Source organism: Poecile atricapillus, chromosome 18 (assembly GCF_030490865.1).
Source record: "Poecile atricapillus isolate bPoeAtr1 chromosome 18, bPoeAtr1.hap1, whole genome shotgun sequence".
In the NCBI taxonomy this organism is placed as follows: Eukaryota; Metazoa; Chordata; class Aves; order Passeriformes; family Paridae; genus Poecile; species Poecile atricapillus.
This window is the reverse complement of record NC_081266.1, coordinates 10,230,753-10,302,841: the sequence shown is the minus strand read 5'-3', so window position 1 is coordinate 10,302,841 and position 72,089 is coordinate 10,230,753. Positions and strand designations below refer to the sequence as shown.

Genomic DNA, 72,089 nt, shown 5'->3' with positions numbered 1-72,089 from the left:
CAAATTGCTTCGAAGAAAATTAAAAATAAAATCCCAATCGCAGTAATTCAATAATAATTACAAAAGAAGATAACCCACTCTGTCACTACGGTACACCCTGCACTGTCTGCTATCGGCAAGACAAAACTGGAAGGCAACTGGCCAAAAGTGATTGCAGAAATATGGCATTTTTCTTCCCCCAAACAACTGCCTTTTTTACCTAAAATTTGAAAATATTTAACTGCTTCTCTTCAGCAGCAGTTTCTTTTTTTGTTACATTTCCTGATCCAATTTTTTTTGGGTTATCTGGGTATGTGCATGAAGACAGAAGACACACTGACAGAGATCACTGCCATGGAGGTCAGTGGCAAGGCAACCAAAGAAGAAATTGCATTTATCTCAACTTAATGCAGGACAATAGAAATATTTTGCTGTCAGGGAAATTCTGGAGAGCATTTTTTTGAGCAGGCATTTTCTACCTTTCAGAAATCTGACAGCGTCTGTGGAGCGAGCCTCCAGATGGCTTTGTCATTTACCATGCTAAAAATGTAAAGATGCTCTATGCACGTTATTGATGTGAATATCCAAATATAGCTTATGTCCAATACCTTCAGCATCCTCATCAACCTGCCCTCAGCAGAGTGGCCAGGACTGGAGCAGCCTGGCTGGAACAGCTGCTTATGCAGCATTCCTGAGGGGGAACAATTGTGCTGGCAAAAATAGGGTTAGAGCTGTCCTGAGACACAAAATTTCTAAAAAGTCAACCAACAATTTCCAAGGGGTCCTGGCTGTCAAATGGGGAAAAAGTAGCCCTGTCAAGGGGGAAACCAGCAAGAGGTTCACTCTGTCATATTGGGGACATCTCCTGGCTTGGCTTGGTTGAATTGCCCCCACATTGGTGCCTGGCCCCAGCTGGTTTGCGCTGATCCTGCTGCTTTGTATCATCACCAGTGACAAAATGTGTGTATGGAACCAGAAACTGGAGGGAAAATGGTCCATTCTGGGGTGACCACTGGAGGTTAGGCAAGATAATTCATGGTGTTCAAAACAGCCGTGGTCAGGCAGGTGATCCATCACAATGAGACGGAAATGTGATTCCAGCGCATCTCAGTTTCAAACTGAGCCCAAGGCACAGAGATACTGGGATTTTCAAAATGAGCAGGAATTATTTGTTAAATATTTTAAAAAAACAAATTTTTGGTTTTGTTTTTTTAATTTTTTTAAAGGAGATGGTTCTGGAAAATGGACTGGATCCCAAAAGACCCAGAGTTTTATAAGAATTATGCAAAATGCTTCTCATCTGCTTCAGTCATTTATAGAGGACAGCCCATCTACCTCTGCTTAAATGAATTATATAAAATGAAAGCTGGCCTAGGATACCCAGAAGCTCACATGGGTTTCTCTCCCTTTATTCAAGCCTTTATTTCTATGGTGCTCTGAAACCAGAAAGTTGAAGAAATGCACTGAAATGTATCTCTGATGACCCATTTAAAAAGAATAATTTATTGTCCTGATGATCCACAAAGAGATAAGGAGAGACACAACCCCAACTTGATATAATGTCAATAAAATATAAATATAAATATAAATATAAATATAAATATATAAATATAAATATATATATATTATATATATATATATATATAAAATAATAGAATGGAATGGAATGGGGAAGAGTCTGTACATCCACAGGATCTTCACTGATGCCTGGGACTCGATCACTGTGTGCTCCACGTGGCACCATGAGGGCATAAAAAAGTTACCAAGGCTGAAAAAAAGAATATAAAACAGAAGTGGGAATGTATGGAATAAACGTACAACTCCCAGTGAAAGAGCTGAGTGAGAATCACATAGATTTTTTTTTTCCTGAAAGAAAAGGCAATGTGTTTGCATTGCTATCTTTGAGACAATTAACTCCACTGGTTTGGGTTTTTTTCTAATAGGTGAGAGAAATCAAGAATCAAGGCTCAGTCATGCTCTATTATCCTGTGGATCAGCAATGTTGGTGCAGGGTGAAGAATGCAGAGAGTAGATTTCATAAAGAAGTCTTAGAAGCTTTTATTTCAGAATCACCACCAAGCCCATAAGGAAACTAAATTCCACTGCTTTCAGCCTTGTATTACTGCTGTGCTTGGAACATGTTACTTTCAGATGAACATTCAGTCACAAAGTCTATGACACTGGCTGAGATAAGAATGATCTTGTTTTGACCCTTAGAAACATAGATCCCAGAATTTCTTCTTTTGAATAAAACACAAAGGAGAACAAATACTTTAGACAAATCCCCGTTTCACTTTCTTTTTGAAATCACTCAGGATTAAGAGCACTGCTGCCTGTTAGAGGGCATGAAAATAAATTAGCCTTTGAGAAAAGAAACACAAGCAGAGGCTGTTGTTCTGTTTCTATCTCTCTGCCACATACAAATTCTTTTCTCTCCTTGCCTGGGCCCAGATAGTAAGTGAATATAAAAATGTGTAAAGAAACAGTGAGATTGTGATCTGTGTCTTCATTCTGCACTATTTTTCTTCTCAATTTCTTAATTAGTTACAAAAGTCTGTATGTGCCTATCTTTAATTTCTCCAACTGTACAATCTCTCTGCACTTTTCCTTCAATTATTCTACAGCATGCCATCTCCCTGTGTAAGAAAGCATTTCATTATATGAGGCTTGCAATTTCTGCTCCTTAATTAGCTCTCATTACTTCTACTTACGCTCTTGCTCAATGTTCTAAATAATTCCTCTTGAACCTTCCTGTCTTCTCCCTTAAATATTTGCACAATTGACTCGTGTCCTTGTTAGTCTGTCCTTAACTAAGTTTTAGTAACAATAAATCACTCCTGAAGAATCAATCACTCCCCAGCAACCCTACTGAGAACTGTTCTTTGAACTTGTATTCTAGTTAAGAAAACATCCTGAGAGAAATAGTTTATTATCAAAGCCTTATAAAGATGAACTACTTCATTTCTGCCCCATGACACCAGGATCTGGCCTTTCTCATTGGCATCTCTTGTAGCAACCTCATGTCTCACCATGGGCTTGTTTTATCTTCCCATTTCTCTGGGATATAGATCTCTCCCTCCCTGAGGAAATATTTTTCATTTGTCTAAGCCGGTCGTAGGGTTCTGGAAATTATTTTTATTCTCTTGATCTTGCTCTGTCTGCACTATTATTTTTAATGTTTTCTTCATTTGCAACCAGTGGCAAATCTAATTTTTGTTCACCTTCATCTCCCAGATCACTCCTATCATTAAACAGAACTCACTGTTTGTTGTCTTGTCTTTTTTTTTTTTTTTTCTTATTCAACACATATCAACTATGTAGGGAATTACTTATTTAAAAATGAGCAGTTAGAATTTAGAGCTGAGGCAGTACTGTGACTGTGACAGATTAAAGTGTTTAACAAGAAATAATAACAGAACTTTCTGTACAACATATTTGTCAAACACCTTTCAAAACAAATATGTTTGAATCCAACAGTAATCCCTGTGCCACAAGAACAGACCTCATCTCTTTCCAATTTAAACTACTGCTGAGTTGTAGTACCCTTTGTTTAGAGGTGTTCAGCTAATTTTGAGTCTCAAGGAGAACATAGCTTATCAGAGCTAATTTCCTTTCACTTCAAAAGAATTTTCTATGAATATAAAATTAAATACAAATGCTTTATAAGCTATAGTTAGTATGAGAGCTTTTTTCCTATGGCTTTTTGTTTTGTTTTCCTGTGCCAGACTAAGGAGAACTTCACCTGAATGTTACCTCCCCTCTGTCAGCCAAGCTGCTGATTTAATTCTGCTACTGATACTCTCTGGATAACTTTGCTCAGCTCAAAGTGATATTTTTCCCACTTGTTTTCCATCCCTGCCTTGCCTACCTGTGCACCTCCATTCCCATCCCTGTTGGCTGCAGTAAGGAAAGCAGTACACATTCATAATATTCTGAAAGGATAATGTGGCTTTTTATTTCACTGGCAGGCACTGCGTTGTTGGCAGGTATTCTATATTTTCCATTTAAATCTATATCAGGATAATCATAAAGTGTAAAAGTTAGGGAGCCCATGAGAGGAACGATGGGAACCAGCTAAGACTGAACAACGATCTCCAACCCTTTCCCAGCTCAAGCTGAAAGAAATCCCAGAAAAGGCAGCAGAGAATCCACCTGTACTGTAGGTGGGAACATCCCTATAGCCCTGTGCTGCAGGCTTAGACTTCATCCCTTTGGATTGGGGAAAGATTGGCTTCCACCTTTCGTCCCAGCACATTTAAACCATCGCATCTCACAAACATTTTTGAAAGCAATTTCTACTCTCACGGCATAGGACACGAAATGGAAAGAGGCTGGATGTCTGTGTAAGCCTAAAGCTGATTACTCATTTGTCACCCACATATCAGCTATCCCAGAATCATTAATCACCAGGAGTGGTACATGACAGCTTCAGAGCTTTTATAAAAGGAAAGCTGGAAGTACTTTTGCACAGAACTGTAGGAGTTTCTTTTTCTTGCAGCAAATTTTCCCCCTGTAAAATTGGTTCTGAATTCATCGCCCACGCACGCTTTCCTGAATTCTAGTAATATTTTACATTTACTGGCATGACGTTCAGGATAACTTGGCTTTGTTTCTCCTCCCCTCTACCCCTGAGGAGTTACTCTGTCCACAAGAAGTAATGGGCAAAAATGTTTATCAGTGAGGATTGAAAGTTTAGCTGCTTATCTAGGAAAACAGGGCATGCCTGAAGTCATGGCAATGAAGTCAGTGGCAAAAACAGGCTTCCTCCTGAGCCAATGCTGAGCCACTGTTCCCTTTTCTTCTCCGTGAAGCAGGCAAGGAAATATGCTAGAAACCTCTCTCTGGATGTCAGCAATGGCTGTTTCTCTTGTCTCTGGTATTTTTTGAGGAGTGAGCAAGCCCAGCAGTAGGAAGCCTGGCTGTTTCTGCCTGTGAGGAGCTAAACCAGCCCATAGCCAGCCCTGTGTGAGACCTGGTGGGCTCCGGATAGCTCCCACTCTCTGTGTTGGTTAATGAAGGTGAACAGAACTGGACTTGTTCAAGTTCAAAACCTATATGTATTTCAGTGTTCAGAAATTCATCTCCACATCTGCACAAGCCTACATTTTTACAGTAGAGCAGCATTCCCCCTGTGTTCTGTTCCTGCCTACTGCTGCTTTTCTGGGTATTGTGCTGCCACAGTCGGACTATTCTTGTTCTAAGCTAACAAATTCTTTCAGAGGCAAAAAAAAACCTCCTCTGGGGCTCCTTTATATTCCTCCTAAGACCATTCAGTGCACTTTGCCAGGTACTGTGCTATTGTCTTTAAAAAATAAACCTGCCCTGTCTCACCCCTCCACCTGCCACATCCTCCATGACTCCAGAGGCAAAATCTCCAGGCCTCCAGGGTTTTCACCCCTACACAAATGTTTCCTTCTAGCCCAGCCTCACTTTATTAAGGCAATATTGACTGTAAACCCTACGCATAAAGTGCCCAGTGTTGCACTGTTTGTATTTGAGAGGAGCGAGCAGTGCCCCAATAAGCTGACTTCAAGTTATGTAATACACGCTTGGAAAATTGCATTTTATTGGCATCATGGCTTTTCTATATTTGAAAATGGAATTTAAAGTTATTTTCCTCAGCAATCGTGGTGATGCCATTCAAATCATAAGCAGAAGCAGTGAGCCATCTGACTTACAGAATCTCAGGATTCAAATGAACCTATGAATTGCTGAGGGAAATCTTGAGACTGAAACATTTTTAGTATCTTCTAAATATCTGTTTAACAGAACTTGTCTTCATTGTGCACCCACAGCCTTAAACTGTAGGCAAACATTACCAACCAGTCTTAACATCTCTGTGTTCAAACAGTTTCCTTGGCTGCAAGTATTGCCTTAGTGAAAAAATACAGCTTTTACTTTGCAGAGGGTTAGATCAGATTAATGGTCCTTTCCAGTCACAAAATCCATAGGGCTGTTCTCCGTTGTTTGTCTTTGCAGAAATTTTGGTAGAGTTTCCCTCAGTCAGGACTGGCTTTTTTCACACATGACTGAAATGTTGCAGCAGTGAGGGAGAGGACACTCTGAAGCTGATCCAGGGGTGAGAGTTGTGCATCAGCAGCAAATCTGGCACGTGTGGATGTGACGGATCCAAAGGTTTTTTCTCTAGGACACCCCACGTGAATGGGCAAATTCCCTTCAGGGAATTCCCTCTACAAGGGACGTGGATCTCCCAACAGAGTCAGCAGAGGAGCCAAAGCCTTGGGTGTAAATACAAGGGCTTAGTTTACTGCGGTTGCAAGCCTGCGCTGTGGGCTCGTCACTTGACCGCTTGCTCTGACCGGTGTCTGGATCAGTGCCGCAAGTTGACTGACTCCAGGTTTCCAGGCTGCGGTGCCTTTTTGTTGGGCTTCGCCCTCTCCCTTTTCCAGGGACGGGTTTGTCCCCTCCCTTTCTCCGCCTTCCTTCCAGCGGGCTCTTTTCCTTACTAGGAGACACTCTAGAGCATGCTCTCCGGTTGGACCGTGAGCTCTCCTCCCCTTCACTCTCGGCGCTGTCCGCCCGCCTCCCCTTAGACTCCCGATCGCGTATGTCCGCGTGTGTTAGGCACCCTTCGCTCCGCCCCTTGCTCGTGTCCCCGGCGCCATTTCGCGGCGCATATGGCGGGGGCCTTTCCCCGACATCTCCAGGGCCCGCGGTGTCGGGTGCGCCCCGTGGCTCCGTGGCATCGGTACGCCCCGGCGGCAAAGTGTGTTCCGCGGCCAAACCTGCATTAGGACCGGGCAGGCGGGACGGCGACTTGGGTCGGCCGTCATCATTAGATGGCTCGTTAAAATCGGTGGGGTAATCAATACACGTGGTCTGAGTGGCAGCTCCTACCCCCACCCGTGGTGTAACCCTTAAACAGCTTTGAGCTGCCTTGCAAACTTTCTGCTCGTGAAGCGCTTTTCTCAGCGCTTGCGTAACTCTCACCCAGCTTTTAAGGCACTTGCTGGACTTAATGCGCAAGACGTCATTTGTGAGCGCCTCGGAACACCTATCCCAGCAATCTGGGAGAATAATATCTACGGGATCATCGGTAACACGATTCTAACAATCTGACAACCACGCATTCAAAATTCCTTGATTTTTTGCAATCTATACCGCTCTGCTTATGCAGCTGCGAATCTACCTTGCTGACCGACTGCATCTCGGCGGTACGGGAGCGTCCTCCCCGCTGGAGTCGGTCCTGCCGCTCCAGCCGTCACTCAGCGTCCGGCGAGACTCCTGAACTCCGGCCGCTCGAACCCGCGTGTATCGGGGAGCGGTCCCGGGTTTCGGCAGCACTTGTCGCCTCGGGGTGAGGCGTAGCGACCCGGTTCGTGGGTGACACGACGGCTGAACTTACAGGCCTGTCTGGCAAATCACGCGCTAACACCAATCTGGTGGACGGTGAAAAAGCCGTTATTTCCGGTGAGCTAGGTTTTTATATCACCGAGATATGATGACGTAATCACCGTAGTATTATGGGTTATAGAACATTGTAGAAGGAGGGGCCCTATCTTCGCGTACAACGCGAGATCTTCCGATCGGCTTTCCCTGTCTATCCACAGCACCCTTTCCATAATGAAGTGAACTGAACCCTGGATTTTATGTTTGCACTACACAGCTATCTATGCTGTAATTTACTTTCATTTAATTAAATGACCAGAACTTCCTAAGAACACAGTTAGGAACCTACACATTTACAAAGATGGAAACAAGGAGAAACAAAGACTAATTCCAACACCTGCAAATTGTGTGCATCTCCACACCACCTACTTGAAATCTCAATGATATCATCAGCATGGCAATCACTTTGATATGCCCCTCTCACCAATTAGAACTTTATCAGAAGTTTATCAAAGTCACTTAGATTTAGAAAGCTCAACACAAAAAATAAAGAGGGTCTTATGCTACATCCTGAAGGTAAAGTTTGTATAAATTGGGCCTGTCAGCAGAGGCTGATCTCACCTGTCAAAGTGACACACAGGACACAGAAAACAAGCCTCAGGACAGAGAAGTATTGAATGTTACAGACCAGAATGGAGATGCTTGAATTGCAAATGAGAAGCCAGAGTGGCCAGCAGAAAACAGTCAGAGCTATGTAAGCCTCATGTGCTTCATCCCACTAATTAAACCATCAGCCTCATTTTATTTCTGGCTGGTGCCCACATAAGCCCCTCAATCTGGCCCCATTTAGGAAAAGGATTGTAATCCAGTTTGGGATGGAGGTGGAATAGAGTATGCACTGAGAACCCACAATAGCTCATAACTGCTCTAATCCCCAGGCTAGACAAGTAAAGGCTCTCTTGCCACAGATATTGCTGGAGACGTGAGCCATGGGAATTCGAGAGCACATCTAGGCAGGGAATTCATTATGGAGCAGCTGACACGCTCCTGCACCGAGAGATCACACTTCACACACAGCCCCAGCTCCATCTCTGAAGTCACCCTCAGCAGCCAATTCCACCTGCAGGAATTCTGTGCTGCAGGAGCACTGCCAGCTTCCCCTCCCGTAGCCTGGCTCCAGGAGCACTCAACATTTACCTCTCAGCCTCCTGACAGTGTTACAAAGCTGAGCATCACACCTCCAAATGACATTGCTCCTTAAAATTCACCACTGCTCCCTCTGCTGAGCTCTTCCCTCTTCATAGACAGGCTGGACTAGAAAGCAATGTCTGGATAATCAACCCAGAGCTCCAGGCTGAGGTGCTGCAAAAAGTCATGCTGCTGCACCATGCCTTATGTCTGACTGCTATCAAAATGTGTCTGCTGAGAGGGCCAAAACAGTATCAAAATTGGTTTTCTTGGAAAAGGCCATTACCAGCCATTAAGGAAACCCAGTTTCTGTATCTGTCTCACACCTGTAACCATACTGAGTGATCTCAAAGGGAAAAACCAATTGTTAAATCATGACAGAGCAGCACTATCACTACTTTGAGTTGAAATTAGTTCTCCCAGAAAGGCTGTTTGAAGATTAATGTTTTCACAGTACTCTGCAAATGCAAGGACTTACAGGTTACACATTCTGATAAAAATACTCACAAGGTTCCTCATGTGTTTCAGCATTATTGTCAGACGGCTGTTCTCGTAGGATATGACCAATTGTACTCCAGGATTGTGACCAGCTGACTGAGGACCTAAAAAAGGCCAGACAGCTTGATTATTTTTAGTTAACAACTTAGAGGAAGCAGATCTGTAAAATATTGAAATACATGTTAGCTAACATATTAAAACCTGCTCCATGCTTAAATCAGGGATGAAATTAAAAAACACAGATAAGGAGTGTGATGGAAGAAAGTGGTCTGACATGCAGTGCTCATTTTCCTTCCTGTTTGTTAACTGCCAGTGAGATTTTCTGTTTACTAATTGCCATCAGTCTGACATTTAGTGGCAAATTAATGCTTGAGTGACAAATAATTGGGGTGTTTTTTTTTTGGCAGTCACTGATGACACTATTCACTATTGTTGCAGTTCTGTCTGGTCAAAAACACTGGATTTTATTTTTTTTTTCCTCCAGTTTCCAAGAGAAAGGGAAAAATAACAAAGGGAAAAAAGAGCAAGTTTCCTGACCAGCTCCAAAACAAGTTAGAGAAACAACATCACATATAAATTCCCTCTTCCTCTTTCTCTACTTTATGTATTCCAAGTTGGTTTTCATGCAACCCATTGCTTTCATAGATTTTTCTACTAAGATGCACTTTAGGAGTCTGATACAATTCCCACTGAAAAAAGCTATTTTTCATTTTCCAAGCAAGAAGAATCAGTCTCATAACGTGGAAGAAATGACTAAGCAAATCCTGCTCCATCTTTCTGCTGGAGGCACTGAGGCAGCTGTCTTCAGTGCCAGAAAGGTGTGTCCTTGAAGCTGGTAATGTGGTTTACCTGCCCTGCAGAGACAGCAGGGAATCACAGCAGGGAAAAGATGCCTTTTACCACTGTAAATCAGGTAATGGTGAGCAAAACCTCTCCTCAATATCCATCTGACCTCCTTATTTTGTGGTGTTTCACCTGAGCAGGGGATGAGGAGCTGGGCTTGAGCCATTTTGCACCACCTGGTCAGCGAGGACAGCCCAGACACTGCCCGTGTGAAGTTGCCTGGTTTTATTCAGGCAAATAGGGCTACATTTAACTAGACCAAAGCTGTATTACAACCACAATTTACCCAAAAAAGTAAGAACTCAATCCTGCAAGGCTTACAACACAACAAGGATGTCTCATGAGCTGGGCTCTGCTCTCCCTGCTCCCTGTTAAAACAGAGACCTGAGACAGAGAAGTGCTGCTCTCCATCCTGCACCTTGGGATCTGTCACTGACACAGCAGCCCTGAACCTGCTGCAGGGTGACATAACAACACAAGACAAGACAATAGAGTGGTAATTAATTCTTTAAATAGAAACACATCTTCTGAGAAGCAGAGGCAGTGGGAAAGGATGATGAGAACGTAAGAAGAGCCACCACGCGCCAGGGTCATGCACTGCCACAGGAGGCTTTTCAGGGAGTACCAGGACTGTTCCCCTGGGTAGCAGGAGGGTTCCCACCTGTCCCTTTCATCCTCAGCTGGCACCTGGGCACTCCCTGTCCTGCTCTTGTCCTCTCCTCCCCACATGTGCCCCAGAGCTCTTACAGCCAGGGCGGTGGCAGCAAGAAATGCAACTCCCTCTGCTCAGCCTTTGCTCTGTGGCTCAGCACAGGAGGCAGCATGAGGCTGTTCTAATGAATAAGCCACACTGGGTGTATTTTTCTGAAGAAACCAAATGTGTAACCTCTGGAGCGAACAGAGACTAAAATAACTGCTCAGCAGACACAATGACAGTGGTGTCATGTACTACTGACAGCCAGAGAGCCGCTGTAATTGCCATTTATCCTAAGGAAGGGAACTCGAATGAATTAGAAATAACACAGTGTGTACATGCAGCTGCCATAATATAATTTTTCCAGGCAGCCTGGATACCAGCACTGCTGAGTTTATGATGCTTGGAATGGAATCTCAGAATATGAATCCATCTCCAATGCCTCCCCTGTAGAGACTACAAAAATACATTTTTAATCACATCCTAACTAGAGAAGGGCCCGAGACATTCTTGAAGAATTGAAATTTGTGTTCTGAAAAAAAGGTGTTCTGAACTCCTTACTGCAGTGGAAAACTTGAATTTTTGTTTTTGTTGTGTATATAAATATGCATATATTATACATGTCAATCCTTCATTAAATTTTAAAATACAGGGAACTGAAAAAAAAAATAAAAGAGAGGGGTTCACAAGCAGCTATAAGAATGTGAATGGTTTTCAAAGCATTAGAGAGAACAGGAGGCAATTTCAGGAATAAAAATAATGAAAGTTGGCATATTCCCTAAGCAACAAAAAATCACTTACAGACAAAAAAGGGAGCAGTTGCAACTAAGTCTCAAAGACATTCAGAGCCATAAAAATGTATAAATAAAAGTTCAGTGAAGTTTTCCATGGAGTTGTACACCTTTAGTTTCTTCTCATAATCTTTATTCTTTCTCAAATTTCCACTTTCCAAAAATAAAAAAAAAAAAATAAATAAAATAAAATAAAATAAAATAAAATAAAATAAAATAAAATAAAATAAAATAAAATAAAATAAAATAAAATAAAATAAAATAAAATAAAATAAATCAAAGCCCATCCTGGAGAATGTAGAGGGAAAATTGGCAAAGCCTGTTTTGTAATTACCTTCTTCAAATTAATTTCATAGCATTGCTAAAAATGAGTAGGCATTTTCAGTGACATCAGAACATTTATTCTGCTGAAATTTCATCCTTCTGAGCAGCTTTTGTTACAAATTCTGGTTTCATAGATCCCCTCTTTTCTAGAGAAAGGAAATTGAAAGAAAATGAGAAGTTCATAAAGGTAGGCTGATAGACTGATACTACAATATTAAATGCTTTTTATTATTGCACTCTTTGCTACAGTTTTTCTATATAGAAACAGCATTTTAAAGTTGACAGAATTTAATTCTACAGAACAAAACAATGTATTGCAAAATCATGTCTCATAAGGGATTGATCTGGTGGAATAAATCTTGAAACTGAAAGTCATTTAACTGTTCCATCTTTTTCATCATTCTTTGTTGTTCCTTATTATTTGTTCATGCTCAATATTTGTGAAAAAGTGATTTTTTTCCAATCCAGAATTTCTAGTGTTATATCTGTTTCTGTGAGCACTTACATCTATGGCCAAAATTTCTTCTATTTTCTGGTACTGCAGATATAAAGACATAAACTACACGCCCAATAAGCCATCTTCACTATAGCAGCCCTGGATTGTATAACATTTTTAATAAAATTACTCCTACTTTCAATAAAGAAATAATCACTTTTTCAACCAAATTTCATGTAAAGACAGCTACTTGTTCATTGAATGGTCTCCAGCAGGAAATAGGCACTAAAGGGTTGGATTGGTGTTGGATGGATCTCAGTAGCAGCTGTGGGGTGAAAAGAGAATGACCCAAAGGTAATGCAGCTCTCTTTGAAGAACGGAGGGAGCACAGAAAATGCTCTCTGTGCTCCATCTTTCTCTCTATTCAACTGCATTGGTTTCTCTGGGATATTTATTATCATATCCAGATACATAGAGAAAGGAACCTCCCAAATCAGAGGGCAGTAAGTATGCAAAATCTTCATTTGTCATCACAAGAGTAATCTGAAGATGCCCATTTTTGCACAGTTTTTTCTCCTTGAAACCATATCAATGCATAGTTCTTTATGACATTTTAAAACCAAGACAATGAGAGCAATCATGGTCAGTCAGCAGTGAATCTATAAAGCCACAAATGAGTATTTACAAAAGGGTGTGTTTGACCCATGTGGCACTGCAATTCCCACCAGCTATGATAAACAACAGCAAAATCTTATGCTTACAATGAAAACATCTAATATGTGCAAGAATAATGCTTGAATGTTTACACCTTTTGTTTTTAAAGTGTAGTATTTACAGTAGTTCTTGCAATTAAACTTTGTTTCTGTTGAAACTCTAATTAAAAGTTATGTTTACAGAAAACAGCAAGGATGGTAGGCATTTGTAATAATCTGTGATAAATGTTAGGAAATAATCACTATCATAGTTTGAAAGTAAACCAAAATCACATGCATTCCTTTGACCTTTGTAATAAATACTGGGAGAGGGGAATGGCATTTCTTTATTCTATAATGCTGCAACACCCAGCCTACATCCCTGGTCAGTCCTGAAATATCTTCTGCACTAGCTATAAGAAATTTATTCCTCCAGTGTCCTGATCTTTTCTTTGTTCATGTATCTATATAAGGGATTCAGAGATATATGCACAAGCAAAGCCTGAAGGCTGAATTTACAAGGTTTCACTAGCAATAAAAAAAAAAAATCTAGATATAATGTCCCAATGTCTTTGCTGATCTTCCTTACTAGATTCCTTATAATCAATGCTTCATTTGGTGTGAAATTACAAAAATGAATATAATTTTGGTTAAAACTGCGAAGGAAAGTAAGAATTTGCTTGCTATCTCAGCTGGAGCACTCTGCTGCCTTTGACATTTTGACTATTCCTGGTAAAGTACTTAAAAAGTACATGAAGAAAGTGAAAAAAAAAAACCCAAACAAATTATTTCCAGTCACTGCAGACCTGAATTATTTTTAAAGTGGTGATTGACTGATGGAAGACTCTGTACTCTCCTGAGTGATCCAGAAATAAATCAATTAAATAACTCCATTTTGTCTTTTTTCCCCCATTTTTTATTTAGGCCATCGTATCAAAGCTGGTATTTCAGTAAGCATTGAGGCACTTCAGCATAAAATCTGTGGCAAACTGCCTTTGGTCTGTCACATTTCGAGTCTCACTCAGGCTTGCTGACAGCTACACGGAAGCTGGCAACTTCGAAGCAGTTTGCCTGGGGAAGAATTCCTGTAAAACGAGTGGGAAATGGAGTCAGGGTGTAAGTCCAGCCTGATTTCCAAGGGCTGTCCCAGTGATTTGAAGGCTGATACTGGTGTGCCTCAAAGCAGGACATGGACAGCTGCTCTTGCCCAGGCTGGTTTTGAGGACAGAGAAGTTCCCAGCAGGAAAGTGGGAGCTTGGGTGGCCTCCCAGCACTTTGGGGTGGCATCCCACAACTCTCAACATCCACCATCACCCTGTGCCGTGAAGCCAGCTGGTTCCCCAAGGCCCAAAGAAGGGATTTCCCCCCAGGTCTCTGCAGTGGGTTGGTAGCACAGTGCTCCTGGTTATCTGGGGGAAGATGTTGTGCTGGCAGCCTCTGCCTCACCAGCTTGTCACCTCGGACCGGGACAGAGAGACCTCGGCCAAGCTGGCCAAGCTCCCCTGGAGGACATTGGCACGGCTGGCTGCAAAAGGCCTGCTCTGCCCCACACAGCTCCTGCCAGCACACGTGCTGTGGGTGTGGGATATCCTAAGGGTGGGAGACGGGCAGGGCCTGGAGACGCTTTGTGCTGGAAGGAAAAGGCACAGGATGGTGGCAGGGTGGTGGAGCAATGGGTGGGAGACAGGGGCAGGGCCTGGGGACACTTTGTGCTGGAAGGAAAAGGCACAGGATGGTGGCAGGGTGGTGGAGCAATGGGTGGGAGACAGGGGCAGGGCCTGGGGACACTTTGTGCTGGAAGGAAAAGGCACAGGATGGTGGCAGGGTGGTGGAGCGGGGGCAGGAAGGGGCCTGTGCTGGGCGCCTGCAGTTTGTGACATCACCAGAGCAACACTGGAGCGACACTGGAAGGATGGGGGAGTGAACATTCCATGCCATTCTGTCAGGTCACAGTGGCATGAGGAGCCCACTGTGAGCCCAAGTGAGATCTCGGCTATGCCACTGCAGTGAGGGGCCTGGAGCAGGCGGTGCACAGCCACCATGGATGAGAACAGATATCCTTTTCTTCTTCTACCTTCTCCTCTTCCTCTGCTCTCCCTGCCCTGTGACAGCTGCCATTGGGATGCCCCTGACATGGCCCTTTCCCCTCAGGCCTGGGCACACAGGGGATGCCCTGGAGGGCCTGGGGCAGCCAGTCCTGTCAGCCAGGGCCGGTTGATAATGTTTGGGTGGGCACAATGCTGGGAGCACTCGTTCCCTGGTGTTTCTTGGCACTCCCCACCATTCCCTGAGCCTGCTGAATCCCCTCGGCTTCCCCACGTTTCCCTCCTCTCACTGCAGCCCTTTTTGCACCCTGACCACCCCTTGATCACACCCTCCCTTCGGCCCTTCTGTCACTGCTCTCTGGGACTTTGAGGACAGAGCAGAAATCTCTTCCTGCACACCTTGGGGCCTGCTGCATTCTCAGAGGGCAGAATGCAAGGATGTTCTAGAGTATGAAGAAAGGGAAGCACAATCTTCTTAGGTTTAATGAAATTAAACTTTTCCCCCTCATCCCCTCCATTAAAAGGCAATTTAATTGGCCAGAATCTTCCTTAACCTGACGTCTCATACGTGGTTTTGGAATACAATTCAGAATGATTTCATGAATGGGAATGTTGATTTAGAGGGCTGCAGGAGGCTGCTTGAAAAAATGCAAATAAAATTTGATGAAGACCATTTAAAACATATTTTCAAGGTAAGGTGTATGTACATTAAGCAATGAATGGTTTAGAAGTTCAGTTACACACATCATATGTTTGCTGATTTTTTTCAAGTTAATTTTTTGGGAAATGTATTTCAAGCTAGTGTGGTGTGCAAAATCAGCAAAGAATTTTCCTCCTCCAGGTCTTTCATGTCTGTGTAAAATAGATAACCCAGGGTTTGAATTTGAATCATGAGCCTTTAGATTGGAAGGTATCTCTAAGATCACTGAGTCCAACCATTAATACATTGAAAAGTCCACCTCTGCAACTTGTCCCTAAGCACCACATCTGCAAGCATTTAAGTACTTTCAAGGAATGGTGACGCAGACACTTCCCTGGACAGCCTGTTCCAATGCTTGACAACACTTTCAGTGAAGAAATTTTTCCTAATAGCCTGGCACAACTTGAGTCCACTCCTGCTTGTCCTACTGCTTGTTACTCGGAGAGACTGACACCCACATAACTCTGTCTTTTCTCCACAACAAATTAGTGTAAGATGGAAAATATGTTGGTTTGGATTCCCAGGGTTTTTTTTGTAACATGTCTGCGCTTGAGAAAAGTTAAAGCATTCTGGTTTCATCCTATTCAGCTTCTCTGGTCAAGCTAATGAGCCCAGACATGTCTGTCTGATTCTGGACAGAGCCATGAGAGCAATCTTCTCAAAATCCTCTTTCCAGGAGGACAATTGGGATTTCTCTGAGCTGTCCAGGCTTTAGATCCAGCACACATTCATTCCTTTCTCCACTATACCTCTCCTGTAATATTTAAGAGGTGTGCCTGAATGGGTGGGAATCGCTCTCTAACTCCCTGGGAATGGATTTGGCCTTGAGAGGTGGCAGTTTTTAAGATATTTCTGTGAAGATGACATGATGCAGCTAGAAGCTGGACTTAAGTTCATTTAGTGTAGGCAAGCAAACTACTGCCAAGCAGATCTTGTCTCAGTGAGCAAATACTAACAAATGAGTACTGGATACATATTTTCTTCATGTAATGACTCAAAATATCTAAGATTTTCCCTTTACATCATTTCCCCCCCAAAAAACCCCATCTGTCTGGTAATGCTTTTTCCCTAAGGGAATGAAAACAAGTGTGTATATATATATAAATATATATATATATTTATATAAATACATGTATATTTACTTACTTTCACCTTTATAGATATGATTCTTTTGAGAATGTTGCAACCAGCTGGCAAATTTTGTCCTGATTTGGCAGAGACAATTAACTATGGCAAGTCAGAAAGGTCATAAGAAGGAAGGCACTAAGCTTTCCTCACCCTGTCTTCCTCTCTCATTGTTTGCCTTCTCAAACCAAGGTAGAACCAGCAGCATGAGCTCAACCCTGGCTGAAGAGGCTTCCTGTGGTTTTTTGAACTTTCACTGCATGGAGAAAGTTTCAAAGCTAGAGGATCTCTTGAGAACTTAAAGATATTTCTCGTTGTTTCCTCTATCTTCCCCCTACTTTGGTTTCTGGCAGGAATGTGAGAGATGGTCAGCTGTGGGAAGAGAAAAGGAGATTTGAGGGAAGTGACCTGCAAAGAAGAAGTCTGATCTAGTTGTATTTAACAACATATTATACCCAATAGCCTGATCTAGTTATTTATAGCAGTACTGTTAGGTGCCCTATGCTATTTGAGAAAGATTTACAGGGGTTCAGTAGTTTGAGGGGTTCAAATATTTCATCAGCGAAACAGTATGTAAAAATCCAAAGCATTCTGGATGTTACTGACATCTTTGTAATTAACTGCACATCAGCAGTTAATCTAATGGTTCTACATAGCAAAATACATTTTATAGAAAGCTAATTTTAAGGAATAATCAGCTTTTTTTCTTCTCTGTTCTCTTTGAGCTTATTTTACTGTAATACTCTTTTGAGCAGTATCAGAATTATGAACATTAAGGTTTTAAGGAATAATAAATTTTCATCTAATTTCTCTCAAGACTTTGTCTCTTCTTTTTCTGAACAGCAAAAATTTGATGTGCATTAATAAAAATAGGAATGATAAAAATCTACCCCAAAAATTTACAATATCTTTTTATAGTAGTGACATGATTTTTATCACTTTAATTTGAAGAGTTCTTTTGTGTAGTATTATTGCCTGTATTTCACCAGGAGGCAGCTAAAATAGAAACTTTACTTTTTTGTCCAGCTTCTCTTTGTGCCAGTAACTAAGTGAACATCCTCCAAGTCCTGATAGACTGTTTATTTTCAAAAGAAGTTGGTATTTTCTTTTCCTGCTTAATGGTTATAAGCAAATTTGCAGCATTGTTAAGAACATTAAAAATTGGATGGAAGAAATCAACCTTAGATGGGGAATTTCTCAGCAGTAATGAAATGTGTATAATTAGCATTTGTACAGAAATATTTTCTTGCTGGTGATTTCTGTTAATAATGATCATTATTATTCTCTTTTGCAAACTCAAAGCAAACACTGAAGTACTCATTTGTAAGATTTTTTCACTAGAACTCCTCATGAAATTTAATTTTGTACTCGTTTCAGTTATTTAATATATTTTTACTCCTATTGTACTTATTCAGAAGTGCAGAAAGAACTTTACTGCATAGGAAGGAACTGGCACCAGATCTTTAAACTTTTAGCTTTCATGGTATGGCTTCAAAACCAATCTAATTTAGCAGTAATCCAATCTCTTGATCAAAGAGCAGCCAGAGCTCAAGTAAGCAATTTCCTGCTTCTAGACATTTCTGTGGAAGCCAAAGCAGCCATAGTAAGGGCCATGTTTGGATGTTTGGATGCTGGAACGTGGTGTCTTTGGCATCTCAGTTTAAGGAGCCAACAACTGAGAATTGTCATCAGTTTACAGTCATAATCACTGAGGCAGTGGATTGCCATTTGTGGTTTTTGTGAGCAATTTTGTCAGAAGATTTCTCTTGATTTGGCAGGTTTTAAGCAAAAATCAGGCTAAAATGATAGAAACATTTATATTTCTGTATTGATATTAATTAATTAATCAGTACATAATTAACTAATATATAACATATATACAATATACAGCATATAGCATATACTATATTTTATATTATATATTAATAAATAATATTAATATACATAGTATATATTATATAGTTTATATAATAGAATATATGTTATATATTATTATATATATGCTATTATATCTTAATATACGTATTACATATTATATCTTATTATGGTTATATTATATTATATTATATTATATTATATTATATTATATTATATTATATTATATTATATTATATTATATTATATTATATTATATTATATTATATTATATTATATTATATTATATTATATTATATTATATTATTAATGTTTTAATAAATTTCTATTTCTATTTCTATTTCTATTTCTATTTATATATTTAATATAAATATTATTATATATTAATATATATTAATATATATTATATATTATAATATATATTAATATATATATTAATATATTTCATATATTTATATTTATATTTATATAGAAATGCAATTTATATTTATATATTATATATATTATATTTATATTTTTATATATTATGTTTATATATATGCAAGACATATATTTATTTCTATGCTTATTTATATATATATATGCAGTTACTTATTTTAAGTAGAAAATTTTAAAGGAAAAATAGAATTGTTAAACCTGTGAAAAATGTAAAAAGCAGAAATGGTAAAAAAGCATTATTCTTCTCAAATTCTTTTGTGGCCTTTTAACTTTTCTAGTGACTTTTATACTGAAACACAGAAATTAATTACTATGGTAACATTCTGTAAGCTGTATGAAAACAAGCTTACAATTCAAGAATTCTGAAAGTGTGAATAATTAATCTAAGTTAAACATTCTGGCTTGTTAAGATTAGAACATGGTGTCATAGGTTATTACAAAATATCTTGTCTTCAAACTTGAATATTGTTTTGTTGTGAAACAATAAACTTCGTTTATTGAAGTGTTGAAAGGTTTGTATTTCTTGGTAATTTGGTCATCCTTATTTCATTTTTAAGATTACTGGTTGCTGATTTTGTGTGCAAATTTGACTGACAGTATTTACATTATGGTGTAAATAGCTGTTGGAGAGGTATTATACTAAATATATTTTCCACTTGATAAGTTTTATGCTGCACATTTATTTTAATGCGTAGCATTTTAAAGATTTTCAACAATGTGTTTGAATATTAAAAATGCATTAAATCTAAATTTATTGCACTTATTTAGATGCTAATTGTGTCATATGGTCCATTTTACTTTACATAAAATATTTGTAGCACACAAAGTGTCATCTAAAAGTTGAGGAGTGTAATCTGATTGTAGTCACTGTTGCCTGAGGATTCTTCTATGATGCTCACTCTTATGGTCAGTTATAAAAGAGTGTTTGGTGCATAATTTGTATAATTGCATGTTGTTTCATTAATTTCTTTTTTTTTTTTTTAATAAATTTTGCTTGCTTTTTTCCCTCAGAAAACTATTGACAAACAGTCAGGAAATATTATTAGCATGGACGACTTCAGAGCAATTTATCGAGCTCTTGTACACAGGCCTGAATTTGAAGAACTATTCAAGGCTTACTCGACAGATGGCAAAATTCTACCTGACAGCCAGCTCCTTAAATTTCTTATAAAAGAACAATTTCAAACTGAAGCTAATGAAACAACTGCCTTAGAAATTATTATGAAGTATGAACCCATTGATGAAGGTATGTACAGTTTAACTATTTGATATCTAGCTCTTATTTCTCGTGCTTCTCTCAATGACTGTGTTGTCCTAAACCTCATATATTTCTTTCTTTAAAAGCATGTCTTTTCATCTATTTATTATGTTTTCTTCCTGTGTTTTAATTTCTTTTTATGGTGCCCTCCTTTCTCTGCTCTGTTCTTTTTTCTGTCATTTCTTTATCTTTTTATTTCTAGTCCTTCTACAAATTCTGTTCTTCAGCACATTACAAACCATTTTCAATTTGTTTTTCTTAAAGTCCATATCTGCCATTTTTCTTCTCTGCTCGTTACACTGTCTTCTCTCCCTTGAGTCACTTAGTGAAAATTCAAGGCCTCAGACAAGACTTTTATGTCCTTCTGACTTCCTTGCAGGGGCACTGTGGAAAATTTTTGTAGGTGCCTGGTCACCTTTTGTGAATCACTAGAATGCTGAGATGAGGAGGGCTTCATAAATCTGTAACATGTTCTTCACCTATTTAAAGGTGCCTCAAGTTGGGGTGTAACACTTCTGCTGAGCGTCACTGATTTCAACTTGTGGCAAAATTTACAGCTAGGAAAAGGATAGAACTGCATTTTGCTGCAAGCTGTTACTTTATTCAGTGGAATATGTTCAATTCTTTCGTTTCCTTGGTTCCCAGTCGTTGAAAACGGGTGGAATTGATAAGTGGTTAAGAAAAACAAACCCAAGGGGAAAATATTTCTTCTGGGATAATAGCACTGGATTTTCTATGGTGACCTGTGGTGGAAGAAGAAAATGGAAAATGCCACTTTTTCAATGAGAAACAGAAGAACATTGGGTGTTTCATTTAGAGGCACTTACTGTCCAGTAATAAAAACATGTGACTCCTTATGCCTTTACTCTTTAAGGCTGCCTTTCAAATTTAACTGTATTTTATTAAACATATTCTGCTCTTTCAGAGGAGCTAATGTTTACTAATTGTTCAAATTACCAGCTTAAAAGGTTCCTTTTATTTTGTGTTACCTGTTTTGATGGGAAAGTTCAAATCTATAGCACAGTTAAACAATGAATAATCTTCAGTCCATTAGAAAACACCTTTATAAATATCAACTGAAGTTTCTATAGGTTTAATTTAATGTCTGGTTGAAATTTCAGATGCTGAGACAAATTCTTGTTTGTTTCTTCACCTGTGATAAATTTGTTTGTCTTGTTATTGGAAATAATCTCGCTGAACAAAATAACCTCTGTATTGTTCATGCTCCTTTGAGTGAATTCATACTCCCACTCAAACATATTTCTTGAAAAGTTCCAGTTATGATTGACATGAGAGATGATTCATATGGTATTGTGATAGACCATTTTGTGTAAGTGTCGTTCTGAATTTGCTACAGAACATTATTCATCAGGATGATCTGTTGGACTCATCTGTCACCCTTGCCCTCCCTGTGTCTTACAAAAAGGGAAAAGGCCAGGCTTTGACATTTGATTGACAGGTTTGCTAATAGTAATGACCATTCTCTCATAAATGTGATAGCACTGCTATGTCAAGATTAGGATGAAAACAATGACTACATTTTACATCTAATTTAAATAAATCCATTTATAGCATCCAGTGCATCCCTAACATTTCTGCAGAGAGATTTTCAAAGCTATTGAGCCAGATAACTTTGAATTTATTCTCTGTAGGTACTGTAGCTAGCTCAGGACAGTATGGAATAAACTAATCTTTCATTCTTGTTATACAATTTAGATGCCCAATGTCAAAATACTACACTAACAGGTTTTTTCACGTGTGCGCTAAAACCTTGCATTTTTGGTAGAAAGAGCCATTTCTATGGAATTGATCACAAAATATGTGATTCACACCTGACAGTTGTGTCTTACTAGCACCCCAATGAGAGTTTTATTCTTCCCAAACATTCCATTATCTTCCCATTTTACTATTAGCTTTGAATAGAAGACTCAACTCATTAAATGAGATTAAAGAAAACATGCTAACTAAATAATTTTTTTTTAAGCTTGGTATATATGTCTTTTTTTAAAAAAATTCTGCTCATTTACATGGATAGGATTAGAGGCACAGTGAGGATAAGAAAGTGCATCCCAGTATTATTTACAATGTAGAGCCATTCAAGGACTCTATTCCTGCCTATTTTCCTGCTAGGCAATACAAAAACAGGGCAAAAATGCAATCCTGTCTTAAAAAAAACAGCTTGCTTTGTAAATAACAATATAAGCCTGGTGCATCTGTCAGACAAGGACTTTGAGTAATCCAGAATGTATTTGTGAAGCAAAAAAAAAAACATTCGCAGTTTATTCCTAGTGCACACAGTCGTGAAGGTTTTTTTTTGATTTTTGATGTATGCGAGACAGAGCTGAATGTAGAGCACAAATTTGCAGAAGAGAGCATTTGATCCCATTGGCCAAGGTAAATCAAACTTAATAAAGGAGACATCTCTGCCAAACTCCCACAGATTTCATAAAAAATCATGTGAAGTAAGAAAGATGGCTTAAAAATCTCAACTAAGACAATGGCTGTGGCTGGATTTGAGAGACACAATATATCAGATTATGAAAAGATGTGTAAAGGTCTAGTCTCAGGGAAAAAATTCAAGACAAGGTGATTATGAGATATAAACCCTTAGAAAACTGAACTGCTGTTCAGATAGATACTTTATTCCAGCATGCACCAGTTGTAAGTGTGGGTAAGGGAGAAAAAGCCTCCCTAGAATATAAACTGAGACTAGAAAAGAATTAAGTGTATTATAACTTTAGTCAAGGAAATACTTCTCTCTTTACTGTTCCCTTAGAGCATGAATGTTTCATACTGATGTAGTCAAATTTCATAGTATGAAATTCCATCTGATGATGTTTCTGCCTTTTAATGACTGAAAGATTCCTCCTTCCATTATAGCAGAGTAAAACCCTTGTCTGTGATTGCAAGTATTTCTCATGAGTTCACCCCTAAAATTCCCAGCAAATGTATCTGTACCCACTCCACTCTCTCTGTCCCAAGTACCATAGACATTTAATTACTCATTTAGCTCTCTGGAAGCAAAGAGCACTCACATACATTTAAAAACATGGGAAACATCTCTCTCTCCACATTTCCTAGTCTCACATTCCGTTCAGGCTCTTCTCCTCCCCACTCCTGAGTCTCTATTTCAGTCCAGACACCTCTCCCAGACCCTGGCAGGGCTGCAGGTTGTACTCAGTCCCTTCAGGAGGAAATGGGTCTTGCAGGAGGCTCTGGCCAGTGCAGAGTGATTTCTTGCTTGTTTTGTCTGCCTCATTGTGGGTACTCTAAAGGCCTTCAGGGCAACAAACATCTTGTGATAGTTTTCCATTTTTTCTTTCTGAAGAGAAACATTTTCAAAGAAATTCCAAGGTAAATAAGAAAAATGGAATGTAATAAACTCTGAAAATAATGTATAATGTAATCCAAGTTTTTCAAATACCCAGGTTCAAATATCCATAATTCCTCTCTGATATGACAGTATTTGTATATATGGCAGAGCTGGAGTTTACCCTAACAGGAGGAATGAGAAAAATAATTTTATCTTAAATCAGATTTAAAAAAACCCCAAACAATATAAAGGAATATTGTTAATAAAATGAATTGTACACTATCCAAAAGAGGAGGGCAAGACAAAAGAAATCATTGAACTTTGTGAACAAAAAGAGGCAAGGAGAAGGCAGAAATCTTTTCTTGCCTTCCCTTTCTACAACAAATGGATATGTGTGTGCACACTAACTGCTGCTAAAAGGTCCTAATGGAGAAAAAGACTGAGGTTCCTCCAGGGGAGAAATGTAAGGTCCTGATGAAAGTCTTTTCACTGTGGAATAGTTATGGAGATGAATTCCCATTTCCTTTAATGTAGAAGCAGAAAATGTCTGTAAGTGGTCAGAAAATAGCATGGCTGGGCTATTCCTCAGAAATGTAAGCTCTGTAAAAATACAAAGATTTTTAGTCTGTTGATTGGAGACATGAGCTGAATGTTTTACTGAAGTCTATGAGCTTACATCTTGACTAACAAAACAATGTTAGATGTTCATTTTTTGGGGATTATGGTCATTAGCATATTTGCTTGAACATTAATTTCTCTTGAGAATATTGCAGTTAACTTTTGTCGATGACAAGAACAGCCAGGAAAACATCATAAATAATTCAGAAAAAAAGCAAGACTGAAAAGCCAGTATTTTTTCACTAATTTAATAAATAAATGCAGAAAAGGTAGAACATAAAAGATGTACACACACACACACACAAATAGTTACTAGCTCTACTTGTAATTGCTCAGAGAAATCTATAGACCATGAAAAATAAAATAATCCAAAATGAAATCCAGACAGCTCATGTAATTCATTAGAGGCAAAACATACAGGATGAGTGTATTCTGTTTTGAGTAATGTGAAAAAATTCAAAATGTTTTTTAAAGATCCAGACAGTAGAAATTTAATCCAGTTGTTACAAGTATAGAACAATATACCACGTGCATGTGGATAAATCTATAGGATTCACTTTTCAAGAGTCATCAAGGCTGCAAGAAGTCATCCTGCAAATCTCTCAGCTAAAAGAAGACCAAAGAAATTCCCGATGCAATAAGTACAGTCGGTTCTGTAATATTATTAATATTATTAATCTGAGTAAGATAGTCAAAAATATGGATGGAACAGGGTAGGACCTTCTTAAATGATGTAATCAGGTCAGTGAAGACAGGTTGACAAATCCAAGTTCTTAGAAAATTGTAACAAGCTTGACTAATACAAGTCAAAGGTTACTTTTGAAAACAGGGGGGAAATGAATGATGAATTGAAAGACTGGAAAAGATCAAATGTAATATTTGTTTTAGAAAGGGAACATCTAAAGAACTAGTCACTGTCAGTGACTAGAAAAAAAAAGGAGAAAATAATAAATACGTAAACCCTTCTAAGATGGTAAAAGTGAGTTGCAGTTTGTCAGGACATTCCATGAAGAAATAGTATCCTGTTTTCTCCTATGAAAGATTAACAATACAGATGGATAGCAGAAAAACGAAAATTATCAGAAATCTGAAACAGAAAATGCCCTGGATTGGATTTTTTTTTGAGGAAAGGAGTGGAAAGTGGGAAGTGCAAAAGCAGTGTTCATAGGAGAAAAAGTGTGAAAAAAGAGGAGAGGAATAATACCAAACAGAACAAATATTTTGGACAGCAAGGAAGTTTCAGGGTAAATTTCTGTTTCCTAATTATGAAAAATTTCCTAACAAGGTTATTTAGCAGTTGAAATGCTTTTGTTGGGTTGTCTGTGGATTCTTCATCAATGGAAGACTGGAAGAATAACTTCAGAAAGACTTCTGTTAGGAATAAGTTGTTGGGTGAATGCATGTTTGATGTCTGGATGCCCTTCTGTTTTTCTTTATCATTGTAAAACATTGCAAGTTTTCTAGTTCAAAGACCTGTGTAATTGAGAAACAATTATTTTCTGTAAATTCTCATCCAGGTGTAAAACTTCCAGTCTGTCACACACCAAAGATGGATAATTGCAATTCTAACTTGTACATTCTGATTCTTATAGCTGCAGTAAGAATTACCAGGGCAGAAAAGGGGGTTTTCCTACTGGTATTTCCAGTCCCCAAGTTTGTATACATCGACTTCTAAACTATTATTAACATAAAATAATCTTGGATTATTTACTTATTGTTAACTACTAGCCTAACGGTGACAATAAAATTATTTTAGAGTAAGAACTGAGCAAAATCCCTCACTAATTCAAACTATATTTTGAAGCAAATCTAACTTTTGAGATTATATCATTTGTAAAATGACTGCATTACAAACATGACATTGAGAGCAGTAGCTGGCAGTGTAATGGCTCTGTTTGCCATTAAATCAGTCAAAACCAAAACAAATGGGATGACTATCACTGGTATGGACTCAATTAGTTCATTTTGTTATAAATATAGTAGTGTAATAGGCTTGATTTGCAATTCATCTGTGTAGACAGTTATTTCTTTGGTTACAATGCTATTTTTATTTCAAATATTTCTAAACATGATTTGATCAATATTTATTTGGAACTTTCCACCCTGGCAAAGACATTTGGTGCTAGAAGTCATAGTTTCTGCAAGATTATATTGAGAATTTCTGACTTTTTAGAGAACAATCCTGGTTCTTTTAAAAGAGAAGATTCCCTTAACACGTTGTCTGGCATGTTACTTTCCAAAGTAAATGACAAATATTTTATTTATATTTAATTAGGACTACTGAAAATTCTTCTTAGTGCTGTCCATAGAAGAATAAAAGTGTCAAAACACATTTTTTTCCTCTCAGAAGTTTGAACCACAGCAATTCAGCTCCAGAGTCACACGTATCTGATGTTTGTGTTGTTTATACATTTGGTATGAATTTTAAAATTGCAGGAAAGCTTTGTGCTGTATAACCTTTAGCCGTGTTCAGAATTGGCTATTAAAAATTTCAGAAAGTGCATCAGAGTGGCTTCACAACAGAGATTTATTTTTTTTTCCTTTTGTTTTTGTTCAGTGAGGAAGAAAAGGCAGTTGTCATTTGAAGGATTTATAAGATACATGAACTCAGACGAATGTTCAATATTTAAAAGCCAGCACAAGACTGTCTATCAAGATATGAACCAGCCATTATGTGACTATTTTATTTCATCTTCTCACAACACCTACTTGATAGCTGACCAGCTAATGGGACCCAGTCACTTATGGGGCTATACCAGGTATATAGACATAATTTTTAATATTTTAAACTTTCTTTGGCTTTTTTTTTTTTTTTTTAAATTAATGCTAAGTCACATACAATCCTACTTGGAAATAAGGGACAAAGCCATCAAAGATACAAGTTGAAATGAGAGTGGTATTTTATTTTGTGTGTACACTTTTCAAGATATTTGCCAAACCATCTGTTCATAGTCTGGAAGCAATCTATTTTTTTCACTTACATCTCAGAAAATCAACCTTGCAGCAAATGGAATCTATAGTATATTGTACAGTACACGATTAAATCAGTTTTTAATCTCAACGTGCCATGCAAAAAATAAATAACTCCCTGAAAGAAATGTAAAATTCCTGGGCAAGCTGTGATCTGTTCAATGTAGAAGATGTGTGTTGGAGTATGTCTGTGTCAAGGATATCTGTGTTCAGTGCATGTTGCAGTGTGGGCAGGTTAGAAACAACAAAAACAACAAAACATGGGCATTCAAGTAGGCAGCAGGGAGAGGAACCTGTGCAGTGTGTGACTCCAAGAGGATGATGACCAGGATGCCTTATTGCCAAGACAGGGAAGAAAGAAATTAATTGTGTAGTAAATGCAACACTGAGAGGGCAGGATGTATTAAGAATTAGGAGGAGATGTGTCCAGAATTATTTGTACTACTTTAATGAAGAGAAAGCAGCAGGAATCATCATCTATCTGAACACTTTGTAATTTTTTTTTTGGTTGCTCTCTTGATGTTCTTTAGTGACTTGCAACCATCAGAAACAGTACTGAATTTCTAACAGTATTTAAAATTCCATTATGTTAATGCTGCCTTGCTGAAAGTAATTGCAAAGAAGGTATAACCCCCTCTCTCTTTATCTCATACATGTGTGAGGAAAATGCTAAAATCAGCTAAAGGCATATTTGACATATTGTTAATGTGTGAAAAGCAGGATGTAAAAGACAGCTTGGTAATTAAGTAAAACAGTTTATAAGAAATGTTTCAGTTAGTTGCAAGTCAAATATTAGAAACCTAAGAATTTAAGGGATGACACTAACATATTCAGATTAAAGCAGTAAAGTCAGGGTGTCTCAGAAACTTTAGCACTCTTAGAAATGTGGTCTGGGGAGAGGAACTGTTTTATGTAAAGACCAAGTGCAACCTGATTCTCCAAGTACTATAGATTTTTAAATATAGTGATTCTCAAAATTCTAAGCAAGTTTGGAATAGTAGCACAAAATAGCATTGAAAATATTTATTCTTTTATTTTAAGTGGCAATTTGCCTTTGTTCCAAAATTCCTTAATTGAAATCTTTGATTTTTAGCCTTTTAAGGAAGATAATGCAGGTAATCCCATATTCTTTAAAGGTCTAATAAAGTTTATTAAATAACACACACCTAAAATAGGCAGAAACAGAAAGTATGTCTGTCTCATATAATTCTGTAGGATTTCTATTTATGGTGAAAATGAGGTGTTTTTTCTGTAATTAATCCCTGTGCTTGTAATTAGAAACACAGCAACTTGTATAAAAAAGTTTGCTATCTTTCTTTTGGCTGCAAAATTGTTTCTCTTGTTCTTCTGAAGTGCTCTGTTAAAAGGATGCCGTTGCCTGGAGATTGACTGCTGGGATGGCACCAACAACGAACCTATTGTGTATCATGGTCACACTTTAACAAGCAAAATTCCATTTCGCTCTGTAATTCATGTGATTGACAAGTATGCATTTATGGTACGTACAGATCTGTGTGTGTATACATGAGTTGGTTAGAATGGGATGGTGGCTTTAACTAAGTGGGGACATGGCTCTTGTAAATTCTCCAGGGTAAAAAAATGCAACTGAGCAATGGGTATTTTAAAAATTAATTGCAGAGCAATTGTGCTATTTGTTCTTAATGTAGTTTAAAATCTAGTTAAAGGAATCATAATCATTTTTCCTGATAATGAATATAAACCAAACTTAGTGCAAAGGATTCAGGTGATCTCACTCAGCTTGTTAGGTGGAATTCTCACCTGACATAATTTAAACAAGGACTGAATCTATATTGAAGACCTAGTTCAGATTTTTTCTGATGTTTTCCTCCTTCTTTATATCCCTTAAAGGTTTTTTTGTCACTTACTCTTCTGCTGCTATGAGTCTGTCTTGTATCCTCTGTGTGAATTTATAAAATAGACAAAAATATTAGATAATAGATGAGTTTGAGACTTTGTTTTCCATTTCCTCTCTTTTGATTTTGAATGTTGACACTGATAAATGTTAGCAGCTACTGATGTTTTTTGGTCAGGTGACCCATCAGAGCAAAGTTCCTTTTACCTATCTCTAGAAAAACACTGAAATCTGGAGAGTTTTTGCACCGTCTCAGGCTTTTGTATAAGCTTCTGGTGAAACTCCTGCTGAAAGGAAGTGCTGAATGACTATTAAGATAAATCTCAGAATCAGGCCAGCATTATGTGTATGAATATATACATCCACGATCATAAATTTATGTGGATTTTCATGCATATGTATTTATAGCCTTCTCAGTGTTAATCAAAGCTGTGGTTTTTTTCTGTTTTCTATATAAAACTTAATTAATCTCTGATTTTAAAAGTGAAATTAAAAACATGATTTTATTCCACTGTTTTTCAAAACCCACTGGATAAAACTTTCCTCTTCTTGCTAACACACAGCATATTGTGCTTAACTCTAATTCAAACTTCAGTTCTCAAGCCCAAGTGCCAATGAGATGATAAAATCACAACAGGTCATGGTTGGTACCAGCTGTCCATGCAGGCTGAGCTTTTCTTCTCTTAAAAGTCAATAGCAAGTGCTCAGGAGACAAATGTAAAGACAGGAAAAACATAAAATGGTGTTTTCCTTATTGACAATTTAGGCTCTGCCTGAGCAAAGATTTCATTCAGACTATATTTTTGGTATCCACCAGTATTATTGGCAACTTATGAGATTTACTTATAAGTCTAGATGGATGCATTTCTTTTGAGTTCTTCTCTAATTTTTACTAATTTTCTCTTTTTCACCTTTTAGCTTTAATTTTTACTCAATTACCCTTGCTTGAGTAGTGTGATGAGAAAAGTGTATACTGTCCCTAGAAAAGTTTGTGGTATTATCAAAAATAAAAAATATCCATAGCTTGTTCATGTAAAGGAAATAATTTCTGAACAAGCTTTGGGGAGACTATCAAAGCCTTGATAGACTATTTGAAAAGTAGTCAAAAAATCTGTCATAAACTAAAGCAAAAGACATTTAATTCTGATTTATGCTTTCAATTTTAATTTTAGAATCTGATTTTAGCTTTTAAAACCAAAACAAAGCAGTCCTTTTTTCATATATGTCTAGCTCTGTTTTAACTTTCTGAAGGTGCATTTCTTTTTTCTTCTTCAATTGTGCTTTCTTTTTTCCACAAATGTTACCTGTTTTATTGTGTTACTAACCTGGAACAAGTGATCTATATTCTGAAGTTTTTGAAAATGAATGTAAATACAGATGGCCAAGGGGACTTTTGTAAGATATTTTGGAAAAGCAATTATTCATATTTTTATTTATTAATAATAAAATCCTAAAATTATATTTCCAGTCATCTGCCTATCCAGTTATACTGTCTCTGGAGAACCACTGCAGCCCTAAACAGCAGGAAGTAATGGCAGACTGCTTGAAAAGTATTCTAGGTGACAAACTTCTCACTACACCAATTGGTGGTGCAGTAGATATGACTGAACTGCCTTCTCCTGAGGTAATAAGTTTTCATTTTTCTCTGTGAAAGAAATGGAAATGATGGTGGGGTTCTTCATTATTTTTTTTTTTCAGTCCTCTGGGACTGAATTTATGGATCACATCTGTGTCAGAAATAGACTTCAGGTAGTAACAAAAATATTTAAACTGCACCAAAAAACCACATGGAAATACATCTGTTATTTGCTGATTTATTTTTTTGTTGCTTAAATTGAAGGAAATTCCTGAAATTTAAACATGTTATTGAAATGGAAACCTGAGCCTACATTTTTTGTCAATAACAGTGATGATGGAGGTTTTTTTTGGTCCTCTGCTACTGCAAAGCCATTCTCTTTCTCAGTGTGTTTCTCCCTCAGACAGCGTTTCTCAGCGGATGGCCCGAGACCCCTGGGACATGAAGTCAGAAAAGGCAATTAGATGGGTGTTGAAAATTTTATTGCAAACTAAAACAAATACATTTCCTTTGTTCCAGTCTTTGCACATAATTTTCTTTCAAGGACAAAAACTTTTTTCAAGTCTTTTGTAGCACAAATACGTGCACACATACAAAATACTTATTTCAGCTTCTCGCTGTTGCCAGTATAGCCATATTTTATTCCTTGTGTTTTTACAGTAGCTAAAAAAATGCAAATGAAAATGTGGGAAGGAAGCACTGTCATAAGGAAAAACAACACACAAAAGGTGTTTAAAATAATTTTTTAAGGATTTGTCAAGGAAAAATATTTTTGAAGTGATCTGTGCAAGAAGATGTGCTGAAGTATTACCGTACTCTTATATTTCCATGACAATGTTGTAATATTTAATGTTCATGTTTCTCCACCCTTTTTTTTTTTATTGTAGCAATATATTTTTTTGCATCATGGTTTCCAACATAATTTTGAAGCCTTGAAAACTGTTTTTTCAATTAGGAAAAAATCTAAACTCTATCAAACAGGAGGGCTTGTTGTAAAGCTTCTCAAATCACAGCTGGATTCAGTGTAGGAGATGTGCAAGGATCATATGTCCTCTGAAGCAAGCACAAAATCAGTGAAATGGAATCACTGAATCACACACTTAAAAATATTAATTTCTATGATATATGTCCCTTACCATATGGTTACTGTGATACAGGGAGTTCATACTTCATATTTCCACAGCTTAGAGTTTTCATGAGTCAGCTCTGTAGAGTTTTGCCTGAAAATGGATTGCTGGGTCTATGTATGGAAATGCTGTCAGCTGAGATTAATTCTCCTGAGCTTTTAACATATTAAAGTATTGTGAGACATATTTCCCATCTGTGCAAGGTGTAAGGATTACCTAAATAACGCCACTGTCGTCACCTGATTACAAAAGTTTTAATTCAGAAAATTATTATCTTGAGAATGAACACAAATGAGGATCTTCTCTGTTTCTCCTAGGTTTTCTGATCATGCATGTAAGAAAAGTCAGTAGGACTTTACTTAGCAATGGAAATATGTAGCTATGACTGAATTTGTAAGTTCAGTTATAAGCTTGACTTTGGCTGGCATCTTTTTGAAGAGCCAAAAAAGGAGTTTAGTGACATCACATCTTTAAAGCTTGGGACCTTGTGCATTTTCAAGGCCTGGGTAAATTCATTGTCATTTGAGAAAACCAAATTCTGAATTTAGTCTTCAGACTGCTTTACTCAAGCTGTGCAAAAGAGATGTTACAGAACCACAAATGATGAATTTGAAATGCTCTTTGTTGGAAGGATCCTCAGTTAGTGTGAAAAAGAAAAAAGCTGTCACCTATATAAGTTGTTGGTCCACTTTTTTCAAGATGGAGCATTAGCAAGAAAAGGGAAAAAGCCACCTCAGTGTTCTTCAAGATCAGAATTGAATGGTTATTTTGTGTGTACATGAAGTGGGAAATCACATAGTTTCTCCAAACACTTCAAAGAAACATTAGACAATTACAGGTTCCTTTTAGGTTTTGGAGTTTTGGAGGCTTCCATCGAAATAATTTTCTTTTATATGGTCAATCTTCTACTTCTTTCTTTAAGTAGGTCTTGAACTATACCTTTGTCAACTGAGATGATTGTGTGTGTGTGGAAGGAGGTTAAAATGAGGAACACGCCCACTCTTAGGTGGTTCCTTGGACCACCTTGCAATGATGTCTCCTACCATTGTAATTCTAAGTGAAAATCACATGGAGGCGCAGGAAATAAAAGCGGAGGATCACTGAACACTTCCTCTCTCTGCTTTTCCCAACACTTGCTTCATCTGAAAAACAAACCCCAGAAAATTTCAGGACTAAAGGTTTTTTAATTCTTTGCCTTCAGTCATATATTCACACTTCCATCTGACTATATTGATATTATTAATTCCCTGCAATTCCTGTATTCTGTGGCATCTCAGCACACAATTCCTCCTCTACATATGGAGGAAGGAGAAGACTTTTGCACTACTTCTTTCTTTCCCACAAACTTTATCCCATGAGAAACTGAGGCTGCTTTTAAGCTTCACCTGTCCCATCTCTTTCCCAAGAAGATGGTTTGCCACCCAAAGCGACAGACCTGATACAATTCTCTGCTCCCAGTCTTGGCCATCATGGTGCTTCTAAAGAGACTTCATGAACTCCCTCTAATCTTCACTGGAATAACAGGTCCTTTGAGTCAGGTCCTGCATTAAATTAGATTTGACATCAGTGACGGGCGCCAGACATCTCTGCTGGTTGTACCAGCACTCCTGGTGATGTGCTGATAGAAAGTGAAGGAATGAAGTGCCTTATGCAGCAATTTGTAGATGAACTTAGAAAATATCAGGATGCTAGAAGAGATAAGGTTTTACTTACCCTGCTGTGTTCTTCCTCTCAAGAGATCTGACAGCAATTGAAAGGAGCAGGTGGGCATCCAATATAACACAGAAAAGAATGTAAGCACATTGATGCTTTGATGAAAGTTTGTTCCTCAATTATTTTGCATTGTAGAGCATTGAACTGCCTTACACTGCTGACAGGATAGATATATCAGATAGTTAGGAATCTTTTATTATTTGCAGGTTTCCTGTCACAAAGTTGGAATGAGATATTGATGTGTGATTAACTGAAAGTGAAGTGGCAACTACTGTGATTTTACAAGTTCTCTTTAATGTTTACCACACAGCTGCAAGATCAATTACTGCATTGTGATGTCTCAGAAGCATTTCTGGCCAGGATTGCCAAGGCTTCCCTATGGTTGTTAAACCTGTGGTGTCCAAATAAAAGGATCTGTTTAATGAGATCCTTGAGAAAGATCAATAGAAGGTCTCCAGTACAACTTCATGGGCTATGGATATTTTAAATTCTGCTATTATGCGGAAAACCAGCTAACTCCATAAGCCAGGACTCATCCTTCACACTTTTCTTCACCTTTATCTACTCAGTATAAAAAGGAGAGCTTTCTCTACACAGTGAGTGTTTTCAGTGAGAAATTCAAGATTAAGCACATCTAATTCTGTTGCTTCATTTATGAGATTAATTCCTATTTATTTTGACCAACACATTCACATATGCAAATGTCTTGACCAAGTCTTTGCATCAGAAATACTTTTGTTTCTTAGCAAGTCAAAATGTTTCTAGTCACTCTTATGCCTTTTGATCAGTCTATGGCATCTATTCTTTACAAAAAATATGAAAAAAAAAATGAGAATGTGGTATGTCTTGGTGATGACCTCAAAAATAATAATAAAAAAATCCATACTGTTTCTCATAAAATTTCAGGAATCTCTAGGCTGTAGTGAGTACATACAGAAGACTCATCTAATTCCTTCACTATTTTTAGGCATTGCACTCTTGAGGGAACATGATTTTCCCAGAAATGTGGTAAACATGTGACAGTCATTATCTGTTAATAGCTTCTTTGCATTGTAAAGCAACTTCAGGAGGTAACTAAAAACAAGACATTGCCATATTTTATATCATTACCCAGGTAGGTCTTGGGTCAATGGCTTATTTGGTGTATAAAAATCATGTGGTTTGTTTGGTAAGGCATCTTCTTGGACCATTGAACTTTGGTAAGGAATCTGTGCAATGAAGACTCTGAGCCAACCTGTAACCATCTTTCTCTGCAATCATCTGGACTTATTTCCAATGCATCCAGAGATTTAGTTGCCCATGTAGAATATAGTTTCAGCTATAGCACAGCTATTTATCCTTAAGTAGACTTAAGGTAAGTAGACTTACCTGAAGTCTACTACAGAGCGCAACACAGAAATGGAATTTTCAGGGTAGGGTGCTTCTCACTGGGTAAATGTGTTGTAGGAAAACGTGCTATGAGGTAGGTAAAATGCTGCTCCTGATATAATTAATATTTGTTTGCCTAGAGCTCAGACCTTGCTGGTGGTATTGATTAAAAATATCTGTATAATAAGTATACAGTATTGATATAAAGTATCTGTAGATGATAACTGTGATTTATAAGGCTGCCACAAAGACATCCATTCACACTTCACTAAGTGTGATTCGTTAAAGATAGCTGGTGTTGGGTTTTTTTAACAGTTGTACTTAACAAATCTTGTCATTGTCTCAAAACCTTTCCCTGTGTCAGACTTCACAGGAGGTGTTGTATCTTAACCCTATATCAGTATTTAAGGCAGCAGTATCATTCTTGAAATAGAATATTATGTAAAACTCAGAAGAGATTTTAACTTTGTTACTTAGCAAGATTTTCAAGGCTTGATATTCCTCTAACTGAGCACCTACAGCTGGTCAGGAGAGAAGAAGGGAGAACAACAAGCTCAATTTAAACAGGAGAAGCTATTCTGTCTTTAATACTTCTGTCTCAAATCCAGGGTTTGTTCCTTACATTTCTGGGCACTGAATTTTCACATTAATTGTAGTCATCAATAGGTGGGTTTGCCCGATCCAAAGTGCTTGTGATTTTTATCTTGGAAACTTGGCATTACTTCAGCTGATTTGTGTTATACATCCCATTAACCAGAATGCACAAGAAAAAGGTTTTGTTCATTTAATTATGTAAATATTTGTTCTAGTTGATTGCACTTCGAGGTTTTTGCTTATGCCAGTCTTGAAGTCCCACTATGCTCTAGGGAGGTCCTATGATGTTTTACATATTTGAATTTTTTAGTATGCTTGCAGTTTTTATAGAAGTAAACAGCAAATGTATTTTTAACATATTTTGCCTTTCATAATAAAACTAGAAAGGAGAAGTTATAGTGAATGCTCAGACTTTCAGCTCATTAAAAGGCTTTTCAGCTCTCTTAGAAGACCTGGACATGTAGAGAAAAAGGTGTCACATGTTTAGCAGTGCTGATTACCAATTAAAGAACTCAGATTTCACACAGTCACTGAATTTGTAACCATACATTTGTTATAAGTTTTTTTGAAGATGTGTGAAGTTCAGACAAAAGCCTATGCCATTTTTTCACTCTGTGTTTCACTTTCAGTGATTGGGGGTAACTATTATTGTCATTTGCTTCTGGCCAAAAAATAGCAAATTCTCTGGAGTATTTTTGTAACTGTTTCTGAAAAGAACCATGATTTTAGAATGTTACCTTTGTAGAAAACAAAGCAAACCTTAAAAAACTTCTCCTACCTCAGGATGTTTATGTTTTTGCTAACAGCTCGCAAACAGAATTTTAGAGACTGATTGACATCATGACCCATTTTTATATCATTACACACACACACTATTGTCTTTCTTTACTTAAAGTTATGTTTGCATATAGGAGGCAGTAATGTAACCATAGATAGTTTTTTCTTCCCTTGTATACCAGGTCTTTTTTTATTTTATTTTATTTTTTTTTATTTGTAGAATGAAGTCTTCCCATGAATAACAAAATACAAGATCAAAAGTGGATAGAATTGCTTTTAGATACTGGGAAATGTGAACATGCAAAGCAAAATTCAGAACTCTTAAAAAACATGAGTAGCATTAATCATATTAAAACTCTTCTAAAAATACCAGAGAAAAATAAAAAAAAGAGTGCATTAATAAGAAATGAAGGCAATGTTAAAGGGCATCCTTATCCTGAGTCACCAGTGCAGAGAGACTAATCAAACCTTCCAGCAGCATGGCATTGATAGATATTGGGCATAGGATGTCTCATTCCACTGGCACCCTGGCAAACTACCAACACGAGATCTGAAGCGATAGGGGGATTATGAGCAATGGAGCTTGCAATGGAAATGAATGGAATGTCTCTATCCTTGCCTATGGCTCTGGTTTCTACTAAAAAACTTTGGCTTTATATATTTCTGTTATCCATACCTGTCCTAGTTTAGGGCAAATTAGGGAGGAAAACTCCAAATGGGGATTTCCCCAGGGAAATGCCCCTCTTCACTTTCTGGTCCGGGAAAAGAGAGGAAAAGAAAAAAAAAAAAAATTCTTTGGAGAGAAGTGGAAAAAGCTGTTTATTTAACAGAAATTGAGTAATATTAAATAATAGTAATAAAACTTCTTGCTGTTCGATGGGGTGGCAAATCTAGGAAGAAAAGTCCTTTTCATGTGGTGAAGCTCGGCTCGCTCAGGTTCTTATCAGTCCCTCCGGCGCTGGAAAATGCCGAGGCCCAGGGCCCGGTGGGCCACAGGCTTGTGAGCTCCCGGGGTTTGGCTGGGTGTTCAGTCCAGAGCAGGCTTGCACAGATCCAGAAAAAAAGGAAAAAACAAAAGTCCGGGGAACTCTGCCTCAGCTAGCTAAAACTAACTAAAAACCAGGGAGAAGCTCTGTCCTGCTGTCTGTCCGTGCTGCAGACAACACAGTCCAGGAGCGAGATGTGTGGGAGTGATGTTTTCTTTAACACAAACTGCGGCTTCTTCTACTCCCCTCTCTTGCTCTCAGAGTCATTCTTAAAGGTGCAGAACTTAATATATAACATAAACCAGACGATTGGGGATACCAGTATCATAAAGTCACCCCAGGACATTCTACCCCTTATCTTCATATCGTCAACTTATTATCAAAATTAATATATATATATTTTAACTCTACAACACATACATTATATACAGACAAGGGAATTAATTCATGATCTTCACCTAACTATCAGATCTCTCTGAGGTACACATTGTGTTGTTCTATCTTTCCGCATTATCCACCATGTGCAACTCGGTCCTTGAGCAAAAACAACCCCACGAATGGGTTTGTCTGCACTCGAAGTAGAATTGATCTAAACTGTCTTTCTTAACAAACCTCTGAGGTGTACTGCTGGGACTTTGTCTCCGTCTACTATATGTAGGGTCTCAGATTGGGCTGGTCCTGCTCGGTTGGTGGAACCTCGGGTGTTAACTATTTAGGTGGCTTTTGCTAGATGCTGCTCCTAATTTTTGAAAGATTCTCCACTCAACGCTTTCAAGGTAGTCTTTAACAGTCCATTGTACTTCTCTACTTTCTCTGCAGCCGGTGCATGGTAGGGGATATGGTACACTCACTCAATGCCATGTTCCCTAGCCCAGGTGTTTATAAGGTTATTCTTGAAATGAGTCCCATTGTCTGACTCAATCCTCTCAGGGGTGCTGTGCCTCTAAAGGACCTGCTTTTCAAGTCCCAGGATGGTGTTTCGGGCTGTAGCATGAGGCACAGGGTAGGTTTCCAACCATCCTGTGGTGGCTTCTACCATTTTGAGCACATAGCGCTTGCCTTGGCGGGTTTGGGGCAGTGTGATGTAGTCAATTTGCCAGGCCTCCTCATACTTGTATCTGGACCACCGCCCACTGTACCAGAGGGGCTTCAACCGCTTGGCTTGCTTGATCGTGGCACACGTCTCACAGTCATGGATAACTTGGGAAATACTGTTCATGGTTAGATCCACCCCTCGGTCTCGTGCTCACTTATAGGTGGCATCTCTACCCTGATGACCTGAGGCGTCATGGGCTCATCGAGCTAGGAACAACTCTCCCTTGTGTTGCCAATCTAAGTCTATCTTTGACACCTCTATCTTTGCAGCCTGATCTACCTGCTCATTGTTTCGGTGCTCTTCATTAGCTCTACTCTTGGGAACATGGGCATCTACATGACGGACCCTCACAGACAGTTTCTCTACTCTGGTGGCGATGTCTTTTCACTCATCAGCAGCTCAGATTGGCTTTCCTCTGCGTTGCCAGTTGGCCCTTTTCCACTTTTCCAGCCATCCCCACAGAGCATTGGCTACCATTCATGAATCAGTGTAGAGATAGAGTTTTGGCCACTTTTCTCTTTCAGCAATGTTCAGGGCCAGTTGAACAGCTTTGAGTTCAGCAAGTTGGCTTGATCCACCTTCTCCTTCAGTGGCCTCTGCGACCTGTCGTGTGGGGCTCCATACGGCTGCTTTCTACTTCCGGTTCATCCCTACAATGCGACAGGAACCATCAGTGAACAGAGCGTAGCGTGTTTCTTCTGCTGGCAGCTGGTTATACGGTGGAGCTTCTTCAGCTCGTGTCACTTGTTCCTGCTCCTCTTCATTAGTGAGACCAAAGTTTTCACCTTTCGGCTAGTTTGTAATTATCTCCAAAATCCCAGGGCGATTTGGGTTTCCAATACGGGCGCGCTGTGTGATGAGAGTGATCCACTTGCTCCATGTAGCGTCGGTGGCGTGGTGGGTAGAGGGAACCTTTCCTTTAAACATCCACCCCAGCACTGGCAGTCGGGGTGCCAGGAGGAGTTGTGCTTCTGTGCCAATCACTTCTGAGGCGGCTTGGACTCTTTCATAGGCAGCTAAGATTTCTTTCTCTGTAGGAGTGTAGTTGGCTTCGGACTCTCTGTAGCTTCGGCTCCAGAATCTCAGTGGTCGGCCTCGAGTTTCCCCAGGCACTTTCTGCTAAAGGCTCCAGGACAGACCATGGCTCCCGGCTGCAGAGTAAAGCACGTTCTTCACATCTGGTCCTGTTCTGACTGGGCTAAGGGCTATAGCATGAGCAATCTCCTGTTTGATCTGAGCAAAGGCTTGTTGTTGTTCAGGGCCCCACTGGAAAGTGTTCTTTTTGCGGGTGACCAGGTAAAGAGGGCTCACGATCTGGCTGTACTCAGGAATGTGCATCCTCCAAAAACTTATGGCACCTAGGAAAGCTTGTGTTTCTTTCTTGTTGGCTGGTGGAGACATTGCTGTAATCTTGTTGATGACATCAGTAGGAATCTGATGCCGTTCATCTTGCCACTTTACTCCCAAGAACTGAATTTCACGAGCTGGTCCCTTAACTTTGCTCTTCTTGATGGCAAAACCGGCTTTCAGGAGAACTTGGATGATTTTCTTTCCTTTCTTAAAGACCTCTTCAGCCGTCTTTCCCCAAACAATGATGTCATCAATGTACTGCAGATGTTCTGGAGCATCACCCTTTTCTAGGGCAGCCTGGATCAGTCCATGGTAGATGGTGGGGCTGTGCTTCCACCCCTGGGGCAGTCGGTTCCAGGTGTACTGCACTCCCCTCCACGTGAAGGCAAACTGAGGCCTGCATTCTGCTGCCAGGGGAATGGAGAAAAATGCATTGGCAATGTCAATAGTGGCATACCACTTTGCTGCTTTGGACTCCAGCTCGTACTGGAGCTCCAGCATGTCCGGCACGGCAGCGCTCAGCGGTGGAGTCACTTCATTTAATGCACGATAGTCCACAGTCAATCTCCATTCTCTTTCAGATTTACGCACGGGCCAGATGGGGCTGTTGAAGGGTGAGTGGGTTTTGCTGACCACCCCTTGGCTCTCCAGTTCTCGGATCATCTTGTGGATGGGGATTACAGCATCTCGAGTTGTTCTATATTGTCGGCGGTGCACCGTCGAGGTGGCCATTGGCACTCGCTGTTCTTTCACCTTCAGGAGTCTTACTGCAGATGGGTTCTCTGACAGTCTAGGCAAAGTGTTCAATTGCTTGATGCCCTCTGTCTCTACAGCTGCTATCTTAAATGCTCACCTAAGTCCCTTTGGGTCTTTAAAATACCCACTTCGGAGGAAGTCTATGCCTAAAATGCATGGGGCCTCTGGGCCAGTCACAATGGGGTGCTTCTTCTACTCATTTCCAGTCAGGCTCACATCAGCTTCTACTAAAGTCAAGTCTTGTGATCCACCTGTCACACCAGCAATAGAAACAGATTCTGCCTTTACATATCTTGATGGGATTAGGGTGCACTGTGCACCAGTGTTAACCAAGGCCTCATATCGTTGTGGTTCTGATGTGCCAGGCCAACGAATCCACACAGTCTAAAAGACACGGTTTTCTCTAGCCTCTACCTGGCTAGAGGCAGGGCCCCTCTAAGCCTGGTTATCTTTCTTTCTTTGGGTATATGTCTTGGAGGTTCTTTCAAGAGAATCAGACATGTCATCATCATACTTGTCAGCTTGACTACAGGCTACTGGAGCGGCTTTCTTTTTGGTGGAGTATCCTCCCTGAGTCTTGCTGTCTTCTAATTCACGCACCCGCTGTGCCAGAGCACCAGTAGATTTTCCATCCCATCTTTTCATGTTTTCTTCACAGTCACGTAGGAAAAACCACAGCTCAGCTCGTAGCCTTTTCTCTCTATCTGGGGAACTTTTGCGTTGAGTACCAGGGCTCTTGGTCTGTACTGCCGAGACTGGAACAAGGTCTTCTCTGAGTTTCTTGAAATTCTCCTCTATTTTGTCTTGAAAGTTTTGTATACGTGTTTCTATAGCTGTAATTTTTGTCTGTATGGGGCCATGCACGGTATCTGCATATGCTCGAAGCTTCTTCGCCATATCCATCACAGTCTCCTCCCGGTCATCCCGCTTCATTGTTGCTAAAGCAGAAGCGTATTCTTGTGGCTCAAGTCGAACAAGTTTTCGCCACATCACAGATGTACATGGCACCAAGTCTGGATTTTTAGTACCTAAGTTACTCACGAAGACAATTTCTACTATTGCTATTTCTCTCAAGCGCTGAATCTCTTGTTTTATGGTTTTCTAACGAGTTTGCTGTATATAGAGATCATCTGCACACAGATATCTTTGTGCCACACTTCTCAGGACCCGTTCCCAGAGACTATAAGGGTCAGCCTCCCTCATCACTTCTTGGTCGATAACCGGATCGTGTGACAGGGATCCCAGATGCCTCGCTTCAGTGCCATTCAGAACTGTAGCCTCACCTGCAGCATCTCACAGACGGACTAACCAACTAATTATAGATTCATCAGGTCGTCGAGTGTAATCTTTTCTCAGGCCACGAAGGTCTTTCAGGGAGAAAGGTTCACCAGCGCCTTCTGATTTTTGATCAGTTGCTGGTCTTGAGGGTCTTTCCCCCGCATCACCATTATTATCATCTACTGGCCGATCGGTTTTGGTTTTGAATTTCATACCTCTCGTGGTAGGAGCAACAGACACTGGCTTAGGCTCACTGTCTGGTGTGGCCACTGGCTTAGGCTCACTGTCTGGTTTGGCTGCAGCCTGAGTGACTGGGGTAGCTGCTGATTTATCTGCCTGCCCTACAGTATCTAGCACCGTGCGATAAGCATACGCTAGGGCCCAGCTTATTGCAATGATATTTTTCTGCTTAGAATCATCACAGTAATTTTCTTCCAGATATTTCCCTACTTCATCTGGGTTCTGAATTTGTTCAAGTGAAAATTCTCAGGCTGGGGGATCAGAGAATTCTTTCAGAGTTCGGCCAATTTTCTCTCATTCTCTACTTCACTCAGGATTTCTCACACCTGAGTCTACTTCTGGGGCAGGGGTCTCATTGGCTCTTCTGGATATCTCAGCCCTCATTCTAGAGAAGTTGCAGACCATATAGAGGAAACTTAACAGCTGAACTAACAAGAAAGTGGTATCTTTAACACTCAGGGGAAACTGGATATTCTCAAAGAGGGACATAACAGATTCAAAGGAGAAGAAGGAAAGAAAAGGCTGGAAAGCCTCATCCCCTGCTCTTCTTTTAACAAACTGGGTACAATTACTAATAAACTCCTAAAATGTGCTACTGGGACTGGGAGGCAGGGTCGGGCGAAGAAACCATAAGCTAAACATACCTGACAGAAACTTCAGTAGTTCTATAAACTTCTTATAAATCATTATCACCGAGCTCAGCACAATAACTATTCTAATCCGTGCCCCTCTACTGGGAAAGAGGGCAAAGACAGGTATTAAAACCTCAAAAACTTTTAGGGACCAGATCTACATGAAGGCTTCCACCCCGAGAGATATTATGTATCTAAGCAACATGGCTGCTGACTGCTTTATCTCAATACAGAATAAATACAACTAACAATCAGTACAGGTTTTTCCACTTTCTCTTGCCCCACGTTGGGCGCCAAAAACTATATTTGTCCTAGTTTAGGGCAAATTAGGGAGGAAAACTCCAAATGGGGATTTCCCCAGGGAAATGCCCCTCTTCACTTTCTGGTCCGGGAAAAGAGAGGAAAAGAAAAAAAAAAAAAATTCTTTGGAGAGAAGTGGAAAAAGCTGTTTATTTAACAGAAATTGAGTAATATTAAATAATAGTAATAAAACTTCTTGCTGTTCGATGGGGTGGCAAATCTAGGAAGAAAAGTCCTTTTCATGTGGTGAAGCTCGGCTCGCTCAGGTTCTTATCAGTCCCTCCGGCGCTGGAAAATGCCGAGGCCCAGGGCCCGGTGGGCCACAGGCTTGTGAGCTCCCGGGGTTTGGCTGGGTGTTCAGTCCAGAGCAGGCTTGCACAGATCCAGAAAAAAAGGAAAAAACAAAAGTCCGGGGAACTCTGCCTCAGCTAGCTAAAACTAACTAAAAACCAGGGAGAAGCTCTGTCCTGCTGTCTGTCCGTGCTGCAGACAACACAGTCCAGGAGCGAGATGTGTGGGAGTGATGTTTTCTTTAACACAAACTGCGGCTTCTTCTACCCCCCTCTCTTGCTCTCAGAGTCATTCTTAAAGGTGCAGAACTTAATATATAACATAAACCAGACGATTGGGGATACCAGTATCATAAAGTCACCCCAGGACAATACCTTTCATATTTACTTCGTGGATACCTTAAAACACAGCATTTCAGTTACCTTTCATTTATTGTGAATTTTTTTGTTCCCTCTTCCCGCCACACTCCCAGTAGTGTAATCTTCCTTTCCACTAGAGCATAGGAAATTCAAAGAACATTTTTGTGGATCACTTTATTCAAGAGTGACAGTAAGTCCTGTTACTCCCTGACAGCTCCTGTGTACAGATGTACTGCTGCATAATAGAAGCTTTACTATTAATATAGTTTTGTAAATTGAAGTGAAATATATACTCATAGGATTCTGTTCCATAGATGAAAGCCATGCTGTTAGAATCAATATAATTCAATGATGTTTTTCTCCCTTTACATTACATATTATGGAGGTTGATACACGTCTATTTAAAAATAGAGAAACTGCTTAGGCAAAATCACCAAACTTTTGTTTCCCTGGCCAGGTAAGACCAGCATAAGGTTCTACTGTAAAATAACACAAGTTATAAACAAAAGTTTTCATTTGGTACACCAGAGAGATATGCACAAAGGCATTAATCAAAGAACAAATTTCCTGCAGGCTTAGTGATAGATGAAAACATTCCAAATGAATAGCAGACACATCTTTAAGTGTGTATATACACATAGAAGTACATTTAGGCTTAAAATAGAAGTAAAAAAATAAGTAAAAAAATATACCTTCTATGTCTTGCCTGGCTATCACTTTTGGCTCTTACTTAGCTTTCTACTTTTATCTTTTCATAGTTTCAGCATCTGGGTTCCTGTGGCAGAGAGCCTTTTTTCCTGTCAGGGTGTTAGATAGGCTCATTCTGTTGTGTACATTGATCCCCAGATTCTGTTTGGTTTCTTTGGCTTTGGCTTCTGCCTCACTCTATTTTAATTCATTTTGCAACCTCACATCATTATATTTAATAAACAACTTTGAAGATTGGTTAAATAACACCAAGAGATGAAAACCTAAGTAATTCTAGTTACTATTGTTCAACCTCTTTTCTATAGGCATTAAAATTCAAAGTTCTGATAAAAAATAAAAAAGTTGGAACAATTGAGGAAGGTCTGCTCAGGATGGATGCTGAATATGGTGGTGAGACAGAGGAACTGAGTGACTCTGAATCTGAGTCTGAGGATGACGACACAGATGACACGTTACCTCTTCAGCCATCAAGGAGTCCCACCAGAAGAAGAAGAGATCATAGACTTTCACCCCCACCTCAAAAAAAACCAAAGGTAACTTTTGCTGCAATTGAATATAGAGAACACACAGATTTTTTTTTTTAAAGAAACTCGATTATCTTAAAATAGAGACTAAACTGAAAAGTTGTTATAAATAAGTTATTTTAAAATAATTTATATTTTAAATTTAATTTAAAATTTAAAGAGAAAACTTTAAAATTACTAAGATCAGTGCATTTGGAAATTACATTTTTTAGCTCGAGGTTTCAGAATTTTCCTACTCTTATAAGAAAAGTCAGACTGGACCACATTTTAGTACCCAACTCAAAATCAACCCCTTCCTGTGCTCCCATCTTGAACTTCAACATTTTCCTCTCTCAAAACTTGTGCTTGTCCCAGGCTCTCGGTCCCACAGTAGATTTAAGATGTGTTTTGTTGGTGCCATGGCTCTCCTGGAACTATGTATAGAGAACACTTACAGCAGTACCTGATGACAACAGGCAGAGTTAACCATTTCTTCCCCAGGTCTTCCAGTCTATTTTTAAGATAGATAAAGTCTCCTATTTTCTTCAGTTCTGGATTTTTTTGCATTAAATTAGGTGCACATTCCTGGTTGTGCTGGAACATTTTTCAGCACCTGGAGCTGAAGAGGTGTTTTTAGATTTATCATGCAGAGACTTAACTTTATTTCTGAAAAAAGTGTAAAAATTTGGTGTTTGAAAGTCAAATTGAACTTAGTTTTTTTAACCAACTATAATTCTCTACCACGGAAAATCTGTTGCTTCATCAAGGTTGAAACTGCCTTGTTCAGCTTTTTTAGGATGTCAGGCAGCACCTGGTGTACCCAGTCACTCTTGCACATCATGCTCTGATTGCCTGAATGTGGCTAAACCAGCAGTGCTCCTCAGAGCCCAGCACTCTCGCTGAGAAGCAGTGTCTCTTTTTTTTTATATGATTTGAAAGTTTTTTTCTTCTTTCTCATTCCAACTGACATGGAGAAATAGTAAGGAAAAATTCTGAGGAAGGATGGACTCTGACCAGGAAGGACCAGCTCTCTAGACAATAGGTTTCAAGAATATTTGTAGGACCATGTAACAGACTAGAATGAATTCCACAGACTCTTAAACAGCAGCAACAAAAAGGATCTGCTCATGTTTCCCAGGCAGAAGAGAAAGTGGTTTCCAGGGTCCCACTCTGTTGGAATATTTGCCTTGATGTCCCACTGTATTGCTTTATGGGAGGGTGGGAGAGCATTTGAATCCACAGCCAAGATACCCCAGTGATGCTGCTGGCTTTGCCTGCCTCCAGAGTTGTATTTTTCAGGATTTCCATGGCAGTAGACTCCTGGTGTCCTCATGGGACATAGCCCCAGAATAATTAATGCACTTGAACGTTGCATAGTTTAAGAGCCATGAGCAGGCAATCTCTATTATTTTGTGGGATGAGAATTTGCCTTCAAAAGCTTTAATGGAATGTAAACATGATTAGCATCAGCAGCTCTCTGATCTGAGATCAGCAGTGCTCTGAGCCCCCAATTAGCTCAGAAGTTATGCTGAGGAAAATGAAGTGGTCACACAGTGCTTCTCTGTAAGAGAGAAGATCCTGGTAAAATTTCAGTCACTTTGGCTTATTTTGGTAATTGAGCAAGACTAAATTAAGATTTTGGTGAGAGAACTTTCAACCTTAATCAAGAAGAAAAGAGTTTTCCTAACTTCAGGGCAATGCTTAAAGGAATAGGCCTTTGATTAATTTTCTTGGCGCAATGTAATATTTTCCTGTTATTCTACATTTTATAGATGAGTTTATTCTGTTGGTCTTTTCTAGTACTTTATATATTTATGAATAGAAAGTTGGAGGTATATTTTTAAGGAGCAACATTAAAAGCCATGAAAAATTATATTATTTGCAAACCACTCTTAGGAGCAGGAAAACTGTAAAGCTATCGAGAAGAACATTCTGCTAGGAAGGATCTCTCCACTCACCCTATGATTGCTGTGATAAACGTGGGCACAATAACCTCAATTTTCTCTCAGCAGATCAGATCTCACTATTAAAGGTCATATTTATTAGATTCATTAACTGAGACGTTTTTTCATGCTTTATGCATCCAAAATGATTGTTTCTCTGAATTATTAATATTAATAATAATGAAATACTCATCATTGTGACTTTTTTATTCCATTATTCATCTGATGATGTTTAGGTGAGAAAGGGAAAGATTGCCCTTGCATTGTCAGACCTCGTGGTTTATACCAAATCTCAGAAGTTTGTGAGCTTTGAGCATTCCCTGCAGCATCAGCAGTGTTATGAAAATAATTCAATTGGAGAGAGTGCAGCACGAAAACTTTTAAGATCTTCAGGTAATTTCTTTGGAGTCAATCAGTTAAAAGTTACATTGGTGCTATGATTGCTTCACTGCTTAGGCATTGAAGGGTTAAAATTTTATGAAACACCTGCTGTCTGATTTTATTTGGTTCTTTGTATAACACTGTTTTAGATATGTCCTTTGCATAATATTTTTATTTCTGTTGGCTTTGGGAGGAAAACTGAAATTCAACTTTGCTTTAATTCCGTGTATTTTTATAAGAACAAATATTAACACAGTCTAAAAAATGTACGTCTGCCTTTCGATTCATTGTTTTCTGCATCAAGTAATTTAGGAATTGCAGTCAGCACTTGAAAAAGCGTGGAATAAATTTCACCACCTCCCTCCCCACCCCATGTCTGGGCTGAGAACTGAGCGGAGTTGGCTCGGCAGTCGCCTGGCTTTGGTGACAAGTGCAGATAAGAGAGTCCTCATTAATGGGATGGATAAACCCCAGAGCAGGCAGCTTGCTCCACTGGAGCAGACCTTCCATCCCAGCCAAACTGAATTATCCAAACCATTCTGGGCTGGAGCAGCTCCATTTGGTGCAGCCTCTGCTGTTTGAGCTCCAGCTGCCTGCAGAGAGCCCCGAGGGAGCGTTAAAAGCAGAGATCACCGAGCATGACAGTGACAATGACAATGAAGGCTGCCACATGCCCGCTCACTTTGTGGAGGTGATTCAGTGGCTGGCTGTTGCTAAAGGACACAAAATGATTCACATGAACACTTTCCAGTGGTAGAACAGGAAAGAAGGAACTTTATTTTCTGACCCCAGTATTTATAGATTCTCAACAATGACCAGGGATTGGATAATTAAGTTACACCTTCCCAAGCACACTGGTCGTGTGAAACGTCCATCAAAAGATGTTTCTTAGAAGGAATGTGATAAACAACTTCTGTTTATAGAACTTCCATGGGAAAGTAACTAAAGCTATGAAAACATTATCAGGTTTTAGTTTTCAGGGCAACAGCTGGCGAGGTGAATGATGCTGAACAGTGTCACAAAGTAGGATTTTCCAGCCACTGAGTCCTCTCTCTGGTTCCTCCAGCACTCTAGGAGATAGAAAAGTAGCTCTAGAACCTCTCCTCCCCCTCAATAAAACCACCCCCAAACAACAAAGCAAACCAAACTCTACCAAACAAAACCGCTAAACAAACAAAAAATGAGGTGAGAGGAAAATGGAGATCAGAGAGATGACCCTGGAAATGTAGATTTTTGTTTAATCACTAAAAAGGAATCGTGCAGATAGAAGTCATCTGAAGTTTCCCACATCCCTGCAGTCAATGCTTACATATGAGAAAGGAGGGAACACTGCCAGCAGAAGGAAAAACAATGTACATGATAGTTATCTTCTGAGGCTTATATAACAAGAATTTCAGTGGCTTTTGAAAACGTGCTCTTCCCTGGTCCTAATATTATTTAGCCATTTTATTTAAACCTCCAAACAACAAACAAGCCAAGATCATCTAAAGATGATTTTTTTTCCCTTTTTTTTTCATTTTGAGCTATTATAGAAGGGGGAAACTTTTGTGCAGTTTCCTGTGTCTCAGTTTCCCATGAGAATACAGTGGGCTTTAGTGTAGAAATCATAAGGTTACCCTGCAAAAAGGTGAAGAAACAGAATATTACAGTGAAGGGATGGTTTTTGGATAATGAACTTCTTACAAAGGAATATATATTTCTTTATACAGGAATACTGTCAGATTCAAATACACACAAAATATTAAGGTTTAAAAATTAATTATTAAATGAACAAATGAATATATTTCAAAATAAAATGATGTTAAAATAGAATAAATTGGCATAATATTGTGTAAAAATATTGCTGGATCAAATTACTGTATTTTTATTATTTGTTCAAATAGGATTTCTTTAATAACAAAGGTTTTCTTACCAAGATTTTATCCTTCTGTTTATCAGCTAAAGAGTTTATTTCACATACTACAAGATTTATTACAAGAATTTACCCCAAGGGAACAAGAATGAGCTCGTCAAATTATAATCCTCAGGAGTTCTGGAATGTAGGGTGTCAGATGGGTATGTATCCTTGCAGAAACTATTGCATTCTAGGCTTTACAGATAAAGGAGTTTCTTGCTTCCTATAGTATTTTGGTGTTATGTAGGTTATGTATTTTCCCCCAGTGGCATTATTTTAATTTTTGTTGTATAAAATTTTCCTTCAACCCACATATTCCACCAGTTTTTTCTCACTAGTAATTGTAAATATCACTTTGTGTTAAATAGCTGTTTCCTATCCCAGATATTCCATTTATTCTATTTTATTAATCTCTTTAAACTACCTCTTTGAATTGGATATTAAGAAAATCACTAATAACAAGCTCAGCATTTTTAAGTTTCCATTACTCAGCAATGCAAGTTTCTTCTGAAGGGTCTGTGGGTTTTCAGTGGCACTCTGTGACTTGCTTAGGTGCAGATGTGAGCACAACAATTGATAGTAGTGCCAAAAATTCCCAGAACAGGATATGCTACACAAGGCAGCACTCAAACATTCCTGGTCAGCACAACATCCAGAGACAGCTGGGAGCTGCTGGGAGTCTCCAGTCTTTATTCAGATGAACATACATGTAGAATTTTAATTTCCAGTACAAAACATATTCGTTTCCTGGGCAACAAAAAAAAGTGGTAACTTCTGCTTCTTCATTGAAAGTTATTTATTTGAATTTTTTCAAAATAAGCATGGCATGACTTCTGTACCCAGCAGGCTTTGGAAAACCTCTCACCTGTAAGCATTTTGTCCTTTTTAATGGCTTTAGAGACCATCTTACCTTCACGTGTTTATTCTTCAGTTTAAAAGATTCTCAGTTCCAGAACATATTTCTATGTTTGCCTGCTAAATTTTCTTCAGCCCTAGGTAAAGTAGAGCAGAATAGTTTTTGTACCCAGGTATATATTCTGTCTTTGAGTCTTTGCCAAGGCCACCTGAGGGAGACTGTGGGGTGAGCAGGGCACTTTGCCTTAGGCTCTCGGTTTTGAGAGGTGAAAGGTGTGGATTCACCTTGTTATGTTGAAATACACACTCATCCAAGGACAGGCACAGATTTCATTCTGTCTGTAGGGCCCTGGAGCTTATGTCACCCTTGTTCCAGGCTTCCTTTTCCACTTGTTTCCTTTCTCAGCTCTCCATATATCTTCTGTGACAAGTTACTTTCTCCATCCTGACTGTTATTTTACATAACTACATAAGGAGTACAAAAATTACTATTTAGTATAAATTTGACTTGCTTCTATGTCCTCATAAATGCTTATTTGCAGAACAGATTTGGACTTGTGCTGGACTATCCAAGTATCTTCTCATCACCATACTGTGTGAAATTGGTTTGATTATGTTGTGTCCTTGTGGTTCATCCACACTTAGTGCCATGTCTGGATTATTTACCTGGGGTGCTGCACTCCCTGTGTGCTATCATTGCTATCTAAACTATACATTGCCATTAAAAACTAGGAAGTTTGTTTCATTCTTAGAGAAAGCACTCGCCAGAGGTCCTTAATTTAAAATTGAATTAATCTCCCAGTCTTATCATACTGCAATTTACTAGTTTTCTTTCTAGCCTGTGAATCTCCACACTTATCTCTGCAAAGGATAACCATTTGTTAGATCACAGACAGCGCCAAAATCTTTCAAAATTACTACACTGGCTGTTTACTCAGAGTGTGCCTTAATGAGAAGTCAGTCTAACATTAATATGCAAAACATATGACTTTTGGTGCATAGGGGGTTTGGGCCCCTTCCTGGAAGAATTAAAAATCTGCAGGAAGTGGTTAGATTTGCCCTCTTGGTCACTTCATTTGCATCTTCACTTAAAAACCCCTCTATTTTTCACATGGGAATAGGCTGATTAAAAACAATTCTCCACATACATTATTTCCAAGCTATGTTAGATCTATTTATTCCCTAATCTGCTTTAGATAGCTGTTTGGCAGAAATATAGCAGCTCTTCACAATGCAACTCCCAAAGTGAGGGTATCTCAGTGAATCTTCTGCTGATGTCCTTTCACTGATTTAACACAGACTTTTGATTTTTATATCTGTCCCATGTCTGTATAATTCACACACCCCTCCTGTCTGCCTGCCTTTGTGCTTTACACCCCATGCACAGAAGTGAATCCTCTAGATCCCTTTTGCAATTCCCTGAAACTCTTCAAAGGACTCTTGGATTTCTCTTTGCCACCTATTCCCCTTCTTAACTCCCTTCTCCTCCCCACACCTGCAAGCTTACATTCCTTTAACATCCATAACCTTTCTGGCTGGGCAAAGAAAATATATTAGGTTTTGTTCAAACTGCCTTCCAGGCCTCTGCATCTTGTAATTATGAGAACTGAGTTACTCCTTCACTTCCCTTAGTGATTGACTCAAAACAGTGCTTTCTTCTGTACCTTGCCAGCAATTTTCTCTGAATTGCTTGGAACATATTAACTTGGAGCAGCCTGGCACTCAGCTAAAGCAGGATGAAATGGTCCAACAGGCTCAAGACTTTTTGGGGCTGAGGACAAGACATGTAATTGTGTAAACCTAATTTCCAGAGGAAGGCAAGTTAAAAAGCTCAGTAAAAAGTACAGAGTTTCCACAAAATAGCTTTTGGATATCACTGTGTACTCCCTGTCCATTCTCTGAAAACTGAGACTCACAAGAACAGGAGGTTTTGGGAAAAAAGAGGTCTTATGGAGAAAAACCCTCACTTTTCATAGTCTGTGAAAATTAGTATGCCTCCTGCATACAACTGCAGTGAGGCACTGGAAAGAACTGGTTTGATGTATCCATGTCTCCTTTTTATTTAGGAAATAAAATGAAATGGAAAGATTTATGCAGGGAAATAAAATTCAGGACATTTATTTAAATAAACTGATATCAGTTGTTTTATATAGACTGAAAAAAACAACAAAAATCCAAAATGAAAGAAAGCCTTGGTGAAAATCATAATAAAAAAAGACTTAAATAACCTTTTGAATGTGGCATTTGGAAATGTTCTACATGTACCAAAGCACTCTGCAGGAATGACCAAAACATGCCATAACTTACAGGAGAAAACCATGGTGTTGTAGGTAGAGAATTTTATTTCAGAATATCTCATATGTGCTTTTTGGGGTGTGCATAAATTTATATGCTGCTGTGAAAGTTGTACTTGTATGATGGGTTTTTTACTTTCTGTAGGTTTTATTTTGGACTGTGACACTGAAATGCAGCTTGGCAATTTTGTCACATCTGTTTTGTGGTTCAGTCTTGTGTGCAATAATATGACAAAATATGGTAAAAAATGATGCATGAAAAGAGGAGTGATAAGGAGCTCTCTAACTAGTTCTGATTTTAATCTCTGAAGCAACCAAGGGAAAAGAAACCAACTAATTTTGATCTTGGTATGCCTCACCTGTGGAAATTAAAATGACTCAAACCTGACCCTGCTTGGGTTCTGTGTCAATAACTATATTATTGCTCTCTTCTACTGGTTTTAATAGTCCAGAAATGCCTCCTTAGGAAGTGAAACCTAGAGGACTAATTTTTTTTTTAATGTTTTCCCTTGAATTTCACTGATTTAGTCTTCACAAAGAGTGAAGTGGTACTGCTAATTCAGGTGTAGACACCTGCAAGATAGGTGGGATAATATGATTCAACATCTGAAGCTCTCCAAATGCACTCAACTTTCCTTTGGAATGGCTCCAAATGCTGGGAGTGGTTTTGAATGAAGGTTTTATGTCTCTTCTGCAGAAATGCTTCTACTGCCAGGTTTATGAAAAAGCTCTTGGGCTATTCTGCTTCTTTTTAGGCAGTTTTTGGTGTGTGTCATAGATACTGGAATTTCACTTTAAAGCAAAGAAACACTGAAATTCCATTTTATCAGTTTTTCCAGCTGTCTTCACTGCAGACAACCAATAGAATAGTAAATAATTTATGTGAAGTCTAATAAATTTTAAAGGAAGATGGGAAAAAATTGCAGGAACACAATTGTTTCTGAAGTAGTTGCTGATCTTGTTCTAAAACCTGTCAGTGACTCCAGACTAAAACAGGAGAGGGAAGCTGATAATATTCACTTTTCTGCCAAGAATCACAAGTTAAGTAAATTTTAAAAATTATTTTGGAAACGTTTCATGTGTAAAATTGGTCAAATGACAACCAAAAATACTCAGACTTACACTGAAGTGTGACTTTCAGACTGACACATTAATTAGACAGCAAAAATCAATTTAGATTTTTAGATCTGATAATTTATCAGAAATGCTTTAGGTACTTTTCCCATGAGAATCTCACAAGAGAGGATCTCTACTTAAACCCTTTGCAGATTTACTTGGACAATGGAGGACTCTTAATCACCTGACATCTCTTTTCCAGTAGGACCACTTGTAATGAAGTAGGAGCAATGTCAGCAGTTATGAACTGTGTGACTGGATTCTTCACATTTCTAATGACAGTGTCTTTAGAGCCACAGTATTAAACTGGCCCAAAGACCATACAAAAAAGACTGACTGCACATTTTAAGGATGTTATGTCATGCAGTTATGCATTTATTCAGCTCTCAGAGGAGCAGTCCCTCTTCCTATGGCAGAATCCCTCACATTGTAAGCCATAAATCAAGCTTCTGTAGAGTGAAAACAACCATTTCAAAATGTGCAGGTGAAAAATGAAGCCAGAAGTTATCATTAAGATTAATACAATTTGGAGTCTGTTAGGGAAGAGAAAAAATACAGTTTTACTGATTTTTTTTTTTTGCCAGGAAGAGAGGTGATACTTTTTATGCCAAAATGTATATTGTCCATATAAGCTTGCTCTGTGTTGTAGGAAAATCAATCATTATATATTTTATTTTGTTTATGGTAGAAAAAAAAGAGGTTTTTTTTCTTTATTTTTGGTCTAGTAGACCAAAGTCCTTGCTCATAAAGTTTGTGTGGGGTCTCACCTCTTCACGGGTTTATTCTCTTTCACTTTGAAGCTCTTCCCCCCTGTCCTGTTATGCCCCTGTAAATAGTCTCGCTCCATCTTTCCTGGACTTCTGAAATATTTCTGTAAATTTGGGCAGTGATGGATTGAGTGCAGCTGTGACCTGCATGTGAGAAGAAAGCCTAGACAGTCTGTGCCCAGCTTGGAGTGCTGGTGTGGAATGAAAGCAGTGGCTTCAAATCCAATCACATTGATCATCTCATAACCAATGGCAACATTCCAGAGCATTAGGATACGCTCCTGTTTGCAATAGCATTTCCCAGGCTGGGTGGAATTCAGCTCAGATTTGGGATATCTGAGGCACAGATTTTCGTTGCATTCATTGTGAGTGGCCCACTTTAAGAGCACAGACAACTGGAAAGAGCTGAGAGCAAGACAAGAAGGCTGATAAAAGTGTGATCTATTACATCTCTTTAGATTCAAATGAGTGAGGTAAACCATGGGGATAGGAACATTGGCACTGTGAGTGCTTTCTGAATATGAGTTTTTTTGAAAGGGCATAAAATTGATACATTTTGAGATGCATTTTTAAATGGCATAAAATGCAATTAAGTAACTCATTTCAAGAAAAAATGGTGACAAATGTGTCCTTATCTATTTTAAAATCTTCCCATTTAAATGGGAAAATGCATTAAACCTTATGGTTGTGATGTAGCTGATAGAACCAGCAAGCAAAGAACAAAAAATAAAAAATTACAATTTAAAAGTCCCACTGGGAATATTAATGAGAGGCAGGATCAAAAGATGTGCAGTTTTCCTCAATGCCTACAAATCACAGTCACAATTCTCATTTTGGTTTTACAAAGCTTTTGCTTTTAGTCCACAAATCAATTATGTCTTGAATGGTGGCACCTATCGAAGGTGCTGTGTATGAATATTTAGAGTGTCTTTAGTTCTGCAATTAGTGGTGGAACTGACTTCAGTTAACTGCTTGTGATACAGAGGTTTGGGGTCAAAAATAATATTCTTCTGTGTATTATGGATTGGCTCATTTTTTGGAGCTAGTCTATTTCCTAACCTCAATTTGCCATATGAAGTTATTTACACCTGGGGCTTACTGGGACTGCCATGGCAGCTTTGGTACTTTGCAAGATGATTTGAGTATTCAGTACTCTGATCTGAAGGGGATTTAACCTCATGGTTCTAGGAATAGTTAAATCTGTTTTAGGTGCAGGAATCACAGTGAAGAATTGCTTTGCTCAGGTTGTTCCCCAAGCCCATGTTTTGCTGTGCTGCTTTGATTTTGATGTCAATATTAAAATTCTTCTGGTGCTTAATGAAAGGACTGAGGAGAAAATTTAATGTACACCGTGTTCAACTTCAGATGCCTTTACTTCCCCATGAAAACCATGCATTAAGATTATGTACTGCTCAGATGGTTTCATTGCAAGCTCATTTGGGTTTCTTTCCAAAATAAACTGTCAGTTTAAATCTCTCTTCATACATGCATTAAATTTATACTGTTTCATAAAACAAAAGTACAAAGAATATTATTGAACAGTTCTGCTCTTGAATTCACCAAAGCTAAAATGAAACACTGGGTAGAAGTTCAGGATTGTTTGCAGAAAGATATTGCTCAGCTCAAGCTGCTGGGCATAGCTTTTAGTTTATGATCCTTGCCATTTCTCAAGAAGTGTTAGGGCTATACTGCACCTGATTAAAAAGAAAAATTGTACATCAATGCACCATAAAGTAGTGCCCTGGGAGGCTCCAAGCAGCTATGAGCCCTGTAAACAGTTTTAGTAGAGGTTTGCATCTCAGAGAATATGACACAAAATCTCACATTTGCTTAATCACCTTAAAACTTGCAATACAAAGAAACCAGTAAGTAAATTAAAACTACTGTTCCATGCGTTTTTTAACTTGTTCTTAAGGTCAAATTAAATTAAGTGAAAACACAGTGCTGATGTTTAGAGATATCAACCCATAATAACATTGCCCTTCACTTGTGTTGCAAAAGTAATTTTCCTAATGTGATAAAATATAAAGTATTCTCGTTTGCTTGTTGCTGCTGTTACATCAGATTTTCCTGCTTAGTCGCCTATAAAGCTTGGTAAATTTAGCAATAGTCTCATTATGTGCAATCATGTAATTTGGTTCATCATGTGGAAGCTGCTATTTGAAGCTGACTGTTCGATGTGCCTAATTTCAGTTGCACTTTTAAACCCACGTATCCTGAAAGTGTGGCCTAGGACTCACCTGAGGAGTGAGAGATCCTGGCTTATCTGTAGTTCAGACTTCCAGGGGCCACAGGGTTGCAGCTCCTGTAGCATCCTCTGCACAGCTTGATTCAGTGCATTAAAATATACAAGCATCATATAGCACCAAATTTGGGGCTGTTTCTGGATGATGGGTTGAGTCATAAAGAGAAAATTTTGAACCGCTGCCAAAACCATACCAAGAAAATACCAACCCTGTTTAAAAAAGGCAATGGTGGGCAATGGGCAATATGAACACTCTGAAGTTTGGTTTCTGTTGTTAAAGGTAAAACAAAATTCCTGTGTATATTAACATAAAATCATGTCTTTACATTAACACTTAGATCAAAGCAGGAGTGCATGTTGTGTTTTGTTTTGGAGGCTTTTTTTGTTTTGTTTGAGGTTTTTCTAGACAAGGTTTCCAGTTATTCCTACTTGCTGCATGTTGGTTCATGATGCAGAGCAATTTTAGCTAGCACAGATGGGATTCCTTTCAGATTAAACAGATGATGCACTCTGGGAGCACTTCATGTATTCCACCCATTCATTGGTTTTGAGACTACGGAACCAGAGCTCTTCAGAAGTAACCCCACCAAAAACATGTGTTTATATATCATATTATAAATATCAGGTCCATTGTACCAGCTGCTTCATTCCTATTTGTGTTGTTTGCTTCAGAATATTTTAAAATGATCATCAAAGCAGTGAAGGAATGAGTAATTTTTGCAGTGAAAATGATTTTGTGTGTTTTCCACTTGCAATAAGGATTTTTGCATTATGTCAAATGTTCATTCAATACATTCATATTATCTCCCAGGAAAATGTAATAAGGTCCTCTTTATGAATTATTATGGGTCACTTGAACTGCTTAAAGTCTTCTTTTTTCATTCCTACCAAACCATCCTTTTAAGTAAATGACTTCTTATCATTCTCTGTTTAACACATGTCATGGGTTCATAATGTCATAATTCATTGCTGATTTGACTTCTGCATTTTCTATTTGGAATGTGACAAGAAGCTCCAATGCACTGGAATAGGGGGAAATTTCATTAAACAGGTCTATTTCAATGTTGGCTTTATCTCATGAATTACAATATCCTGTTGATGAGAAGTGTGATATTTTATTATTGGTGCTGCAGCAAACTGAAAATGTTTTGAACTGCCAAGGAAAGGAAAAAATCTGTCAGGTGTATTCTTAGAATAATCACCAGTACCTGAGGATTAAGCTCCAAGAGAGTGTGTGCTCACATAAATTTAAGAACACTTTTAAAATTGCTTCTAGTTCTATAAATTTATATGTATTTTCACTGAGTATTCTAACTAAACTAAAGCTTCTTAATCTTCTGGGTGAGATGTTTTTGTGATGAATTCTGCACCATAACTAAGGTTAGATACAATCCTGAGGTTTTGACTTCTGCACCAGATCTTTGATAGCAGGTTTGGAGTGCAGGGTCTTGCTGCTGTAGAGAAACTAGGATGTGAATTCAGTTCTTGCAGAGAGAAGGATCTCTTATTTCATATTCTCCAAGGTCTAATTTAGAAAGAAAAGGGAAGAGAGGTATAGCAATGTAAAAAAGATCTATAGATTAGTTCTTAAAAGAGGGTGCAGTTCTAAAGAGTGTACTGTTTTTGTGCACAAATAATTCGTTATTGAGTATCACTTAATTTAAGGGAAATAACAGGATCCTACATATGAATTGAAAGATGTAGATATCTTAAGCTCATTTGAAATTTTTTTTAACTTTTTTTTATAAAATGTTATCAAATCTAATTCACTAAAATCAATACTGATATAATTTTACAGTGGCCTTAAACTTCCAAACACCGGGAACACAAATGGAATTGCAAGATGGAAAATTCCTGGACAATGGTGGTTGTGGCTATGTGCTGAAACCTGTATTCTTGAGGGATCGCAATACCACATTTACACCCCGAAATGTGGGAGGATACAGCAAACCAATGTCTCTGTCAATAAGGGTAAGATGACTGAAGTGTTGTTTTGTTCCATGAAAATGGGAAAGCAAATTTTATGTATTTCAGATGCAATTATTATCTAATTTTTTTCCCCATTTTATTCCTATTCCTGTTTGTTGGGAACTAATGTTTTGAACAAGATGGTAAAACTCTCACAGAGTATCAACTGCTGCTTGGGTGCTTTCCCATCTGTATTTCACTTATGCTTGCTAAAAATATGTAGGGGTTCAGAGCCTCCAGGAGACTGTAAAAATACATGATTTTTAAGGATGCTGTACAAATAAATATAAATAATGTAGCTGAAAAAGGGGCCAGACAATTGTGCATGTGGAAGCTGAACTGAAAACACAGAATTCAAATGTGCACTTTGGGTGTTATTTCTTTCACTATCAATAATACCACCTGTACTATTATAATGTTAATTGACAAATGGAAATTTTTAAAGATAAGATAGGAAGCTTCATGCTTCTTTTAAGTCTCATTATCTTTCTATGCATATATAAAAGACTATTTATAATCCTTAAATGGTATAAATAAGGGTGAAAGGAGGGATGAATTAGTAAGTCTTTGAATTATTTCTACTTCTCCCAAATTATAATGTGATTGACTTCCCAAAAATACTTGAAATGCATGCCATTTACAAATAAATGATTAGATAAGGCCTTTATTTTGAGGTCAAGTAGATTTGTTATAATTGTTCACTAATTAGAAAAGTCCCTTTTCCCAATGAAAAAGTAATATTTCTGATTACACAGAATACCACTTGCATAAATGCTATTTAATTAGCATATAATTAGTGTGTAATTGCTATTTTGTTTCTTTCAGAGTAATAAATAGCAGAGATAAAACAATAGTTAGTGACAATTATAAAATACTTACATAATGCACGCACCTAATCAAGAACATTCTAGTGTCCTGACAGTGAGCATACCAATTGTGAATAGACATTGCTGGATGATTTCAGGCAGCCAGGCAAATACATCACTTATTTTAGCCCTAATTTGTATGAAGCTGGAATTAGGATGAGGAGAAACCCTGAATTGTAATGCAGGAGACAGACAAAACCATTGTCAATGCAGAGGAAGTGTCTGAGTTTGGAAGGAGCTGGAGAAGAGAAAGGCTGTGTTTAAGATTGAGGACTTTAGACTGAGACTTCAGGCTGGATAGTGCGGGCTGCAGAGAGGCAATGGCATCCCACTGGCTGAGGGAATGAAGGGCACAGAGAGCCCCATTCATAGCCAGCAGCAAAAACCAGGAAATTGTGGTTGAAGACAAAAGCAATTTGGAGCAGGAGTCAAAGGAAAAGCAGCTTCTGCTGAAAAAGTTACTAACCAGATGAATGCAGAAATGACAACAGAAAGCAAAGATAGAAAACATCTAAAGGGCAAATCTCTCTGAACGAATGAATGAATGAACGAATGAAGAATAGAAAAATCACATAGGGCCTGATGTTACTGAATTCCTTATCCTTAACCCAATGTGCCACAATTCCCATCAAGAGGCATAGAGCCTTTGAAGCAGAAATAGGGATGTTCAAGGTGCTTCCTAAATTTTTACATCACTCTGTATGTCTGCTTCACCTTGGATGTCAAAAATTGATTTGATTTATGGATTTGGGTCATGGTGTGCTTGAAAGAACTCACTCTTTTCCCATGCTAGGGGAGGCTTAGGCTAGGTCTAGCAGTGGGTCATGCAGGCCTTGGCAATGGCCCTCAGGACATGGCAAGGAATCTCCCATGTCCTTAGTGGGCAGCCCATCAGTGATTGCAAAGATTCCTGGTGAAGGCAGCAGCAATTCCTTAGGAAGAAAGAGCATCAGTGTTTGCCAAGCCACTGCTCTTCAGTATTTCAGGCTAGAACTTCTCTGGGGGCAAGGTGCTACAAGCACTGGAAAATATCAAAGCAAAGTGTGGGATTTGTGGGTTTTGATTTTTGGGGTGGTTGACAGGGGAATAAGAATCTCTTATGATGCTTAGGCCTGAGACCAGGGTCAGGAGTCATATCTTTCACCTGGGCTTTCAGGCTTGTATATCTCTCTCAATACATGTTATATACTGATTCCTAAAAGGCTGATTACTGCACAGATGTTGACTCTTTCCTAGCTACCCTGAAATATAGATAAAAAGCAGACAAAGTTGTGACTTTCATAAATCCTGTCTTAGTCTGGGTGCCAGATTACAGGGCAGTCTGAGACAAAATTTCCTGGTTTTGGAAATTTTGGTCAAAACACATCAGGAAGCTCACTGAAGGAAGAGTTTTTGTCTAATACTAAGGAACACTGTGCAAGAGATGAGGCACAGGTGAGGCAGTCTGCTACATACCCTGTAGCACAATGCTGATGTCACGGTGGGTCTTGATGCTGATCCACTCCACACAGATTGGAATTCATGAGCTTGATAGCAGAAAATGTAAAAATCACTGTAGGCTGATTCCAATAGGATTATTTTGTACAGTAGCAAAATATAATTTTTATGTATAGCTATTGAATAAAAAAACCTGAAAATTATTGTTTAAAATATTATTTCAGTTATTTATTTATCTCTATATTTATTTATTTATAAAGAGGGTGGTGAAACACTGGCACAGGCAGCCCAGAGAGGTTATGTGTATCCCATCCCTCTAACCATTCAAGGTCAGTTTGGACTGGGCTCAGACCAATCTGATCTAGTTAAAACATGCTCCTAAACCACAATATTTCTAAAAAAAATTATATATATATATATAAGTAAATTAGATAGGAAGCACCATATTCTTGATTCCACTGTGTTTATTACACCAGTTTATGACTGGCATATACTTAAAGTAATTTCTTTTGAAAGCTATTTCTATTATGGTGACTATATGGCTGTGGTGAATTAGTTCATTCTTACAGTTATTTCAATATAACTTTAATTTTCCAGCTGATCAGTGGCCATCAATTACCACCCAGCAGCATCTCAAGGACAAACAAAGCTGACCCCATAGTGCAGATAGAAATCTATGGTGTACCAGAGGACCAAACAAGAAAGAAATCTAGTATTGTAAGAAGCAATGGTGAGCATCAGTCTGCTCCTCGAGGCTGTGAACAAAGCACAACAACATTTTATAAGGAAACACCAACTTTGCATCCCAAGGAGTTATAGAAAATGCAATTATTTCTCTCTAGACTAGGATTTCCTGGCACAAAATCTGTAGCAGAAGTTCATGCTGTGTGTGCCATTTTTCTAGACTGGTAGATTAAGGAAGCACAAACACACAGCTGGGAGCACTCCCCCTTTCTAAAGGAAGGTGGAATTTATTTTTTTTCACACTGCTGTGGGCTCATCCTGGACAGCAGCTCAGCTCCAAAGAGCTGCTTGCTTGTTGTCCTCTAGTTGGATGGGAAGAGGGCTGGAAAGGCCAAAATGAGAAAACCCTCGGGTAGAGAAGAAGACAGTTTGATAGATAAAGCAAAAGCTGCCCACACAAGCAAAGCAAAATAAGGAATTCATTCACCACTTCCCATGGGCAGGCAGGTGTAGAGCCATTCCCAGGGAAACAAGGCTTCATTTTGGAGCTCTGAGGTTACTTGGGAAGACAGACACTGCAATTCTGAATGCCCTCCCTTCCTCCTTCCCCCCAGCTGTGAGCATGACACCATTTGTAAGGAACATCCCCTTGGCCAGCTGGGGTCAGCTGTACCACTTGTGCCTCCTCCCAACTTCCTGGGTACCCCCAGCCCCCTCACTGGGATGGGGAGGCTGCTCTGCAGTGAGAAAGACAGAAATCTCGACACTGTGGAAGCCCTGTTCAGCAATAGCTCAAACACTGGGGTGTAATCAGTGCTGTTTGAGTCAAAAATCCAAAATGCAGCACCATAGGGGTTGACATGAAGAAAGTTAACCCTATCCCAGCCTTAACCACTTAACTTAACTTAATGACGAGGTTTTCTTAAGAAATTGCTGTAACTTCATCACTCGTCTCATTTGAAGTCTCTGGTAGGAGTAATCCCTTAATTGCTTGACAGGTGAAGTGTGTACTCTTTGTAGCTGTCTGTGAGCACTCCCTTATCTTTATAATACAGATCTTCTTGATGTCTCAGACTACAAGCTTTCTGTGATCTCATTTTGTCTGTGCCTCTGTCTTCTATGCTTCCTTTTTCTTTTTTATAGATAGCTGCTGTTTAAAATCAGCCCCTGAATTTCTTTTCCCTGTATGAACATTGCTAAAGACCAGGGAAACCCCTCCTGTTCCACATTCTCTTTTTGTATTTCTAGTCAAGTGAACGTTTTACTACCTGAATTTATTCATTTCCAACACTGTGAAAGGAGAAACTTTGGCAAAAGCATGAAACTGGTATGGTTATAGGAAAATTTAAGCTGAGCAGAAGTTCTTAACCTGGCTATCCTTGTCTCATTTTTCTCTCTTTTAAGGGATGACACCAACTATCTTAGGCTTTTGCCCCACTACAGTCAGTGGGAGTTTAGTTATTTGTTTAAATGGGCACAGATACCTAGGGTAAAAGAAACTCTTTACCAGTTCAAACTAGTGATAGCAGCTTAGTTTTAGAGTAGAAAAAAAATAAATCATATTTTAATCCTGTTTCTTTTCTCCTTTAATTAGCTTTGAGCCCTAAATGGAATGAAACATTCTCTTTTAACATCCAAGTTCCAGAACTGGCAATGATACGCTTCTGCGTTCAGGATGAGATTTCTCTGTGTAACAACGAATTCCTTGGCCAGTACACTTTACCTGTGATGAGCCTGAATACAGGTAATATTTTTATGTCAACCACCTATAACAGCTCAAAAAAATCTGCAACATTCCAGGCTTTTTTTGTTACTGTAGCATTGAGAGACTTCAGCACTATGTTTATTTTCTAGAGCACGATTTTGTAACAAAATGAATAAATGGCACTCTCTGTTTTTGAAATAAACATATTCTCTGAATGCAAATCCATGATGTTGAAATCAGAACAATATTAATGGCAGGTGATTATTCCCACTGCAGTGTTCCATTCTAGATGGAAACTGCTCAGGTGGTATTTTAATTCATTGCAAGAAGTGAGACTAGTCAGAGCTGCTATGAAGACAGTGGTTTTGTGCACTTAGATAAGTTCAAAACCCAATACCAAATTAAAACAAAATCAACCACCAAAACCCCCTCAGGTAACCTATCTGCAACTTTTCAGAGTGGAGCACAATGGTTAAAAATAGGGCAAAATATTCATGGTATTTTTCTTGCTGGAGTTTCTTTTGTTAAGCCAGTAGAGTTCCTGGAACTTTTGTAATGAAAAGGCTGCTCATAAAGAGCAGACACAGAAGCCAATAGGCCAAGGAGAAAGGCTTATGTAAAATGGCTGTTTACTACACTGGCTTTCCAAAGCCATTTCTGACAAAACAAACAGCTTTTATTAGTGAATAAAGACGGCAAGGCAAAACACTGGAGCTGGCAACAGGCACCACACCTTTTTTATTAAGCTTAACAGGATTTTAAATGGTGCATTTTTTTTCCCTCATGTTTGGAAGTCATAAAGCTGCTTGTGATTCTTAGTTGAGGCTGAGGAGTTATACAAGAAAAATGACATTACTCTTAGAGCTCAGTTGTTTTTCTACAACATGAATTTTTACACTGATAACCTTTTCGTTTCCTTTTATTTGTATACTTCAGGATAATGAAAGAACACTCAACCTAACAATTCACAATATCTGAGACAAATTCAAATATCAGGCACTGCTGCTTACAAGTACTTGCAAAATTATTGATTGAGGCTTTTTTAGATACAAATTTTCAGTGAGGCTTAATGTCTTTATAATTTTGGTTACAAATGAGGGATTCATATTTTGGAAAAGTAAGAGCAGTAGATTTCTGAGGAAACATTTTCAGTGCAATAATTAAAATTCTAGGGAGTGAGTCTAGGTACAAAAATTATAAATGATGCCAAACAAATTGCCCCAATCCCCACTTAACACAATATAAAAAAAGTAATTTGCTATCAGAATGCCCAGAGGCCATAAATAAAATGCTTCTAAGAGGTAAAGTGATAAATAATTTCAAAATTTATTACAATTTATTACAAGCATTCATTGCAATGCTTAACATTGAGATCTCTGAAAGCAGGTCTGGAACGATGGTTTTGCTTTAGGTACCCAAGTACTCTCTAAACAGTGAAATAGGAAAATATTTCTTGCAGAGGGAGTCACAACAAGCAGAAGACAAGGCAAGAACTGCCTAATATGCTGGAGAGTGAGCATGGATTTCAGTCTTAGTCTTCAGCATTCCAATTGCTTAAATCTGTACTACAGGACTGTCCCCAGGTCCCTAGGATTCATATCCCTGAGGTTTCCCTGAGGGCAAGTTGCTTCCAAAAGCTGAGCAGTGCTTACATCTTTTATTTTCTTTGACAGCCAGAGGGGCAAAGTTGTGCCATTTCCTCCCTCCTCTGCATTTTCTTTTGAAAGGATTCAAATCTATATCCACACTGCCTTCCTTTCCCCAGCAGCAGACTCCCAACTACCTGTAGACTCCACTGGGGAGGAATGCTCGCTGTCCAGCTGCAGCAGAATTTGATTTTCCATGTAGTGATTCTGTAGCTATACTCAGAGGGGCTGAAATTGAGAAAAATTCTCTACCTGGGTGGTTAAAGGCAAATAGGAGGGGGGAGTCCTCTCTTACAGTCCCTGTGCCAATGAATCTGCCATGGTGAATACTAATACAGGACAGGAACTCAATTTTTAACTCTATTATCATGGGATCCAAGAGTAGTTAATCATTTAATGCAAATTGGGGCAATTTCAATAACAAAAAAGAAGTTTTACTTCTCTCAGGAAACTTTGTAGAATCTTCTGTAGGTAGGGGCTAGAACACAAGTCTTCAGAAATTAGTCTTAGTCTTTGAAGTGTATCTTTGGATAGGAAATCAACCAAGCCTTCCACATATTGTGTGCATGCCTTAAAAACTGATCTCAAATGTAAATTGCCTACAACCAGCTTTAATATTTGCTGCCTAGAATCTGAACCTTAAATACCAGAGGAACTTATGTGTAGTGTGACAGAACAAGGGGAAATGGCTCAAGCTGTGCCAGGGAAGGTTCAGTTGGACATCAGGGAGAATTTTGTCACTGGTAGGGTTGTCCATTATTAGAAAGAGCTGCTCAGACAGGAGGTGGAACCACCATCTCTGAAGGTGCTCAAGAAACAATTGGATGTGGCACTCAGTGCCATGCCCTGGTTCACAAGGAGGTGTTCAGTCAAAGGCTGGACTTGATGATCTTAGAGCTCTTTTCCAATCTAAACAATTCTATGATTCTGTATGAAAGAAGCAAGAAATTCCAAACCCAGGTAAATGTGGCTCCCAAAGACTCCACAGGCATCCACACACAGCTAAAGAGGGATTTTGAAAACTGCAGTTCAGAACATGGATACTTCTACAAAACAGACTTACTTAAATAGCTGGAATTATTTACATATATACATAGAAAAAACACAGAATTTTTTTTAACCATAAGTGACATTGTCACTTGTTATTAAATAAGGGACATTTAGTCATATAAAGCAGTACAGGCCGGGATTTTTAAGAAAAAGTTGTTTTGTTTTCCAAGCAGGTAAGTGAATTATGTTTGAAATTGAGAACTATGGCTTTTCCAAATGCTTCAATAACCAGATGAACACGTAGCTTCATGATGGCATGACCTATCTCTGATAAAGTGAATTACTCATATGAAATTAACTTTTTAAGAAGTCATGGTAGAAAGTCTTACACTTCACTTTTTTCTGCCTCAGCTGCACAGTGCATGGCTGCTGCAGCACCGTTCTGTAGGTGCTATCACTGCTGATTCACAAGTTCTTTCATTTGCTCTCAAAACAATGTGTGCAGCACATAACCTGGGATGTTACAATGTAAGTTTGCCCATGTTTAAATATCACTGGGCTGAAAGTCTTCCATTTGAAAAAATATCACATCCTGCAAAACACTGGGCTTTTTCACTCTGACACCAAAAATACCAGAATTGAAATACTATATATATATAAATGAGAAAAACCAGCACAAATGATATTCAGTTCTAGTATAATTTCATTTTATTTTAAAGATCTACTTACAGAATCATAAATTATGCCTTGTTTGCATTGGTGATCATAAAAACACTCCATCATAATATTTGTGCTTGTGGTTTATACGCTAATAAAGGTGTCATTATATTTACAGGTTACCGTAACATTCCATTGATATCCAAAGAAGGCATCAAGCTGGAACCTGCATCTTTGTTTGTTCACATCTGGTACTATTAGTGATATCTTTCTGCACAAGAAATCATTCTGGAGGATTGCCCCCTGCTCCAATAAAATAACATCTCTGGCTTCGCAACAGCCCCAGTGGCCTGATTCCCAGAGAGGCACATTCACAATGATTTTGTGAAGCCAGAGGGAATATTATGGAGGGGGTATCCCAAATAAGGGCTGCTGTCCTTGGCCCTACTGCTGTTTTTCTGTAGGAGAAGACTGGGTCTTAGAAAACCTAAGGAGCCTTGAGGTGCACAGGTCCATGGGACGTGATGAGAAACATCCACAGGTCCTGAGGAAACTGGCCTGAGCCGCGATCCCTCACTTGGGAAGTCAGGGCAGGTTGGGGAAGTTCCCACTGATGGAAAAAGTGGAAACATAGCCCACATCTGCTATCAAAATCAGCGTTGAGGGAGGTGATTTTACCCTCCTAGTCTGCTCTCAGGAGGTCCCACTTGGGAAGTTGCATTTAGCTTTGGGGCCTCCAACACAAGAAAGAGGTTGATCTTTTGGAGAGAGTCTAGAGGAGGGTCATGAAAATGATCAGAGGTGTGGAGCACCTCTGCTGTGAGGAAAGGTTGAGAGAGTTGGAGCTGTTCAGCCTAGAGAAGAAAAGGCTCCAGGGAAACTTTATAGAACCTTCCAGTAGAAGGGTATGTAGCGATTGGAAAAGGGTGGATGGCTTTAAACTGAAAGATTAAACTGTAATTTACATTTAACTGTAAATTAAACTGTAAGTTTAACTGGGTATAAGGAAGAAATTATTTACTGTGAGGGTGGTGAGGCACTGGCACAGGTTTCCAGAGAAGTTGTGGACTCCTCATCCCTGGAAGAGTTCAAAACCAGTAGGATGGGGCTCTGAGCAACCTACAAAGTGTCTCTGGCCATGGCATGGGGTTGGAATGAGATGATCTTTAAAATCCCTTCCAACCCAAGCCATTCTGTGATTCAATTATTCTATGAATGTTTAGAAACAATTAATAAACACTGAATGCTTTTGAATATTTTAAAAATTGAGTTAATGTCAGTTGAAGCTAATTTCAAATTTATGATTAATTATTGAGTGAGAATAATAATCCAATACATATAAGAGATCATGCTAATTTTTTAGGATATAAGCATGTGAATTTGGCATTTTTATTTGTATTGAACAACATCTCTTACCATTGTAGCTTTTCAAGGGGACAGGAAAAATTATACATACAATGTTCCCTTTAAATTTGGAAAAAGTGGGCTCTGACTGAATTATTCCTCTTTAGTGCCCACTGTCATTTTCTTACCTGAAAAAATAGTTTTCAGAAAAAAATTAAAATAATAAAAAAATCATATGCTAGTATTGGTACCTTTCCTTAGCTTAGTCTTGAATGTTCTGCTGCTAAAGCAAGATAAAAAAATTCATGGAGAGTTTGTAAAGAACCATATTCCTCATAGGAGCAGGGAGCTCAGGATACATCTTACCGGGAACTCAGAAAGTTGGAAACACAGTATTCCGAGGAGAACTGGAGAGTTTTAGAAAAATCAAGGGTTGATTATGTGTGTGAAATCTAGGAGGACAACTACTTGCTTAACATCAGTGTAGATCTTACCCATAAGACACAATTTTCCCATCTTCCTTTCAGAACTGAAGCATTGTTGACCTTCCACAGGACTACAGTTACACAACTAATGGCAGATTTGTCACTCAAATATGATTTTTTTTAAAAAAGGATGTTATATCAACAAGTTTCTTTAATACCAAATAATATTGCTTAAGTTTACAGACAGTTCTGATGATAGATTTTAATGCTCTTTTTCTTTATTGTTATTCTAATGCTCTTTCATTAAGTGTTGCTCTAAGATGGAAAATCAGGGCATGTGGTAAACAAGTGTTAGAAAATGTCACAGGAAATAACACTGTTAGAAAATTGCATTATAGTTTTAATAAGGAAACTGAGACAGTAGACTAAGAGGAATCTAAAATCAATACTGGAATGTAAGGTCAGGTGATTCCATAACTTTGTAAGCTGGTCTCAGTGTGTTTTCTGTGCTTGAATGACAAGGCACTTGATTTGTCTCCCATGAGACCCTATAGTACAAAAATGTTTGGTGTCCTGATCTTTGTAGTGATGATATTCTGTGTGCCAGCCAATATCCTTTGCATGTGGCGAATATTTTACAGTTTCTCACAGCTCTGAATAGATGAATAATATTAATATCCAAACAGAGTTCCCCTGACCTCCCCTTACTGAGGAGGAGCTTAGTACATCAGTTTGACTAGGGAAAGTATTTTTAGATAAAACCTGATCAAGTCCATTTGTTTGATGCTGAGAAAAACTCCAGCTTATTTTATTTCCTAACATTCCAAGTCCCACTTCAGGAGCTTTATACAACTTTCTATTCTGACGACTGCTGTGGGTGTCCTTTGGGAGAAGAAGGCAATTATCTTCACTTCTGGGATTATTACCCCTCTGTTGACCACTTTTCCACCTGGTACGACAAATGTCAGATCTGCCCAGTATAAGGGAACTTAAAATTTACAGCAGATCAGACCACAAATCAACACATCTCCTGTGCCTTAAAACTGTGCCCCTGGCCCTGGAAAGGTTTATTTACATGGTCAGTGGGTGTGTGCAAGAGTCTGGCAGTAATGGACAGCTCATTGTGGCTGCTCATATGCCAAATGCTTAAAGAGGTGTTTAAGTGCTTCCTCAAATTAGAGAAAAACAGGGCCCATAATTAGCATCTGTGAACTTAAAGGAACCACTCATGTTCATTATTTAATATATAAATACTCTAAATCTATTCAATGCATGTGTTGACTTGAACCCCTTATGCAGCATAGGAGTGCAATGTGGGAAGACTGCTGAACAAATATCTGTGGCATCATGAGCTTAAATAAATCCCCCCTGAAAGCTCACACTCAATATAATCTCTTTATTCATGAACATCAGCTTCTCCCCCCTTCTCTCTTCACACAAATGACCAGTTATATCTGCCTCTTGGATGTCAGAATAAAAAAACAATGATACATATTGTTGACAAATTAATGCCCTGGATTAAATGTGACATTGTATCAAAACTTCTAACATTCTTTAAAAAACCCAAAGTATTGATTGGATAAGATTTAATATGAAATTTGCTGGACATCTGCAGGGAAATGTATTGTCAGGGAACCATCCCATGGTCCTCTGGTGAACTCATCACATGCAATGATGATAAATTACATCATTACCAGCATTGTTTCAACACCATCAGTGGAATTAATGGGCAAAGAATGCGGCCCCACACACTGAGAATTTAGTATTTTTACTGTACTATTTAATATTAACAAAACCAAGCCCTTCATTGCTGTCATAAGAACTTCTGCATATTGCTACAAGTCCTTAGCACGTGATTCCTTAAACTCACGCTGTCAGGAATCTGTGGCAGGAACATGGTAGCACATTTAAGACAACAGCATTATGAAATGTTAGGATATGTGCTCAGCAGATGACTGCCTATTCTCAAGGGCAACTGAGACAAAATGTACCGTGGGAAATGGGATAAAGAAACATTAGTGAGTGGGCAAATAATTGAATCATCTCGGAGAGCATTTAAATTACACTGTTTCCCAGGGAGTACCACTTTTCTTCATTGAACTGGACACTGCTCAGCTGAATGTTAACAGCTCCCACAAATGTTCCTTTGCTTTTCACAACAAGCTTCAGTACACGGCCTTGGAGCTCTGGGACTCTGTCATATACCATCTGCAATAATATATAGTGAAATAGAAAAAAAAAATACAAGTTTGTTAATCTATTTGACAGGCAAAGCACTTCAAATAGGATGATGATTAATCCAACTTTGTGATAATTGCTTTAAACTTCCATCCAGAATAGTAAGCTATTAACCATGAGCCAAATTCACTTAACTTAGTGAATTTACCTCAGAAATACATTTGACCTTATCTAGTTTATATAAAGAGATTCTACCTTAGAATCACGAGCTTAAGCTCGTGAAATCTGATTACCATTTTAAAATAAATTTGAAACCTGTCTTGAACAATGCTTGAGAAAAAAAAAAATCAGTATTCATAATTTTCCCTGTGAAAACTGGGAAAGATTGGACCCAGTTGAGCAAATGGAAGTTACTAAATTTAGATATATCTGATACTCCAGATGTGCTGTTGATACTTCTCCAAATAAATGAGATGGTAGTTTAGCATGTCTTAAACAATTATTAATGTCTATAGATTTAAAATAGCTTTTAAATTACCTTAATATTGTGAGAACACACAGGGATAAAGTATGAAATTATAATGGTGTAGTTTCTGAATTTTAAAAAAACCCCAAATAATCTGGAGCAATAGCCTAACAAGAATAAATTGCACTTAGAACAAATTCCCATGCTTCAGTCCCTGCATTAATCAAAAACTGTTGAGCAAACTGCATGTGGGCTGATAAAAATATGAAGGAAAATGCTCTCAGAGCGGGCCTGAAAGGTAAGTTTGCTTAAGAGAAGCTCATTTAATCTAAAATTTGTATGGCTGGAAATGTTTTTGCTATTTCACTTGCAGTGGAAAAATGCTTTAAATTTTAATCTCTCTATGCCATTTAAAAAGCAAACGTGGCGACATTCTCTCACTTCAGGAGAATGGAAAACTGAAACTGCCTTAAAGTCATTTGCCTGCTTGGATTTTCCATGGAATCTGAATGCAGGCTGTTACCTATGGCACTGCTGAGGGAAAGGAGAGGCAGACTGAGCCCCTCTGGCTTGGACCTCTGTGGGCTGGACTGATAAACCCTCTCTGTATTTCCACTTGCAATTGCATTCATGGAATGGACAGGACACCAGGCGATCCTCACAGAAAGCACCAACAGGACACCAAGAAAGGTCTTACCAGGGGGTTAAAATTCCCTTTTCCATTTAGAAGCCTTTGGAAATAATAGATTGGGATGGCTGTCATGAAATTTGCACCTGGTGCTTTTTGGTTTTCATGTTTACTGTGCCTAATTTGCCAGATTGCCCATGAATTACAGATTCCACAGCTTCTCTTTTCCTCACCAAAATAAAAGTGAGATGATGAAGAAAATCTGAAAAGCAAGGACAGGCACAGTAAGCAGAATATAATTTAGAGTAAGTCTGTGATCTGATGCTGAGGTGATGCTAATGCTATCAAAGAAAGCTGCCTTGTTTCTTTGCCAATGTATTAAAGGTACCAGCTGTTGCTTTAAATCACCAAAACCTACACATATCAGCTGTAAATGTTAAGAAACTGAACTGGGGTAATGAGCAACTTTCAATCTTTGGCCAAAAATAGGCTTTCATCTTTGAGCAATGACAGACTTTTGCAGTGCAGGGTAGGTGGTTTTCAAATTCTCCCAGTAAACTGTTTCTAAAATGGTATTGCAAATTCAGCTGGAGTAAGGATTATTATCAGGATGTAGGGACAGAAGAAAGGTCTGGAGAAAGCTGAATAAGGGTGTGGATAAAACAAATGACACGTTCCAGAATTTGGGAACAGTTAAATCCTGAAATGATTGTGCTGTGAGAATATTTGCCTGCCTTTTACACAGACAGATCCGATGGAGGTGAGTTATATGTGGCCATGCAGCAAATCAGTGGGACAGTTAGGGCTGGAATTCAACTATTGCTGGCTGCAAAAAGAGAAACACTGTTGACCTACAGGAGTCTAATGACATTTTAATCACAAATGAGGGACAGTTGCTTCTCCATAGGTAGCCATGGCACAGTTCCTAGATTTGGT

At 38.6% G+C, this 72,089-nt stretch overlaps 1 protein-coding gene across 1 annotated transcript; it reads left to right on the top strand.

Moving 5' to 3' along the window:
* The first annotated feature begins 14,214 nt into the window (after positions 1–14,214).
* Positions 14,215–70,096, top strand: LOC131586100 (1-phosphatidylinositol 4,5-bisphosphate phosphodiesterase zeta-1-like). The gene is made up of 13 exons (XM_058852839.1): positions 14,215–14,369; positions 15,382–15,532; positions 19,990–20,224; positions 26,725–26,926; positions 28,491–28,635; positions 30,479–30,634; positions 44,467–44,694; positions 46,844–47,000; positions 48,927–49,043; positions 57,958–58,130; positions 61,028–61,160; positions 62,709–62,858; positions 66,291–70,096. Exons 1-13 carry the CDS (start codon positions 14,215–14,217, stop codon positions 66,371–66,373), a joined length of 2,085 nt encoding a protein of 694 aa, XP_058708822.1. The 3' UTR covers positions 66,374–70,096.
* The last annotated feature ends 1,993 nt before the right edge of the window (positions 70,097–72,089 follow it).

Excerpts from the sequence above, each read along its gene's own strand:
- LOC131586100 (XM_058852839.1), top strand. The coding sequence starts at position 14,215 with ATGTTGTGCTGGCAGCCTCTGCCTCACCAGCTTGTCACCTCGGACCGG. Across the intron at positions 14,370-15,381 it reads CTCCTGCCAGCACACGTGCT|AATCTTCCTTAACCTGACGT; the intron begins GTGGGTGTGGGA and ends TTAATTGGCCAG. Across the intron at positions 20,225-26,724 it reads GTATGAACCCATTGATGAAG|TGAGGAAGAAAAGGCAGTTG; the intron begins GTATGTACAGTT and ends GTTTTTGTTCAG.